Genomic DNA, 72,089 nt, shown 5'->3' on the forward strand with positions numbered 1-72,089 from the left:
GGAAAATGAAGAAGATAAATAATCTGATTATCTATCACTGCACATTGTATGTATTTGCTTACATATGGGATGACTTTAGGTGCTTTGCTTTTCATTGAGTGAACAGTGATACATCCACACATGAATGACCGAGTTCTACCAAACTTATTAACAGAGGTAGTGAGTGGCCATTGTAATAGACGCATATATGCTGTGCTTGCAATACAAACTACTGCTACTATTATTCATGGTAGTATTTGGACAAAATTACAACTTCTTTTCCTTGCCTTTCCTACACTGGGACAGACATGCGGGTGCGGTGTTACATGCTCTTCAAAGTAACACTTAGTTCATCCAGTGACCGTCTACTCTCTCTAGATACACATATGCTATCTAAGAGTCAGATAGTACCATGATCCAGGCATCCATCCATTCAAACTATAGGGCAGATTAGGATTGCGGATTTCCCACATCCCCTGGGCCGGCGGAATCCACCGCCGGCCTGGAGGATGCGGGAAATCCGCAGAGGACTGAAAAAGACCCCCGCCAGATTATGGGGGATCGTTTTTCAGTCCGCAGCTTTTCCACCACTATCGCCTCCCGTCTGCGGCAGAAAAGCACTAATATGGCTGGCGTTGTCTATCAGACACCGCCAGCCATATTAGGATGTCTGGAGGAACATGCCTTTACAAGGCGGCATTTCCGCTGTGCAAAGGCATACAGATTTTTGTTTGGGGGCCTGTTGCAGGCCCCCAGGGTAGAAGGGGGGTGGTGGGCGGTGCACATGGGGGGTACCTATGGTACCCCCCTGCATTTGCCTGCACAAAGCGGCAGGCACTGCACAGTGCCTGCCGCTTTGTGCATACAAATGCACAACTTACATTTTTATCAATGCGGCGGGTGCTGCTTCAAGCAGCACCCGCCGCAATGATAAAAATACAGGATGTGACCGCCAAGGTGGCGGTTACATCCTAATTACCATGGAGGGACCGCCGCTGCCCCTGCGGACGGTCCCTCCTACTCAATGGTGGCGGACGGACTCTGGTCCGTCCGCCATCATAATAGGCCCCTAAATGTCAATCATTCTTCTTCATGTCTCTCATCTGGACAAACCTTATGTTTTCTCACGGGGAGCAGCACACTATGCAGTCTGCAATCTCAATAAGTAAGGAATATAAGAGCTTACCACTGCCCGCCACTACCGTGGCAACCCACACAGCAGTTTGGTCCGGCGCTTCCACCGCCTCCTCCCCAAAGCTTTCCTCCTCCACCTCCGCGCTGGGCCCAGCACCAGATGTTCCACCTACAAAGTACATTTAAGAATGTTAGATGTCATAGACATACACCACTCACTAGTATTGTCTAGGAATGATGAAATGTGAATACAGAAACCAATCTAATAATTTGTGACTGTCTACTCTAAAGTTAAAATGTCCCTTTTTCCAGGGAAGAGTGTTGTCTTGCTGCACTTTTAGGTACAACTGATGAATGCTTGCTTTTTAACACGGACCATTTTTCTCATAACAGACAGAAGCTTCACTTCTAAGAACAAATCATCATAACTAGGACGAAGGGACCAATGATTCAGCACCAAAAAGAAAAAGAAAAGTTCAAACCAGGTGAGGGCTCGGCTCGCCCACAATAAATGTGTGAAATAAAAAATCACTATAAGCACTTTTCCATTTTTAATCAACCGTTTATGTTTTATGACAAGCTTGATTTTAATAAATATTTTTACTTTTAATAAAGCTTTAAAGCTTAAATAGACTCTGTGGTTTTTGGTCATGTGTGAATGAGCAAAAGGTTTTGCAATTTGCAAGCATGAGTCCGTGCCTCTGCCACTTCTGGACTCTGACTCCGTACTCTTGTCCTGCGTTGGATAATCATCATTGGGGATCAATCATCGATGAATTCGGGAGCTAAATGACTCTGCCACACTATCTAGTCAGTAAGGAGATTGGGGGTTCTTCAAAGTCTGATATCACTGAGGTATGTGGAAAGTCTACCTGCGCCTATTATAATTGATAAACAATGCACTATTTAGTGTCCATAGTTCTGTTTGTGCAGATTTGTCCCTGCAACAGTAGTATTATGGATTGTCCTCCTATCTAAACCATAAGTAAAGTAGTATCTTATTCTTTCTTGATGGTCATTCACCTTTTTAATGTTGGTAATTGTCAAAGCATAAACATTTAGAAGACTTGAAAAGACATTATGGACAATCCCAGAGGACTGCACTCAGTGCATAGAGCTATTGCTGACTAGAATGGGAGTTTTGTTTTACACCTTTTGCCAAATGTGCAATCTTAGTTAGCTACACAGACAGACCAATAAGAATAATCTAGTAATACCACAGGGAGTCATAGTCGAGGCAGGATAAGAATTTAGATACAGTCTACAAGAAGATTAAAGACGATTTAGAAAAAATTGAATGAGGAACGCTAGGAAAAATTAGGTACTCTATATTAAAACTAACTTACTGGGGCCAGCAAAGGAGCCCTCGCCTGCCCGATCCTGGCCTTGTTCAACAGCAGCAGCAGCCTCCTCCAATGCCCTCTTGCTCCTGGGAGGGACTGATGTACAACATGAAAGAAAGAAAGACCAGAAAACATGGATGATATTTGTTAACCAAATCAAACATTTCAAAAGAACAATAACAAAATATTTTGGTGAAATAGCAAATAGACAACTATTCCAAGGGATATATTGACCTATTTCATGTGGTCTACTACGATATTAGTATTGCTTGATTTGCGGACAGTCGACTTGGAAAGGTATGTAACTCACTAAACAAACTACTAAAAAGGTTCGCCTAAGACTGGCAGGCAGCAGTCCGCAGCATGCGAAGTGACAGACAGAGTCCATCGTGATTGCAGATCAGCGACAACACTAAAAAGTTTCCTACTACAGTAACCAGTCATTAAAATACTCAAACTATCAATCCACCACCACTATTTCTTCTTATTGCCAGGTGTACAAAGGAAGGACTGGACTTGAGTCTGTAGGGGCAGATTTACAAGCCCCTTGTGGCTCGTTTGCTCCATTGTTGCGTGACTTTTGTGACACAGCAGCAGAACAAAAGAGGCGCTATGGTGCGGCGCATATTAACAACGTGACGCATATGGGACTGGAGATGCATCACGTTGTAAAGCCCTGTGCCATAGGGGGCGTTCCGGCGCAAGGGAGGGCGTTCCTGCGCAGGAACGCATCCTAAAAGTGGCTGAGGGAAATCTACAAGACTTCAATCAGTCACTTTTAGGACAATGATTCGGGACTCAAACCCTGCGCCTGCTTGAAGCTGACGTACGGCTTGACGCAGCATTGGGGATATAGCGCACCCCAGAGCATTGCTGGAGCTGCGCCATTGTTGCGAGTGCGACGCAACTCCATCAATGTGCCGCCTATACGGCACAGATGCGTAACACTTCGGTGACGTTTTGGCCCATGGGTGGTGGTGGCGTGGCACACAATTACTGGCGCATCCCTACTACTTTGCAGGGATGCGCCAGTAATTAAAAATCTGACCCTTAGTGTCTAGCATTACGCAGTTCTTTAAACTACACTCATACATAATTTCTCAGGCCAATGAAATGAACACAAAATCGAAAACAAATAGGAGAGCAGTGCACCTGAAATGCACAGAAGATTTTGAAATATAATTTACCTACAATGTAATCAGCAGCATTATTGCTCTTGGTAAAAAACAAAAATGTGCAATATAATAACACACAGAGCAGGAGAAAACAGAGTAGTCAAGAAATAGCTACTACTACTCACCAAGCCCGGGGATCTCAAGGCCGAGCTGGTCGATCAAGTCGCGTTCCCGGTCCAGGAGATCCGTCCAACGGTGGGTGGCCTGGTTGTAGGTGCGCCGGACCCGAGAGTGTTGGTACATGGCCCGGCACACCTTCTCCCACCGCTTCTGGTGCTCCCGGATCCCGTACCCGCTAGCGATCTTGCCGCCTGCCATGATGGTCCTGGGGATGCGACGCTGAACATAAAAAACTAATGCGGCCACCTCCTCCGCGCTGAAGATCTCCCGGGCTGTGACCTGCTCCCCCCTCAAAAGCCTGCACGGGAGCTGGGCACGGGGTGCGGGACTCTTCCTCTTCTGAGGATGCTTCCCGGCTCCCTTTACCATGGTCTGGGCAGAAAGGAAGGTAAATAATAAATAAGAAATAGAATAGGGTAGAAGAAAAGAAAAGAGTTTAAAAAAGTAGTTTAAAATTAACCAAAAGTAGCAGAAAATACAAAAATATAGAGCTAGAAAAATAGAAGGATAGATAATAAGTAAAATAGATCAAAAAAACTTCAAACAAGCAAAGGATGGCAGAGATTCAGAAAGGATACAGAAAGCATGCCTAGAACCATAGCAATGAATGAGAAACAAGATGGACACGCCCGTTCACGACCGCGTGGGTAAGTTCGCGCGAGATTTTCCTCACGATCACACGCAAACTTGTACTAGCGAGCCGCACACTTTGCGATATTACACATCGCGCCCGGAAATGGAAATACGACATGCAAACAAGATGGCCGCGCCCGTGAACGACCGTGAGGGTAACTTCGCGCCGTTTTGCTACAAGCTAAAACGCACAAAACCTTGCGAACTAACACGCCTAAAAAAAATAAATCGCATATTCGCACAAACGAGTTTTGCAAAACTGAAAGCACTCAGCAGGTGCAAAAGTTCAAACTCATCATTAGTAACCATTCCCTGTAGTGCTTCCTGAGGGGCCCCTCCATAGTTCAGTTGCCTACTTGCAACTATTCTATGACCCTGCTCTGACCCTCACAGCAGGCTCATAGAATAGCTACAAGTAGGCCACAAAGGTCCTGTGAAAATAAATTGCATTGCAACAGAAAGCAAATTACAGATAAGGAAGCAGGTGCCAGACTGGAAGTTTAAATTCAGTGACACATTAATCAACCCCAAATTAATTTATGTCAGTTGAAGCAGGGCATCCCCATAATCTACAGTGATGAACCAGAGGGTGGCAGTGATGTACCAGAGGGTGGCATGGGTGAACCAGAGGGTGGCAGTGGTGAAACAGAGGGTGCTGTGAACCTGTGATGATGAACCAGACGTAGAAACAACATAGTCGCGGCAGTTGCGAGCCGACAAGTAAGTTCGCAATTGCGAACAGGTACAAAACGCTTGCGAACTGGCAGAAACCCTTGCGAACACAAAAAAAATAAAAAATCCTCAAATTTGCGAGAGTTCGCGGATTTTGCGGATTGCGAATTCGCAAATACGCAAATTCTCGAACCGCGAATTCGCAAAATTCGCCCATGCTTAATTGTGATTGATTGCTTGAATTTGGAACTAAGTCATCGCATAACATGGTTAAGTTACTTTAAAACAACCCTGATGGAGTTGGGTAAACCTCAGTTGCTTACTACTCCATCAGGCATAAACTGATTAAAAGAGGCTTTTAGATTAACTACTCGTGAAGCTCAGCCACATTTAGCTCAATCCAACGATAGTTATAAGCACTTTATGATGGTGACATCTTTGAAAAAAATGGAAATGTACTTAACTTTTGACATGACTTTTCATCATAAAAAACTGCTAACTTACTTCTGTTTAGATCTGTTTCCACAGCTGTAGATGGGGTGGCATAAGCTATTATACTGTCCTTTTTGCACACAGCACAGAATTTCTGCCTTAGACACTTTGTATATTGTTTTTATTTGCCCTAACTGATCAGCCTTGAGATGAAAGTATATTTGCCCCCTTTTTGTCCTTCGGTATTTTTATCCAGTGGGATTAGCCTTAATTTACTTGCAACTTTTGGATTCTCAGCAAACTTGTTGCTTTTTATCCCTTTTTTTGGCACGGGTATATTTTGCTAACTTGAGAAATTAACTGTGACAGCAAGCTATTTTATAAATGTACTGCTCATGCAAATTGTTTAAAATTCGATATTTTGTTTTAGGTGGTTCCTGTTATTCCTTACTTAGATAGCGGACCCTAATATGGAGGATTTTGTTTGTTAGGTTTTATTAGGATAAGCCCTGGCACCCTTTTATACAGTATTTTTTAACATATTTTTTCCTATACCTAGGTATTTTTAGCAATGCATTTTAAAGGTTACATTTTAAAAATTCGCTAAATTTTAAATTAGATATGTCTGCAAATGAAATTAAGATACAAAATTATTTGTGTATGTGTCATGTATTGATGTGCTTTTATGGCCAATTTAGGCTGCAAAAATAATTTATTGGCTGTCAGTTTTGGTGAATATTGCACTCATATCATGAAATTGAAATTTATAATAAGTATCAATCAAAATAATCAAAAGTACATTTAAACTTGTTTATTAGAACAAAACAATTTAACAACCATATAGAACTACACCAACTATATTAACAAACAATGTGAGCAACTATTAAAAAAACAAAACAAGCAACTATATAACTCAAAATATTTTTTTACACTCATGAGCAGGAGCCAATGTCTACCCCCAGCTTCAGTTGCCTCCTGGATTTTGATTTGTGTAGCACTTTTTGTCCATTCATTTAGCCTCCTTAGCCTGCTAGAGAGTGTTCAAGGTATACCAACAGCTAAGAGGGGTAGCAATGGAGGTGTGCTTCTCCCCCAGCTATGCATGTCTTCAAGTTGGCTGGTGGTAGGAGCATTCCCTCAGGTCGCTTCATTAGAACGTTTGGGATTCTCATGTGAGACAATTCTGGAGGTACACAAAAGTGATAGAATTGCAGATTATACATCTCAGGTAAAGTTGGACGAGAACAACACATATTCAGTAAGATTGGTCACTACTTTTAGTAAACAAGAAAAAAAAATATGTAATATTATCTATTCTCAGTGGCCCATTGTCCTAACTGACATAACTCTGAAACCTATTCTGCCGGCATTACCATCTATCACTTTTAGGCGAGCTCCCTCTTTGAAGGATGCTCTAGTGAAAACCAGCCCTAAAGTCATATTAACAGAAACTTGGCTTTCCAAACCTGGCTAATTTCAAGTGTAGGTCTTGTCATTCCTGTAAATTTGGCGCCAATATAACTACATACAAGACTGCATTTAGTTCGGTACTGATTCAGATAAAAGAGCACTATACGTGCAGTACTGATTATGCTGTATACGTCCTGGAATGTACATGCGTGCTGAAATATGTAGGTAGCACCAACCTCCCAGTATTTAACAGAATCCTGCAACATTTGAGGTCCATAAATATTACAGATACCAACTACCCCGTAGCCCCACATTTCAAGCTGGTGCACCAGAATAATGTGAACGAGCTAAAATATTCTGTAATAGGGGTTGTCCCTGTATCTAGACGGGGAGGAAATAGAGAAAGAAGCCTACGTCAACTCAAATCACATTTCATCTTGGCTTTAGATACCTAGATGCCCAATGCCCTGAATGCAAGTGAGGAGTTAAACAATTTCCTCTAGATTTGGGTGTATTCAGTAATCATATTCTTGTACTCAATCTGTATATTGGTCCATATTGGTATTAAGCCTTCTTTGTTGTTGGCTGTTCCATAACTCCAGAATGTAGACACATTTTCTCGCTGGAGGTCACTTGAAATATGAAATTGTGATCCACATTTTGCATCAGTTATGTGAGTACTTACTTTGTGATTTTAACTCGCACGGATGCACTTTAATTTTTTATAATTGTACTGCACTCTACTCACAATAATCTTGTGGCGATCCTTGCCGCCCCTGCTACCCCGGTCCACCGCATGCGCTAGGCTTGATTGTAGTGGAGGGTGCAGGGCACTACCTTCTTCCGGGTTCCCTCCCGGTGTCGGGCATTGATTGGCTGAGAGTGTGTAGAGGCGGTGCTGAACGCTAGCACGGCCTCTACAAAACACTGATGACCCCAAACACGTGCAGCGGTGGCGCGCAGCGACCGGGCTGTCCCCGCGCCGAAGACACGCCAAAGACTAGCCCGTCTGTGCCCGTCTGGGCCAGGACGGGGCACGGGCAAAGGGCTATGTCTCCCCGGCACGGACTAGGCAGGTAATGTCGCCTGACCAGCTTCAAGCATTGCGCTCTGTTAAACATGGCGCCTGCACTTTACTCGAAGTACCCCATACAGGAAATGCGACCTGCCCCAACTGAAGTTTTACACTATCTAATTTCCAATCTCATCCCGATCGCAGAATTAGACATAGAAAGTGCCAAAAACAAGCCTGTAATATTGACTTTTTACTCTACAGTATCAATTGTCGTTACCTAAACATAAGTTGGACATTTTTAATCTGATACTAGATGACCAACCCAGTGCGCTATTTCTGACTGAAACCTGGTTACATGAAGGCGCCGGTCCTGATGTGGCCACTGCTCTCCCGTCCAACTATGCGATTGTTAGGAAGGAGAGAGCTCTTAAAACTGGTGATGGAATCGCTATTATTTATAACAAAGTACTCAAATGTTCCTTTGAACAGTTAGATATTCCAGACTGTGAAGCCGCATTTTTTAAAATTACCATGAACCCAAACTTCACGCTATCCGGCATTTTGATGTACCGGCCACCCGGGAACGGCACTCAATGGGCTTCCAAGTTAGCTAACTATATCACACCCTTTCACTTGGCCTCAAATTTTTTTTCACTTATTGGAGACCTAAATCTACACTTGGATGACCAATCGAACACGACTTGCACTAACTTACTAGAAGATCTGACAGCGTTAAACATCAGACTTCTAAACTCGGAATCTACTCACAATGCAGGACATCTGCTCGACCCGTTATTTACTAATCCCTCAGAACTATCTTGGCAGGACACTACTCCCATATGCTGGGCTGACCATTATTTAATTAAATTTAATCTTAAACTACCAGCTGTCTCCTCTATTCAGACTGTGTTCCCTGCCGCATAAAGAAAAAACTGGAAAAATCGCAACATTTCAAAACTCAACACAGTACGCTGCAAAAACCCACCCAATAAAGGTCAAGGCATGGAAAGTATTGCAATAGCTACCCAACAGTAGCTCAGCAATGCGGCTGAGACTTGCCTACCAACCCCTCACACTAAGGGCAATAGACATCTTCCCCCAGTCCCGTGGTTTAACGACTCACTTAAAGAGGAGAAAACCAAATGCAAGGTACCAGAAAGACAGTGGCGGAAAGACTTCGCCCCTGAGAAAAAAAGGACGTATCAAAACGCAAGAAACCTATACCACACTGCATGCAAGAAAGCCCGCGCCTTGTACGTCTCTAATACCATCATGGAAGCCGTAAATAGAGCAAAAACACTGTTTAATACGGTTAAAGATTTAGCAGGGGCTCAAACTACAGCAACTACCCGCCCACTAAACGAGAGACAATGTCAGGATCTCGCTCACTTCTTTACCGATAAAATAGACAATTTAATCGTAGAAATCAACTGTAACAAAATTAACACTGCCTCGAAGGATGACTTGGAGTATACCCCAGAGTAAATCAGACCTTAGAACACTGGCCGCTTATTACGATCGACACTCTTAAGTCCATCCTTAAGACCATCAAATCTGGCTCCCCGTGCGACCCTATTCCTATTAATATAATGAAACTACTGGACACTCCCTTCCTTCGAAATCATTGTGGACACACTAAACTCTTCCTTGGAACTCACTACAGTACCCACTCTTTGGAAGCATGCTATGGTAACTCCACTACTAAAGAAACCAACAGCAGACCTTGAAAAACTGTCAAACTACAGGCCCATCTCACTTCTCCCTGCTTTTTCCAAATGTCTGGAAAGACATGTGCACTCTGCCCTAACTCTTTTTTCTGAAGAAAACTCTCTCCTTCATCCGACTCAGTCTGGATTCCGAGCTTGCTTCTCCACGGAAACCGCTCTGCTGGGAGTCACCGAAACGATTCGGAAACTTCTTGACGACGGTCAAACGGTTGCCCTTATTCTTCTTGACCTAAGCGCAACCTTTGACACTGTGTCGCACGAAAGGTTACTAGCCACGCTAGAAAAAACGGGATCTGTGGCGATGCTTTGAAATGGATTAGGTCCTTTTTGGAGCAACAGACGTTCCAAATTACCTCATCCACAGCGTGCTCTGGACTTTTCAACTCCCCCCATGGAGTACCACAGGGTTCTATCCTAAGCCCGTTGTTTTTCAACCTTTATCTTAGACCTCTGGCAGATTTAGTGGAGAGATCTGGACTTACCCTCATGACATACGCAGATGATTCACAGATTATCTTCTCTCTGTCAGAATCTAGTCCACTATCCCCGTCTCTCCTTAAACAAGGTCTCCAGAACATTTTCAGCTGGATGACTAACAACCAGCTGAAATTAAATGGAGACAAGACAGAGATTCTCCTTCTGGGCAAACAGCTAGATCTCTGGAACGCCTCACATTGGCCTTCCCAGATGGGAATTCTCCCAACACCAGTCACTCATGCAAAGAACCTGGGGGTAACTATGGACAGCTCTCTGTCCACGGAACAACAGGCCAGGAAGGTTGTAGGCCTTTGTTTTACCATCCTGAAGTGGCTTAGAAAGATCCTGTGGATGCTGCCCATCTCCACTCAGAAAACCGTAGTCAATGCCCTTGTCTCATCTCGGCTTGACCACGGGAACATCCTATACTAAGGTGCAAATAAAGCAGTCATAAAGAGGTTACAGCTTGTCCAAAACTCAGCTGCCCGACTTTTATGCAAAATCCCCAAAACCACCTGTGTTTCCTCCCACTTGCGGGAACTGCACTGGCTTAGGGTGGAAACCGTATTAGATTCAAAACTCTGAACTATGTGTTCAAGATTAAAGCAGGCACCGCACCTAAATACCTACAGGCATTAGTTCATCCCTACATTCCCAAAAGAAACCTACGGTGACAATCAGCAGCAAACTTCTGTGTGCCTATGTTCAAACTTTCTAGAATGGGAGGGAGATCTTTTGCCCACCAGGGTCCGTCCATTTGGAATTCACTTCTGCCCCATATACGCAAGGAGGGGAGTTACTCTACGTTCAGGAAAGAAATAAAAACCTGGTTATTCAATCAATAATCTTGAACAACCCCAGTGAACCCGTTCCACCTTAATGTGCTGTGTCTTGGCGCCGGGAAACCCTTCTTGGGTAACTGTTTGCGCCTTATAAGTTTAAAAAATAAAATAAAATAAATAAAATTAGTTTAATGGGCACTGGTCGACATTAGTATTATGTCCTCTCATACAGGTACTCAACAACTCATGTTCTTGTCCTATAGTTGCTCTAGCACTTGAATTTTATTTACATTTATGTCCAGACAGCTAGTATCGCCTCTGGGTAGCCTCATTAGTTAAGTATTTTTTTTAATCATGGTTATTAGGTTTTAAAACACTGGGTTTGCCCACTAGGGGGTCATTAGGATGGCGGACGGACCTGTGTCCGTCCGCCACCCCTGAGGTAGAGGGACCGTCCGCATGGGCTGCGGCGGTCCCTCCATGAAAAATAGGATGTGACCCCCACCCTGGCAGTCACATCCCGTACCTTTAACCTTGTGGCGGGTGCTGCTTGAAGCAGCACCTGCCGCAAGGTTAAAAATGCATGTATTGCATTTACATGCACAAAGCGTTAGGCACCGCGCGGTGCATGCTGCTTTGTGCATGTAAATGTGTTACCCCACCATGGACACCCCCGACACCCTGGGGGCCTGCAACGGGCCCCCAAACACCAAACACCACATGCTTTTTCACGGCAGAAAACCTGTCGTGGAAAAGCATGTTTCCGCATGCATCCTAATATGGCTGGCGGTGTCTGATAGACACCGCCACCATATTAGAGCTTTTCCGCCGCGGGACAGCGGCGGAACAGCTGCGGACATTCTTTCCGACCTCCCTGCCATCCTAATCTTTTCAATCACCGCTGCAGTGAATCCGCATCCTCCAGGCCGGCGGTGGCTTCCGCCGGCCCGGAGGATGCGGATTCACCGCAATCCTAATCGGTCCCTAGGTTAGGTATCATTGAAGCACTGCACTTTATAGATGAATGGACAATCTAGATACAAAGGTATATAGAAATCAAGCTTGTCACAGTAACAGGCAGGATTCTGTTCCTGTTATTAATGAAATAACAGGTGGATATTAGAGTTGTTCATGTAATATACATTCCGAAGAGGATGTATCTCCTTTGAACTGTCACGAGCACCAGCATTTATATAAGCACTAGCACTTTTATATGAGAAGTAGAAGTCTGTAATTATTTTTGATGGCATTAAGGTTATTATGAACAAATTACATTTTACAATTCCAGTTCTGTAAATATCTTTTCAATGTAATATCTATTAGTACATCAGCAACAATTTGATTATTTTTCCATTACTGTTGTATATATCGTATTCACAAACAATATATGAGGCTGATATTTTGAACTGCGATGTATTACGATATTTTTGCTAGTCTGTCGTCTTTATCTATTAACATTGCATATATATATATATATATATATACACATATATATATATATATATATATATACATATATATATATATATATATATATTCCATACCAAAGAAGAAATCGCTGCACACTCCTTGATACTTTAGAAGTTACTTTATTTTTCAAACGTGAAACACACCCTACACGTTTCGAACCGTAGTTCCTGTTCACGGTAGCTTAGGTGATTAGTCCCTCTGCTATTTCTATACATTAGCCTGTAGACACACCCTAGGATAGGGTGTGTTTCACGTTTGAAAAATAAAGTAACTGCTGAAGTATCAAGGAGTGTGCAGCGATTTCTTCTTTGGTATGGAATGAATTTGGGACACTGCCCTGGTCCCATCGCTGGCAACAACTGACCAGTGCTCCCGCTGCGACAGGACAATTTGTGAGATCATATATATATATATATGTATTACCTACTGGCGGTCGCCAGTAGGTAGTTATAGTTAGGATTTTTTTCAATGCAAAATCTCAAAATTCTATTTGGAATAACTTTGGCGCCGGTTGAGAATTCTGCCTGAAAATTTCCTCAAATTTGCCTCGCGGAGCTCCCGTCCTTCCTTGAAAGTTTGGAGGGGATTCCTCAAGCGGGGGCTGAGATAAAAGGGGGTCCCAAAACGTGTTTTCCCCATGTTAATTTCCATAGGGCGGTCAAACTCACTTTTAGCCCGAACGGCTGAATGGATTTCCACCAAACTTGGCAAAATTGTAGGGAGTGGTAGCCCGATGTGCCTTTGCTATGTCTCAAGATATGTGCTCCAGTGGGTTTTGAGTAATTTAGGGTAAAAAAAATATATATATCTATGGCAGAGCCCCGGTACGCGCACCGGGCGCGCCTCGCGACTTGCGCACGGAAAGCTGATTGGCTCTCGGGTGTCTGTAAACATTCCAAACAGTCCGGAGCGGCCGCCATCTTGTGTCTTGGTAAAATCGAGACACAAGAGGTGGCAAAAACAAAGGGGGAAATGACCATAAGGGGGCAGAGTAGACCCCCCCCTGACCCCCTAGGTTTGATGTGGGGGCTATAAATTTCGATTTGCGTGGGGGGAGCGCCCGGTACACGCACCGGGGAGCGCACCGGGGAGCGTACCATGGGGAAAAAAGAATGACAGACTTTATAAAAAAATTAAGCTTTTTTTATAAATTGGAAGTAGTTCTAAAAAGAACTGGTTTTTATTCTATTTGTTGTTTTATATTTTTTTATTGTTTTTTTGAACATTTTTTACTTTTTTTGGCTTTTATGAACAGTTTTATATTTTTTTGTATTTTTAATAGGGAAAAACAAAAAACAGGGATTTGTAAACGGCTCAACTGGAGCAAAAAAAAAAACAGGAAAAAATGAAGGCTTCTTTGTGCATTTGTGGTTATCACCAGCAAGCATGATGAGTGTAATGCTCTGCTCACCATAAGTGATTAATTTCCCACAATGTACACAAACAATTTTGTATCCCCCAAACTTTTGTTGGATACTTGAAATCAACTGACTTGCTCTGGACCCGATGGAGTGGGTTCTTTGGTTGTTGAGGTTGTGCCAGATGATTGGGGTAGGTTTTTGCAGAGTTCTCTCATCTCTGCTGCTGAAAAGTGAATAGGGTGCAAAAGCTGCATATGCCGAATCATTGTATGATTCTCAAAGGAATATGTTTTTGTAGGGTTCCCCCTGGATAGCACAGCACCACAGATGAGACAGGTCACCTTTGCAGCGTTTACTTTTTTTAAACCAGTTGGGATTTTAAAAACACCCATATGAAGTGCTCCTTAGGTTTGTATGGTGGAGTGTTTTCTTGCAGGAACTGCCTGGTCCCTTCCTCCTCTTCCTCCTCCTCCTCCTCTTCTTCTTGACCACCAATGAGATGTTCTGGTGGTCCTTGTGGTGGTGGTGGGGCAGATGATCCAGCTGCTGCTGCTACTGTAGCCATTTCTGAGTAGAAATAGGTAGTAATAGCTCTGGAAACAGGTCTTCCTCACTCAAAGTACAAAGTGAGAATGAGGAAAAAAGGTGGGGGCTTTCATCATTTGGAAAAAAAAAATGTTCTGAACCAATGAAAAGTGTTATTCTCAGGTCACAAGACCAGGGGTTTCATCATTATGAAACCAAAACTGTTATGAACCAATGAAAAGTGTTATTTTCAGGTCACATGACCCGACGCGCTTACGCTACGCGCCCCTGGGCGCTTACGTTGCGCGTTCGTATGCTCGTGGGTGCTTCCGGGCTTATGCCGTGTGGTATTACTGAATTGGTTGTTGTAACTGGTATGGGTATCTCTATTTTTTTGAAAATGTTAGTTTCTATTTTTGAATATGTGTTTCAAGGGTTACATTACACTGAAAGGAGGTCTGTCACTCTGTCACAAGGATGGTGTCATCAGTGATGTCATGAGTGATGTCACTGACCATGTCATGAGTGATGTAATATGTGACGTCATCAGCAGTGCATTGCAGGCGCGCAAGTTATAGTGAGTCCAACTAACTATAACGTGGGAATTTCAATGGTTTTATGTCAGTAAAATTTCCAGCTAACTATAACTGGAGTGAAACCTATGGTTTTTTCAGTGAATTTAATAGGTTTTTTAAATGCTAATTCCTAACTATAACTGGTGTGAAACCTATGGTTTTTTTCAGTGAATATATATATATATATATATATATATTCATCAAATATACAATCCTCGGATTAGAAAAATAAGTACGCACTCACTCGTGTAGTTTAGAAATACAGCAGCTTTAATTTAGACGCTTGTCTGGCCCAACGTGTTTCGCATTATCACAAGGTTTGATCACGGGATGCTGAGCAGTGACAAACAGACTTCTTTTATTTTCAGCACACGTTCACTTCCTGTTTTGTTTTAGGACCAGTGCATTGTGGATATTGTGGTTCGTGAAAGTTTTTTCGATAAAAGCTATATCGCAATTATTTCTCTGTGTTGTTAGTGCCCAGTGTGTTATTAGTGAGAGTTAAAAAAGTGTGTATACGTGCAGTATTTAATGTTTGATAGTATGTTTGCACCAATCACAATCTAGCAGTTACCTTCTCTCTAGTGAGTGATATTCAACTGCATAAAACTGCATATTGTTACATTTACAGTTTCAAAATGTTTGTCCATCTCAATTTCTTATCCCTTCTTTATTTTGTTTCTTGGCTCCCCAGTGAGCATAGTCTCTCTTTTTTCAGTCTCGAAGGAGGGAGTACGTTTCTCTCTTCTATGTTCTCCTTTGTTTTGCTCTCCGGTGAGTCACTTCATGATTTAAGGATTAGAAATTCTTCCTGTTTATGTTAATTAAAGATGGGCATAAAGTTCTTAATTTTGGTTCAGTCCTCTTGGGTCGAGGGTTCTGAAAGTCAGGATATGCTTGGATTCTTTTTGTCGTAAGATTTTAATCCGAACTGCTCCTATTTCCGATACTGATATTTGTTCTAGTGCGCAATATCTCAGAGCTTCCCTATTGCCTTCCTGGTATTTCTCCATATGTTTCACAACTGCATTTGTACGATCCTTATGGGTGGTGGCTCGGACATGTTCTAAGATCCAGTTCTTACTTCATAGATGGTGCTCCCTATGTATATTTTTTGGCACGTGCATTCTATCATGTAGATTACATATTTGCTCTTACATGTCAGGTGTTGATGTATTTTCCATTGTGTGCCCTTTTTGATTTTGATTTCCTTAGTTGTAGCCGAAATTTTACAGACCTTCACAAAAAGTACCGCGCCTAATGAGGAGCGCCACCTAGGGTCAAACTTTGTTTATATATATATATATATATATATATATATATATATATATATATATATATATATATATATATATATATATATATATATATATATATTACCTACTGGCGGTCGCCAGTAGGTAGTTATAGTTAGGATTTTTTTCAATGTTAAATCTCAAAATTCTATTTGGAATAACTTTGGCGCCGGTTGACGAATCTGCCTCAAAATTTCCTCAAAATGGCCTCGCGGCGTTCCGGTCCTTCCCTGAAAGTTTGGGGGGGATTCGTCAAGCGGGGGCCGAGATAAAAGGGGGGTCCCAAAACGCGTTTTCCCCATGTTAATTTATATAGGGCGGTCGATTTCACTTTTAGACCGAACGGCTAAATGGATTTCCACCAAACTTGGCAAAATTGTAGGGACTGGTAGCCCGATGTGCCTTTGCTATGTCTCAAGATATGTGCTCCAGTCGATTTTGAGTAATTAAGGTTCAAAAAAATATATATCTATAGCCGCGCACTGGTTCGTGCACCGGTACGCGCACCGGGCACGCCACGCGAGGAGCGCACGGAAAGCTGATTGGCTCTCGGGTGTCTGTAAACATTCGAAACAGTCTGGAGCGGCCGCCATCTTGTGTCTCGGTAGGATCGAGACACGAGAGGTGGGCAAAACAAAGAGGGAAATGACCATAAGGGGGCAGGGTAGACCCCCCTTTACCCCCTAGGTTTGATGTGGGGGCTATAAAAGGGCCCCGCGGGGCATTTAAAATATTTTTTTTTTCGTTTCGCGCGGGGGAAGCGCCCGGTACGCGCACCAGGTAGCGCACCGGGGAGCGTAAAATGAGGGAAAAAGATGAAAGAGTTTATAAAAAAAAGAAGCTTTTATTTAGAAATTGGAGGTAGTTCTAAAAAGAACTTTTTTTTTTCTTCTTTTTGTTGTTTTATATTTTTTTTGTGTTTTTTGAACATTTTGTACTTTTTTTGGCTTTTCAAAACAGTTTTATATTTTTTTGTATTTTTTTAGGGGGAGAACCTGTCTTATTTAAATTTTTTAAATAAAACGTTCTGCATTTGTAACATTAAACCCTGAGAAGTATGAAAACTTTTCATGAAATGTTTTTGAGCTGCCTTTTGGTGGCGTGGGACAATGTCAAGCCCGTCTGCGCCCGTCCGCGCCTGAACGCCGCCTGCCGCCCGGGATGCTGCTGGTTGCACCGCAGGGGTCTGTTGGGGGAAGTACCACATATACACGTGAAGCACTCCTGGAATACGGGTATGTGCAAACATGCAAGGAGAGCAAGAATGCGGACCAAGCAGCCGGAAACAACACAGCCACTAGATATGACAAGTGCACCCACTGTGATTGGGCTGTGGCTGAATACCCATCTTTCCTTCCAAATCCTCATTTGCCTGCACAGCCACAATAGAGGCTGCAAGATGAGAACTGTGAGGAATCAAGTGGGATAGGGCCGCACACACAGAGATATCACATGCAAGGAGTATATCTGAATGTCAGATCCATCTCCAAACATGCTATGGAAACATGGGACCTATTAGAGGAGACGAAACCCAACATATGTGTTTTTACCGAAACTTGGCTTAGCAAAGATGTCACCCCGGTCTTAGCAGTAGCCTTCCCAGAGGATTACTCAGTCATTAGGCTGGACAGATCGTGTAAGCACGGGGGGCCTAGCGATTGCCATCCGAACCCCTTACTATATAAGGGTACTGGACAGGGTGTATTTCCCCAATTTGGAGCTTCTAATTTTTAGAGTAGAGCGTGAGCAGTCCACCATATGGACAGGCGGTCTGGTATACCACCCCCGGGAGGCAGTAAAAAGGAATTCTGCACCGCACTACTTGATAGATTGGGACCTCGCGTCCTGAAAGCCAATAAGTTCTTACTGATCAGAGATTTCAACCATCATTTAGAACTACTAACCAATCCGCACTCTGACAGTCTTATAGCAGCTTTGGAATCCCTTAATCTGTCATTAAAAAAGACCGGTCACACGCATAGGGCAGGCCATACGTTATATGCCATCTTTTTCAAATATATCTGAGTTGGCAGTTGAGCCCCCTCAAGCACTCGGCTGGACTGATCATTTGGTTCTACGATTCCTGGTGATGCCTGTGCCATCAACCAAGCAGGCACAGGGGCAGGAGATTTTTCGTAGACCTTGGTCAAGAGTAAGGCCGGCCGCATTCGGTCAGGTCTATAGGGATCCCGCTTTCAATTCAGATGCAGACCCCAACCTGGCCTGGTCATAATTGGAGGGAGCAATTCAGAGAGCCCTGGATGTTGTAGCCCCTCTCAAAAAGGTAACCGTTCAGGAGGGGCAGCTCCTGCCCCCTGGTACACTGACACTCTTAGGAAGGAGAAGGCCACATGCAAAGCCCTAGAGAGGAGATGGAGGAAATCAAAGGGTGTCACAGATGAATCACGATACCGAAAGGTCCATAAACTTTACCTCAACAGCTGAAATGCAGCAAGAAGGGCACACTTGGGCATACGCATCACAGAGGCAAATAACTCCTCCAGGGAACTATATAATATCCTGAAGGAGTTCCCGAATCCTAAAGTTGAGAATGTGTCACCTCCCGCCACTCAGGCACTCTGCGATGAGTTAGCCAGTGATTTTACTCAAAAGATCTATCAAAACCTCAACATGGAGGAAGAGCAACTGGTCGAGGGACAACCAACCAGTGTCCTGCGGCTGAATGGAGAGCCTTTTCCTGGGCTCAACTCCTTCTCGTATGTAACAAAGGAGCAAGTAAACTCCCTACGGAGTCGGGTAAAATCGGGGTCACCGTTGGACCCAGTGCCACCAGCAGTCATGGTGACACTTAGCCCGGTTCTAGCAGGTGCGTTCTTCACAATATATAATATCTCCCTGGAGACGGCCATATTCCCTAATAAGTGGAAAACCGCACGTGTAAAGCCACTGCTAAAGAAAGCATCAGCAGACCCGAATGAGTTGCAGAATTATAGACCAATCTCGCTTCTTCCCAGTTGCTCAAAGGTCTTGGAAACTTTAGTGAACCAACAATTTTCCCTCAATCTGGAACAAAACAGCCTCCTGGATCCCTCGCAGACTGGCTTCCGCGCATCACATAGCACAGAGACCGCACTGTTTGGAGGTGACGGACACCATAAGGATGACACTGGATAGAGGAACCCCAGTGATCCTAGTCCTCCTTGATCTGTCAGCAGCATTTGATACCATCTTGCACAGGCAGCTGCTGGACAGATTAGGGGGGATTGGGGTGAAGGGTAGGGCCCTTAAGTGGATAGAAAGCTTCCCATCAGGCCGCACACAGAGTATCCAGCTAGACTCATTTGTATCGCAAACCACAGAGATGGACAGGGGTGTCCCACAAGGGTCTGTCCTGAGTCCTACCCTGTTTAATGCCTACATGACTCCTTTGGCCGATATCATCAGAGGCTATGGCTTTGCGACCATCTCTTATAAGGATGATACACAGCTAATTGTCCCCATTGAGGAGGGCATCATGGAAACTCAATTAAAATTTAGGAGCTGCATGTCTAGCATCGCCAGTTGGATTGAGGTGAAATTTCTTATAACTCAACTCCTCGAAATCAGAGATTCTACTGTTTGGGAAGGCCAAAACCATCTGGTCTCCGGAATGGTGGCCCACCAAGCTGGGTGAAGCCCCCCTCCCCAGGAGCTGGGCCAAGAACCTGGGCATCAGAATAGACGACAAACTGTCTATGAAGGAGCAGGTCAAGAGTGTGGCCGGGTCCTGTTTTGGCACCATGAGGATGCTAGGGAAGGTTTTCCTTTGGGTTCCCTTGTCAGTGAGAAAAATCCTTACCCAGTCACTCTTGGTGAGCCGGCTGGATTACGGTAATTCGTTGCTGGTGGGGGCAAGGGAGGATCTTCTATTAATGCTCCAGGTGGTGCAGAATACAGCAGCTCGCCTTGCCCTTAACAAACCGGCACGGACCCCTTCTGCTCCCTTGTTGAATCAGTTACACTGGCTCCCGGTTAAGAAGCGAGCCATCTTTAAGATGCACTGCGTGGCTTTCAGATCATTACAAGGTAAAGGTCCGGCGTATTTCAGAAATAAAATTAGTTGGTATCAGCCTGTGCGACAGCTAAGATCTGGTAATGCTAACTTACTGTGCTCCCATAGAATACACAAGGTAAAGATGGGTGGTAGAGCCTTTTCCCATCTGGCAGCCAGCCACTGGAACAAATTACCACAGAACATTAGAGCCTGTAACAAGCTCACCATGTTCAAGAAACTTCTAAGGACATGGCTTTACTAGCTGCACCTGCCCAGTGTGACCACCTCCTCGAAGCTCCGAGAGATCCCTTCGGGGATGATTTGTTGCACTATATAAATCCACAAGTAAAGTTAAGTATGTGTAAAAACATTCCTAGGACTTGTAGATTTATGCAAATAATGGTGACCATAGTAATTAAAACAATACATTTGTTCATAATCTGATGACTCTTCTAAATAGGTATGTTCAGTAAATTTTGCAGACATTTCTAAATCTGACATCATATTATTAATAGTCTCAAAGTCCCAATCATCAGAAAAAGTGCTGGGTGATACAAAGTCACTTAAAGAATCCTTGAACTGTTGTAGAATCTTCAACAGCTCCACCGGGCCATAGATGTCATAATCAGTTCTATCCCATGCTATACCATCTGGTATAGGAACGGCTGTGATATTTACTGATGACAGGTCTCTTTTTTCACGATGGGATGATTTGTAAGGTATTAGGACCAAGTTGATTTTCTGACTTGCTGTGTCCATTGTATTGTATTTTCCATCTATCATTTGTCCCAAGCTTAAAACTAAAATCAGCCAGAGCAGGAGAAAAAATACACCTAATCCAATCCAAAATTCAATCCATGGTGAAACCAGATATATTGTCTCAAGTTGATGAAAGAGTTCTGTTGTTTTTTCCTTGAGAGTTTTATTTGCTGGCATTTCTTGGGGTTCACTGGGATCCTCAGAAAATGTATCAAAGTTGATGAAGTAGCCAGAGGCAGTTCTATCAATTTTTGGAATTGCATCAGGATTGTTATTAATCTTTGGAGTTGCATCTTCCTCTGTCATATTGGTGTAATAAGAGGCTACATCATTGTAGACAGGTGTTTGTTGACAAACTGTTATTTGGGTGTCAAGAGGCACGAGTTCCATGGCTTTGTTGCATAGTCCTTCTTTTCTTACTGCAGGTTTATCAAACGTGATAAGTCTTTCAGTCTGAACCTCTTGGATAGTCGCAAGATTTGGTCTTCTGCTACATCTTGGGAGTCCACTGGGCCTACTACTTATTATTGGCCACATGTTGTGGTTTGACCAGGTCGATGGACACGACTCGGTTCTCCTTTTTACCAGCAAGGGGCGGTAGTACTACTGATCTTGTTCCTTGGATTGCTAAAACAGGTACTGCTTTTTTGTAAGAAGGCCAAAATTACTTCTTCACCGCTATCTTTTCCCTAACTAGATCCCCAATCTTTGGAATCTAGAAAGGTCATGCTGGGACAGGTGGTTTTTCTTCAGTGGCTGTAGGCTTTTGTGTTGTGTTACTCAGACTTCTTCTTGTTTCATTTACGTCCTGTAATGCAGCCAAATGATCTTTGACATCAAAGGGGTTTTGTTCCCCCAGTGATGTTTGATAATCGAGATCTTCGAGTATCATTCTAGTACCAAGCAGTAATTCATAAGGAGTTATTCCCCCAGAGAATTTCTTGGCAGATTGTTAAGACTACATTGGACACTTATTAAATGTTTGACCCACCGATCACCGAACCTAATACCTTAGCTGTTATGGATTGCTTTATGTCATGGTTTTTTCTTTCCACTACCACATTACCCTCAGGATAGAAGGGACTATAATACTGCAGTGCAACACCCAAGCTAACCATAGCCTCCTTGTAAGCTCGAGAGCTAAACGCAGGACCCTGGTCAGAATGTAGCGTGCAGATTGCGTATGTGCCGATAAAGACTCGCAAATCCTTTATAACAGTTCTGGCGTCAGCTGAGCACTGGGGCCATAACCAAATAAATCTTGTGCAGGAATCCACTGTGACCATGTTATATTTATAGTTGCCATCCCATGTTAAGGGACCCCAGTGGTTCAGGTAAACACACACTAGTGGTTTACCTGATATCAGAAGGGGCGTCTGTGCAGGACGTTTCACTGTAGAAACTTTTATTTTCTGTCAGATTTCACATTCTAGAACATAATTTCTAGTTTCTTTCCTCATGCGAGGCCACCAGTATCTCTGTTTTAATAATGACACTGTGGCGGAAACTACCTCATGTGGAAATGCTAGCCCTTCATGTGCTGCTACAATTAGTCCTAACCTATGTTCTATGTTTGGGATTCCTCTATCCCTCCCTCCAGGGATTCGAGCAAAAGGAACATTATTTGCATCAGTTATATATGAGTACTTTACTGGAAAGCCTTTCGGGAGTGTCTTACCACTGTCTTTGATTGAAGCAGTGACAGCTTGCATTATTTCGCTGTCTATTTTTGTTTTTGACCGAGTGATTGCCGCTACGGAAGTCGTTAGTACAGCGTCCTTCGCGGCCTCGTCAGCCAATTAATTCCCTGCAGCGTGAACACCATCACGCTGATGACTCAGTGTATTATTTTATTTATTTTATTTTTATTTTTATTTTTGTGTTTTATAGAGCGCGAACATGACCCGTGAGGGTATCAGAGCGCTTTACACGGTATACATTGTTGAGCAAACAAAAGATTACAGTGCAGGGACAAACAGATCAAACGTTACACGGTATACTTTGTTGAGCAAAAAGATTAAGGTGCAGGGACAAACAGATCCACATGAATGGTTGCACTTATTGTCATAGACAGAAACAAAAGCAAGGTTCCAAATGTATTCGTCGTGGGTAGCTTTTGATATGTGAGACGGTAGTCTTACATTAGTCCTACTCAATGAGGAGGTTGTGGGCAGGCCTTAGGCGAAGAATTTACCCATGAGGAAGGTTTTCGTCTCATTTTTGAAGCATGCTAGAAGAGGGATTTTTCTAATGGAGGGTGGAAGAGAGTTCCAGGTTTGTGGTGCTGCTCCGGTGAACGCCCTGTTATAAGTTCTTTTTTTTTTAAGGAGGCAGGTTGAAGCAGTAGGTTTCCTGCAGACCTGGAGTTTCTGGATATCACTAATTTCTGTGCAAGATAAGCAGGGGAGTTTGTGTAAAGCGCCTTGTGTACAGCGCACGCCAATTTCAACTGGATTCTGGCCTCCAGGGGGAGCCAGTTCAGTGCTTTCATGTGTGGAGCGATGTTGTCAAACTTCCTGGTACCTGTGAGTAGTCTGGCAGCCGCGTTGAGGCAGGCTTTTAGAGGCGCTAAGGAGGTCTTAGGTAATTCTGTGAGGGTGGAACAGCCGTATTCCAGTCTGGAGATGACAAGTGCTTGAACTGCAGTTTTTAAGTCTGGTGCATCGATGAAAGGTTTCAGCTTCCAGAGGTAGCTCAGGTGGAATCTGGCTGCTTTGGCCATCGAGTTAATGTGGTCTCTCATATTGAGGTTACTGTTGAGGATTATGCCAAGGGATTTGGCAGAGTTCACAATGGTTGGTGGGCAATTCAGGGCTGTGATGGCCTTAATCCACATCTGGATCTCCGGGTTGGTTTTAGATGGGGAGATTAGGAGAAATTCAGTTTTCTTTGCGTTTAGTTTGAGTTGGTTATTGGCTAGCCAGTGGGCAGTTAATTTCAGGGTCTCGTTCAGGGAGAGGATCTCATTGAGCGAGGAGATGTTGAAATATAATTGGGTGTCGTCTGCATACATATGGTAGGAGATGTTGGCGGAGCGGAGAACTTCGGTGAGTGGCTCATGGTAAAGGTTGAGGAGGGTAGGGGAGAGGGCTGAACCTTGGGGGACTCCGACTGTGACCGGGGTGGGAGCTGATAGATTGCCGTTGATGAGGAATCTCTGGGAACGATTGTGGAGGAAGGATCTGAACCATTCTAGTACCACGCCATCCAGGCCCATCCTGAGTTTGAGGCGTTCAAGTAGTTTTTCATGGATGACCGTATCGAAGGCAGAGGATAGATCAAGAAGGATTAGAAGGCAGGTTTTGCCTTGGTCTAGGGCTTGGAGGGCATCGTCCACGATGTGCAGCATAGCAATTTCGGTGCTGTGCCCTGGTCTAAATCCAGATTGGAAGTCATCTAGTAGGTGGAAGTTGTTAATATGCTGGCTTAGTTGCTGTTGAACACACTTCTCTAATACTTTGGCTAGTAGCGGGATATTGGAGATAGGTCTAAAATTGTCAGGAGAGGCAGGGTCAAGTCAAGGTTTTTTTAAGATGGGGTGAACTTGGCCAGCTTTCAAAGGGTCCGGGATCAAGCCCTGCTGGAGAGAGGTGTTGATAATTGCAGTCCAACAGGGGACGATGGATTGGGAGGCGGTGGTGAGGCAGTTGGAAGGAAGCGGATCATTGAAGTGATTGTTTGGTTTTAAGCTAGAGAGAATTTTTGAGATGGAGTCTTCATTATAGTATTTGAAGTCCGTCCAACGGGCTTTGTTTTTAGGGGAGGCCATAGAGGTAGGAGTGGAAGGGTGTGGCAGAGCAGGAGGGGGTTGGGCGCAGGTGGTAGTACTAAGTTCAATTCCTAATGCTGTGATTTTATCAGCGAAGAAGGAGGAGAATTCGTCTGCAGATATTAGCGATTTGGGGGATTCTTTCGTTGTTTTAACCAGTTTGTTAGATTGGAATTTGACCAGTTCAAAAACTTTTGGGGTCTGTTCTTGGCATTCCCTAATTCCGATCTGAAGTACTCTTTTTTGCAGTTGATGATGTGCTTGTATGCATTTCTCGCCTGGCGCAGCAGTTTTAGATGCACTGCGGAGGGGTGTTGTCTCCAACTTCTTTCAAACTGACGGAGGGCTCTCCTCTCCATGTTGAGGGAGCCAGTGAACCAAGGGTTTCTGTCCTTGATTTGAGTTCTTTTAAGTTTTAGAGGGGCAAGGTCATCTAGAATGTTCGAGATGGATGATGAGTAGTGTTCGTTGAGATCGCTAATCTTGGTTATGTGCAGGGGTGGGGGTAGGTCAGATCTGCATCGAGCCTCGAATTTCCCAAAGTCAAGGTTCTTAGTGTCTCTGGTCCATCGCTTGGGAATCACCGGTTGAGACGACTTTGTCTTGCGAGTCCCGGGTAAAATGAAGGATATGGAGTGATGGTCAGACCAGTCGCATCTCTCTATGGAGATAAGCTTGACAGCGGACTCCTTAGAAATGATCCAGTCAAGGATGGCTCCTTTTGAGTGGGTTGGCATAGAGCAGGCTTGGGTCATGGCTTGGTCATTTAACAGGTCTTTTGCGAGGCATTGACGTAGGGATCTTTAGCGTCATTCCAATGCAAGTTGAAGTCACCCAGGAAGATTTCTGTGGCATTGGAGGAAATCTTTGTAGTCATGATTTCCAGAAGGTGATCAGTGAAAGCATTGTTTGGACCTGGTGGGTGGTAAAAGATGTGCAAGTTACAGAGGTGTACTGAATTGTTGCAGATGGAGAGTGCGAGGTATTCGCAGGAGTCTGAGATATCAGTTGCGAGTTCAGTGATAAGCAAGGAGGATTGATAGATGCAGGCTATGCCTCCTCCTTTCTTATTAGCGTGTCTATCCAGTCTGGCGATGTTGTAGTTGGGCGGGACTAGTATATCCAGGCAAGGCGAAGAGTATTCCTTTAGCCAGGATTCAGTTAAAATGGCTAGGTCTAGGTTTTTGTCCAGAACGAGGTCAGCGATGTCAGCGGCGTGTTTAACTGCTGACCGGCAGTTTATTAAAAGACCAGATAAGGGGTGTCGGAGGGAGAGTCAGGAGTCTGGACAGATAGATCTACAGGCGCCAGATTGCTTTTTCCCACATTTCTGTTGTGGAGGGTAGCTGGCCTGTTTGGGTTAATGGTGACCGTGCTGAGGGGGTGTTCGGGCCGGGTGGTTGAGTCTTTTGTAGTTCTTTTTGTAAAAGAACTACTTGTTCCCAAAGCATTTTATGCTTAATTGTGCCACGTTTAGCGTCTTTGAAGCCATTCTGAACCCAGTTCTGCAAGTATTCATTGTAAGATTGTACACAGTAATACGAATCGCACACTATTAGTGTGGGGAATTTGCGATCAGTATTTTCAAGCGGCATCTTAAAAGCCTGTAGTTCAGCTCACTGAGCTGTACAGTCTCCGAGTGATTGAGTTTTTGTGACCATAAGTCTGAATTTGCCCTGGCGCCAGCGACCTTTAACAATCGCGCACGCAGCACTATAGGCTTGTTTACCCCCAATTGAGAGCTGTGCTGATCCGACTGTATATATTATACAGACGTAATGTTCGAGAGGCAGAATTTCGGTCGGCAGAGGACATTCGTGTTCGTAATAGAGACATTTTTGTGTTTTCAAGCTGGGGTCAAAAACGTATTCAACGTCTGTTGCAGCAAGAGAGTTAACCCATTGTATCCATCTCGGATGTAGAGCTTTAGCATTTGGGATGCTTGCTTTCGTCACTGCCTCTAAGGCAGGTACAGGTTTAACGATCATTATGTGTTTACTCTGCGCGAGAGCTCTCACTTTTGCTCCTGCAGTTTGAAGTGCTGTCAGAATTTTTTCAGTAGAAGTGAACTTCATTTCAGCGTGTGTGTACAAGTGTGATTTGTATGCTATTGGTACCGTTTCTCCTTCATTTAAGGTCAGGTACGTGAATCCGCATCTCCCTGGGATGATTCGGATCACAAGATTGCGCACGTTTTTGCGAGTCTGCAACTGTGTTTTTGTTAACATGTCTGTTTGGACTGAACGCAGAATTTCTGTGTGTGTTTGAGTCCAATTTGTTGGTTTGAAATCAGATTTGATTAGTTCGTAGAGAGGTTTAACCCTTTTTGCGTAATTCAGAATGTACGTTCTTCCAAAATTCAGGAAACCTAGGATAAACTGCAAGTTTTTCAGCGTTTTTGGAGTTTGGAGCAGCGAACATTTTTCTAGAAAGTTTGATGCCAGGCTGTTGCCTTCACTTGATAACTCATATCCTAGAAATAAGACGTTGAGGTGGGCAAGTCGTGATTTCTTAAAATTGAATTTATACCCTTCAGATGCGAACCCAAGTATTATGGTGTTCACTCTTTTCAAGTGTATGTCCAAGTCGTCATCTGTAAAATAGATGTCATCGTCATAAGATAATGCCTCATCATTGTACGTTTATAGAACTCTGTTACCCTGGTTGAAAATAACACTGGGCTATTCTTGAATCCTTGGGGGGGACGGCAAAATTGCCGCTGTGTCCCCATAATTGAGAAATCGGTCAGATGCATGCTTTCAGGTGCAATGTTTTGACCGAAAAATCCTTTTGAAATATCTAATGTGGTTTTGTATTTTTTGCGCACGATGTTATTCATCAGTGCTGCACTGTGTGTATTTTGTACTGCAAAAGTTTTGCAACAGGAGTTTAAATGTCTGTAATCCAAAACTAGACAATATGAATTGTCTTGTTTGGAAACAAAGGATTGTTCATTGACGAGGTGCATGTTTCAATCACCCCTTGGTATTCAAGTTGATTTAAAATCTCCCTGACTTGTTTTTTAGCTTCTTGCTCAACTGGGTACTACCTTTGTGCAGCAGGTTGATTTTTTAACTGGATTTTATGGTGAGGAGAGTCCTCATCTCATTCTACAAGATTTTTATATAATGCTGGAGCTTGAGCCACTGCTCTTTTTCTGGCATAAGTGTATTTTTTGTGAATTTGAATATGATTTGAGAAGGCTGGCATAATTATCTCTTTGCCATGTGGGCACTCCCTGACAAATTCAGGTGGCCAGTCTTGTTCAGCTACAAGAATGTCATAGCCCTTAGAGAGCTTCTCCTAAAAGAGTGCTCTTATTTTTCTAGTTATGTCCCCTTCCATCCGGAGTGTTACTTCATATAACTTGTGGGGTACACTAACCCTGGTGTCTGCAGTTTCAACTTGAATGAATTCATTCAAGTCCACTGTCTCCAGATGATCCTTCAGAATCCTGCGATCTATGGTGACTTCAGCTGCGCTGTCTAGCATTGTTTGAGCCCACTCCTCGTTCTTGAGTTGTGTCCTCAAGATCCTCGGCATGTCTGATCTTTATGCTTGCTACCTTCTTTTTGGAAAATTTAGCTTTTTTACTTTGGGGAACCGGTTCTTTGTCTTTGGACTTGACGCGTTCTTCCTTGTATTCTGACCGTCCTCTTCTTTCCGATTTCTGCGAGGAAGTCTGAAAAGATCGAGCGAGACGTGTATCATTATCTTGATATCTGTCCGTTTTTTTCAAATTATCCCTATTCCTAAGGTTATACCTTTTTTCAGAGGGCTCCCGTTGGGGAGACCTACCTCCCCTTTGGGGAGATCTTCCTCTGGACTAAGAACGTTTCTCTCTAGGAAGAGTCTGTTTAGTCTTTTCCCACTTCTTTTTAGGAGTAGTGAGATTATTTTTATTAAATACCTTTTCAGGATTTTCTGTTAATTCAGGTTTTACTGGTTTCCCACCCAAACTATCTCTTCCTAATTCTTCATAAGATTTTTCAATAATTCTAGCAATGCTCATATGGTTGGTCTGTTATATCTGTTTCTTTTAACTTTTGGCGGATTGCCACGGATGCTGCTTCACCTCTAATGTTAGCTAATAGTATAGCCGAGACCAGTTTGAAATCTTTTAGTAATTTCATACCTAGATTTAAGGCCGGTTCTGGACCGTATTCATTTGAATCTGCCTCAGAACATCTGGTATCACCGCCATGGATGGTACACCATGTGTTTTTGTGTAGATTGAAGCAAAGACTGTACCCCAAGTGTCACAGTCCTCCACATGTGATGCTATCCCCATTGGTAAACAGATTGTCAGAATTCTGTGTTTCTCACGAGGTGTACTATCAGGAAATACTACCTCTATTTGAGTAATTTTTTGAGCTAACCAGAACGGAATTTGTTCCCTCTTTGTGGGTAGTTTGCCAATGACTGATTGTATAGTCTGTGGTGTTATTTTATTTGTGTTCCCCTGGTGAGGGGTGTGCTGAGGAATTTTTATAGCTGGTTGGACCGTTAAAGTCCACATGACATATTGAGCCAATTGTCAGTGTATTTTAATTAATTGTTTCAGCTGAGCTAACAGTTCTGGACCTGTCATTCAGTTAATGTCGGGATGTGGTTTGTAGCTGGCTAGTACCGGCCATGTGGCTTCTGGTCTACCGGATAATGTGATTTTGATGTTGTAGGGCGCCTTTAAACCAGAGCTGATGCTCCTGGTAAGTTAATGGAATTTCAACGTCCTCGAAAGAAACATATTCCGCTGGAGGTTCCTCTAATTTGTAGTAGTGGAACTCGTGTGTTACTGCATTTGCTTCCGGAAATAGAATCCATGAATAGAATACCTCTGTCTGCCGATATTCATGTGCCTCTATAACAAAGATTACTTTACCACCTCTTGATGATACCCCATTTTCTATAAGTTTTATAGCTATGGTTTTTCTTACATTTGCCGGGATAATTATTGCATCCGGCTCATTTTGTTGGAGATTTGTGTCATCTAAGATGCCTGAGCTGCTGCTGCAGCTCTATCCCTTTCATCGTCACTTTCTGACATTTTGTCAACTGAAAGTTTTTTGCAGAGCAAAGTTTCAAGGAAATAAAGATTAGGTGCACAATATTTTGGAACACTGTATCCTTCAACGTTGAACAAACTGAATAACTAATACATAGGATTCTCGTCCTACTTAGTTCTGGCGGATATTAACCTTTTACTCACTCCAGACGTCTATTGGAGTATTTTACGGGAAAAAGGGGTCTGTGTGAAAAGCACGACTGAGTTACTCTAGTATCTAGCGTTAAATTATCACCTTACGAAACGTTGGGCACCATGTAGTGTAGTTTCTATATTCCCAATAGGCTCTGTGCATTGGAATAATATATACTGTAGTTTAGACGTAGGACTGAAGTCGACTAGGTCTCTACCGATTATATTAAACTTAATAGTGAGTGCCAGCTAGCTCAGAGGTCACTAGAAACTTTCTCGAATTCACAAGAAGGGATTAGTTTCTGACAACTGAATAAACATGACAACTTTGTTTCCCAAGAATAAGAAATTAAATCTCTAGAGTCGCGGAAACAATAGATAACTATTTTACTCAGTCAATCGTGCATGCTTTGTTTCACTAGAGATGCAGAGAAATAGAGAGACGGGCGTTTTCAAAAAAAGTATTTATTGAACAGTCTTCTTTCTCAAGCATGGGAAATGAACTGCTACAATTGTAATACTGGTTATAAAGTACAAGGCATATAATACGAACAGTATTATACAGTAGTACTGTAAAAGCATAATTTGGTTTCTAAGCCATAAAGTGCATAAAATGTATAAAATACATACAGTGATAAAATGATGACTAAAAGTACTCAACTGGTGCTTCTAAAATACACCTACCCTGGTGTACCTAACCTCAGTCTAGTACGAGGGAAGAACTAAGTGAGGAGTAGCCTAAGTTTAGTAGTTCTCTGCCAGGAATCTATTCCAAGAATTCTCTAAGAGGTCTAATCAGCTCCGTACCTTGGTTTTAGAATGAAGGAGGTCTCGTATGTCTCTCTCAGGACTCGATTTCCCAGATACTCGCAAGGGTAAGCCAAGAAACACTAGTGCAGGATTTCTTGGCCAGAGAAAAGACAGCGTCTCTCTTAGTGTGTCAGTTGGAGGGTCGGCTTCCTTCGGCACTTGCTGCTGCAGGGCGTCGGGCAAGTAGATAGTCGATCTGCTCCAAACCACCGTGTGTTTGTCTGGGCAAACCTAGGCATATTTATTCTTTGAAGGTGCCGAGTTTGACGCATGTTTGGACTTAATAACGTCACTCAAAGGCTAAATTCTTAGAAAACGCCAGGAGTTCTTGGAGAACTTTATAGTCAAGCAGGGGGAAGTCCTAAGCTGCTGAAGGCAGGTTTTTCCAAGAAATTGTTGTGTGTTCTCGGAACTTAGTGGAAGTAGCCATGCCGTATTTGGGCTGTATGGCTTGGACCAAATATGGTAGTGATTTCTATGCCTATATACGGATATGATAAAGTATACCTATATAAGGGCATGAATCGGGAAATTACACTAGGGGCCTAGATTAATTTACAACAGACTGAGGTAGCATGGAGTGGAGCTGACTGGTTTACAATAAAGTGGGGTTGATTACGGTAGCGTGTAGTGGGGTAGAGTGGAGTAGATTGAAGTCGGGTACATTGGGATAGAGTGAGGCAGACTAAACTGTGCTAGATTGGGGTTGACTGTACTGGTGAAGAGGCAGTAGATTGAGAAGAGAGAGGTAGGTTGGAGTGGAGTGGGGTAGAGGAGAGTCGGGTCAGGTAGATTGTAGTGGAGTGGGGTAGATTAGAGTAGAGTGGGGTAGATTGGAGTAGAATGGGGTGGCTAGATTGGAGTGCAGTGGGGTTAATGTGGATAGATTGGGGTAGATAAGGCTAGGTTGGATAGATTGCGTTAGATAGGAGTTCGGTAGATCGGGGTACATTGGGGTAGAGTGGAGCAAGGTATATTGGGATAGATTAGAATGGAGTACATTTAGAAAAAGTGGAGTAGGTGGATTGGGTTAGATTGAAGTGGGGTGGGTGGAGTGGAGCAGATTGGAGGGAGTGGGGTATTTGGAGGTTAGAGATTGAAGTGAAGAGGGGTATTTGGAGTAGGGTAGATTGGGCAGATTAGTAGGGTAGAACGGAATGCAGTGGAGTGCGGTAGACAGGGGTAGATTGGAGTGGGGTGATTTGGAGTAGTGTGGTGTAGATTGGAGTGATGTGGAGTGGAGTGGGGTGAAGTACGGTAGATTGAAGTGAAGTAGATTGTAGAGGAGTAGATTGGGCTAGATTAGAGTTGGAGAAATTGGGGTGGAGTGGGTTAGATTGGAGTGTAGTGTGCTAGATTGAAGTGGTGTACATTGAAGTAGAGTGAGGCAGATTGGAGTAGAGTGGAGCATGGTATGTTGGGGGAGAGTGGAGTAGAGTTGCATGAGCTTGATTGGAGTGGAGTACATTGGGTAGATTAGGTAGATTGGAGTAGGGTAGAATGGAGTGTGGACATTTGGGTGAACTGGAGTAGGGTAGAGTGGAGTGAGGGATTGGGATAAAATGGAGTAGGGTAGAGTGGGATAGGGTAGATTGGAGTGGTATAGACTAGGTAGATTTGAGTGGAGTAGAGTGTGTAGACTAAACAGGAGAAAAGTGGGATAGACTGGAGTGGAGAAGAGTTGGTTAGACTGGATTGTAAAAGAGTGGGGTGGAGTAGATTAGGGTGAAGTGGAGAACGGTGGAGTGAAGTAGATTGAGTGGATTGGAGTAGATTGGGTGGATGAGAGTATGCTCGATAGGAATGGTAGATTGCAGTGGAGTGGGGTAGACTGTAGTGAAGTGGACTGAGGTAAATTGAGTTGGGTTACAGTAAAGTTGAGTGGGACAAAATGGAGTGGAAGAGTGAGGGGGTGTAAAGTGGAGTGATGTAGAGTGAACTAACGAGATCTGTCGTATGTGTCATGGAATGGAGTGGCGTGGCATGGCACAGAATGGAAGGGCATAGAGTGGAGCAGAGTGTTATAGAGTGAAGTGCTGTAGATTTTGGTAGAGAGTAGTGTAAAGTAGAGAAACGTAGTGTGGACTATGCATGGTGTGATAGTTCACTTCCATTACAGACAGCCCATCTTCAATTGAAAATTGAAAATGGGCATTACATTTGCACAGGTTTTGCTGCACACAAATGATAATGTATTGAAACATTTGTTATCACCACCCTCCAGAATTACAAAAAAGTACCTAATTTCTATTGTTCTCATTCTGATGTATTCTGAAATATCAGCACAGTTGTGTGCTAGAAAAGACACCATCATACATCCTTTTCTCTTGCATAGGAACTCAATAGAAAGATTGACGCATGCCTTTTCTCGCGTTGAAGTCAGCAGAAGAAAAGTAAACAATGAGTTCTCTCAGAGTACAAAGTCTCTGTCTTATTTGACCTCTGTCTTTGGATGTACAGCAAATGAGACAAGATAAGAACAAGATTTAAAGGCCTGTTTACAGATAATGCATACTTACGAGAGAAACAAAGTCAAGCTGGAAAGCCCAACACAACAAACAAACAAAAAAGTCAGCTAGGAAAGATAAACTGTAGAGTGGCTCAATAAAAAGTAAAAAACAGCCCCAAAAGTGTGAGCAGCGCAAGGACACAAGTACTTGGGCAATGCTCCAGGGGAGGTTCACATTGCGAGAAGAGGGAAGTGCAGACTGCAGAGCTGACCAGCAGGAAGCAAGCAATTGGGAGGGGCTTTGAAGCCCACCAATGTTAATTAATGGGAAAGCTCCAAGCCTACTAACTGGAAACAAAATGTCTTGAAGAAACCTAAAAAAGTATGGCCCAAATAATGGCACCCTCAGAACCTCACACTGCATTTATCCTCAACTCTCTGTCACACTATCATGGACACCCATCCACTTTCTGAAATCACCCAACTACCAGAGCCAACTCAGTTTGCAGTACAGGCTTTTAATATATCCCATGAAAAACAAAAATACAGAAACACAGCACTTAGGTGAAGAAAACGCTCTTAGGAAATAGGTACATTTACACAGTTCAACGTGAAGTAAAATGTGTGAAACTAAAAGTGAATGCTTCATTGAATTGGTGGCTTCAAGGTTTGATTTACTCATTGTTAAGAAAGATATCATTGTGTTTGCTTGTAAAGTTAAAGATCAGAAAGATAGGGCCTTGTTGGTGCCAATTTTAAAGTCAGTTTTGCTGAGCACCCAACGCACATAGAGCCCTGACTCACTACATTCACAATCATAATCTCAATATTCTGTCTCGCTCTCTCACTGGAAGCAAAGCCAGACATCCCACTAGTAGTGTTTAAAGAGGGCTGCAACTGTCTTGCACAGTTTACACAGCATAAATAACCTGCCAATAAGCAGTTAATCAGGATCAAGATTCATGGTGCCATAAAATTGAGTGCCAGTGGGGACCATTGGCAACCACAGTAAATAACATCATTCTGTTTGGCAATGTACCATACAACAGCTGACTAGTTTTACTACCATAGTATGTGGCTTAATTGACAGAGACTATGCATATGTAAAAATACCAAACCTTTAAACAAACAGATCTGAGGATATAAAAGTGGCATTAAAGTATTGAAGAGCAATCCACATCCAGAATCTGACAGACTAAATTGAGGAGACTGCACTAAACCATGGCTCAGAAGGTGTTCTATGGTCTGGCTCTGGTCCTTATTATAGGAGTCATACTTTTGAATGTACAGCCTGCTGAATCTGCCCCAGGTAATGTATAATCAATTTATCCACATTGTGTAGATCAGCCAACTTGAAAATAAGGTTATTCAAGGCAAAAATGTAGGCTTGCCCATACCTTCTGGGGGAAAAGCGAACACAAAGGTGATTAGGGTGTAACACAGAATTATATTTAGTTTTTATTTTCACAAAATGTATTCCTTCATTTTGTCCATGTGACCTTTCTAGTTAGCTACGAGTCGAAAGGTGTTTATTCAAAGGTAGCTCACATCTGGAGGGATCTTTGAAAGAGTCAGCAAAATAAAACTATGTTTGGGGTATGTTCTGGCAAAATGCAATATTATTTGAACACTCTAAAAAATGATTTACGCTAATAGCTCTGTCATGTTCCAGAAATGAAATCTATACCAAGACTTTATCGTGACATTGACTGTATGACCTTTTTTTAAAACTCTTGGTTTTTCATTCTTAAAAGTGGTTTCAATTGTGCAATTAAAGATGGCAACTAGAGTTGTAAAATGTTGGGTTAAAATATCAAAGTGTGAAATTCAGAAAAGGCAGTTGTAGGTGCACAGCAGATGCATGCCCTCAACTTTGGTGAAATACAACGCACTGTACTGGGGTTTGAATGGGGATCTGAATAGCAGGAGTGGAGGTATTCAGGCAACAGATACTATGCGGTTCACTCTTTCAAACTTTATGAGATGATCTGTCATGAGCAATGTAAGTGTCTATGGTACTTATAGAGCATGACCCTTGTCAAAAAGCAGTAGAGTGCTCTACTAGGTCACAGGCAAATATATAATGACCAAGGGCCCGATTCACAGAATGAATTTAAGACTCAATCCTAAACTTACTACTTTTGGTATTCACAGAAGTTAGGATTTTGTCTTAAGTTTGTCTTAAGACAAACTTAAGACAGACTTAAGACAGACTTAAGACAAAATCCTAACTTAAGTCTGTCTTAAGTCTGTCTTAAGCTTGTCTTAAGACAAACTTAAGACAAAATCCTAACTTCTGTGAATGCCAAAAGTAGTAAGTACATTCTGTGAATACCAAAATAGTAGTAAATTTACGATTGGGTCTTAAGTTCATTCTGTGAATCGGGCCCCAAGTGATTGGAGTGGGGCTGGCATAGAGGGGGACTATTAGTGTCCCATGATCAATGCATCTGACTCCATCACATGACTGCAACTAGGTACAGAACGCTATCTCCCTGAGTTGTGTAAATGTATTGTTGTTATTTACACATTCATGTCTAATCTCTCTTTGCTGATGGTTAAGGCTGGTCTTCACAAAACCACCTCCAGTGGAGGCAGTGCACAACAATTTGTGTGCAAAAAGTATAACTTTAGACTTGAGCTTTTCCCCTTTAACTAAAAATCTACTCAAATAAATTATAGCTGAAGGCAGAGAATGCTCTCTCTAGTCTTCAAAATTGTATCATTCTTATTTTAAACAAATGAAGTGGTAAAGAGAATGGAAGTGCTGGGCAAAGAGAAAAGGAAAGAGACTGGTACCATTACCCAGTATAAAACAATGTTTTGTAAACAGCTATCTATGAAATGCAGTACATTCCACAGCACCAGTTATCTAAACATGGAGTGAACGAGTACCAAATGTGCGTTCCATCAACCTTAAAGGATACTGGCTCTCTAGCTTTATAATGGAACCTCAGTGGTGGAGCTATAATAGAGCAGTAGTGTCAAAAGGCTCCTGTTTTGTCAGCTGAAGCGGGGACAGTGAGACTGCTGCTGGGGTGTGCTGGGCTCTAATACCACCAGCTCTTGTCAGAACAGGACAGCCAGCAAATGTTCACAGGCAGCGGTTACTTAAGGCACGGCTTCTTCTTGAGGGTTGTAGTACACAGGTGTATTCTTTGTACAGGCGGTTTACTTCATAAGGACTGAAACCCCACAGAGTTTCTCATCTTTCAAGTAAAGGATATGTGGGGTGGAGGGAATGATACTAGCGCCACAGCAGTGACATGCTGATTGTGCACCCAGCAGCGCCAACACTTCTCACCACGAACAACAGCAACTACCTTCATGACTATCTCACACTAAATTTGTTTTGTTCTTTACTCCTTCTTCTCAATTTTTTAACAACTCAAACCTAATGTTTTTGTGTAACAGTTTCTTTTTTTCTCTTTATCCTTTCCCCGAAACAATATGCCAACTCATTCATTCTATCTTCTCCTTAAACCCCTCTGTCAATTCTCTTCCATTCATTTGTTGATTGTGCATGTCATGTCATGTGTGTGATTATCTCCTGCAGTCCTACCTTTGAGCATGAGGCGACTGGCACACTGTCACTCTCACTCTCCTCATCTGAAAATTAACATTATACAGTGATAAAACCTGCTCTGCTTGTGTAGATGGGTCCATCACATCTGCTTTAGTGAATGTCTCAGTGAGCTCAACCCCAACCTTCTTTTCCATTGGTGGCACACCACAGTGTCCGCTTTTATAGTTATCCTTTCAGGAGCAATGAGGACAATTCACATTTTGTTCAACCTAAATGCTCACCAAGCCCCTGCAATTCCCCGACTAGGTTAATCCAAGTACTCAATATGCAAAATGTGTGTCCACAACCTAGCATTCATATGCTTGCATTCAAACCTTTGAGTCACGGATAACTGACTATTTGCTATTGCGTGAGTTGACTACAGCTGATAACACATGTTGATTTTCAATATGGTGCTTGTATGAGAATGTGAATACGATTTAGTGTTTCTGCCCTCTTCAAACGTTTGTACAGTTAGCAGAACCCTTCTTCGGTTTGGTGTTGCGTTTTCCATGCAAATGCTATGCTCATGAGTAACAAATGGTTTCAAGTTAGGAGTGAATTTTAGGTGAAACTCCAAATCAAATATAGAAAAATCTAATTTCTCGTCACCTTTGGATTCGTTGGTGCAAATTATTCACTTTATACGCCCTGTTGGGATCTCATTGTAGACATAGAAGACAGTCCACCTTTGGCAAATCTTGATATCTTATTATCTTATGTTATGTTATTCAATACCTGCCAGAACTCAAACTGCAAATAAAGCGGTTCAAAAGGGGGTGGTGATGGACGGAGCCTCTGAACCAATCAAACACTCACACCCAGTCAACACATCTGGGTTTAATCCATCACCGTTCTTTAGCCCACTCTGCCACCCCAGTTCAGAGATGGCCATATGCAAATCAGTATGACCTTGTGCCTCATGGGAACAGTCCAGCCAGAACTGCCAAGCCATGTCTTCCCTGGACCGGAAACAAGCTTCCTAGACCGGTTTCTGGCATTACAGCCGTCTTCAGCCAGGCTTGCTTGAATCCAGTGGCAAAGTGAGCAAGGGACTCACGTCTTAGCATACCCTGCCAACTTATGGCGAACAAAGCGGTACAAAAGGGGGTGGTGATGTGTGGAGCATCTGAACCAATCAAACACTCACACCCAGTCAACAGATCTGGGTTTAATCCATCACCGTTCTTTAGCCCACTCTGCCACCCCAGTTCAGACATGGCCAAGCTTTCTAGGACCGGTTTCTGGCATTTGGACGTGGGTCCCTTGCTTACTTTACCACTGGATTCAAGCTACCCTAGCTGATGACGGCTGAATTGCCGGAAACCGGTTCTAGGAAGCTTGTTTCCAGTCCAGGGAAGGCATGGCTTGGCAGTTCGGGCTGGACTGTTCCCATGAGGCACAGGGTCAGACTGATTTGCATATGGCCATGTCTGAACTGGGGTGGCAGAGAGGGCTAAAGAACGGTGATGGATTAAACCCATATCTGTTGACTGGGTGTGAGTGTTTCCTGTTGTTCCCCCACTGCTAGCCAACTTGACAGACGCTGCTATTATCAATTCAGGGTGCCTGACTATGATGCAGTACAAGTATGGCTTAATCTGGGATGCTGCAACCTCCTCCAAGGCAATAGATGCTAAAGTTCTACTACTACAAAATGCCCATTGATAAAAGATGTTTCCATGGCCAATTCCAGGCATTCCTGGACCACAATCAGGAGACAATGGGTTACCTGAGTGACCATTGGGCAGGCAAGAAAGCAACAGTCAGGTGTGACATAATGTAGGCCACCACCCAAGGAAATGCAAGGCACTCTAGATGCAACGCAGACTGGAACAAGTCAGCCATACGCTCAAGACTCAATACTCCTCCAATCCCACAAACACTACATTGGAAGCCTTGCTGCAGGCAAATAAAAGTCGTAGCTCACTTTACATTACTAGATCATAAACTGGCCTGTTCCATCGTAAGCAGTGTTACAAAGAGGTGGTGGAGAACTAGGCAACTTCTAGCCCTATAGGCCTGCCAACAAGAGGCAAACCACACTATACCTGCAAACCGCCATGCAGATGGCACACTGTGCACACATCCACTAGAAATTCTGGTGACCTTTTCCCTCCTGAGGCGGAAGCCGGGAGGTCTCCCTTCTTTCCTTTGCACATTTTTATTTGTGTGTGTTGACTTGCTTGTTCAGTCATTTTAATTTGTGTGCAGTGCAGTGCAGGTTCGCGCTTCGCGCTTGACTAATAAGCGTTTGCTGCCTGTTAGAGACTTCCCAGCGCTCTTAGGCGCTTTGTCTGCTCCCTTCCCCTTGCCTGGGTTTTCAGACCGCACTCGGCCGAGTATTGACGCCGAGGGCTGGGATCTGATTTTGGCCGCCATCTTGGGGGTAGGACTCGCCGCCCTCGCACTCTAGTAGCGCTATAAAAGGGAAATTTGTTGTTTGCTCAGGGATCACCATCTGCTACCAACCTTTTCCCTCCTGAGGCGGAAGCCGGGAGGTCTCCCTTCTTTCCTTTGCACATTTTTATTTATGTGTGTTGACTTGCTTGTTCAGTCATTTTAATTTGTGTGCAGTGCAGGTTCGCGCTTCGCGCTTGACTAATAAGCGTTTGCTGCCTGTTAGAGACTTCCCAGCGCTCTTAGGCGCTTTGTCTGCTCCCTTCCCCTTGCCTGGGTTTTCAGACCGCCCTCGGCCGAGTATTGACACCGAGGGCTGGGATCTGATTTTGGCCGCCATCTTGGGGGTAGGACTCGCCGCCCTCGCGCTCTAGTAGCGCTATATAAAGCTCACCTCTTCCTCCGCGTAGCGGACGCGTACTGCGGACGCGCCGGACCTGGGCTGGAGTCGCGCCAGAGTCCTGCCCATCTGCGCCCATCAGCGTCCCGGAGGCGTACGGCGTGGCAGGATCTCTTAGTCCCCACTCTTCATACTCCTGTATTAACATGTTATCTTACTCATCCCAGGAGCTCCACTCCCTGCGCACTGTTGAGGTTTCCTGCCACTCAGTTTTTCATGGTCGCCATAGGGGTAAGCATAAATGCCCAGGCTGTAGTTGGCATCTTACTAGCTTACCTCCCCCCACATTCCACACGAAGGAGCGAAGCATTAAACATCTCTGTTTACTCCTCAACACCAGGTCTATGCATAGACATGCCCAGGAGATTTTTGATCTCCTTTCCACGGACAAACCTACCTGTCTTATGCTTACTGAGACATGGCTCAATGAGTCCTCTCATCCGGACATTGTTGCTGCCATCCCCCCTGAGTACAACATCTTCAGACAAGACAGAGATAAGGGTAGAGGGGGAGGAGTGGCTCTCGTGGTGAAAAAAACATCCACGTGTTTGATCATTCACACGGAGACCATCACGGGCGCCGAATCCCTTGCCTTCTCCCTATCCCTATCACCTCAACAATCTGTCAAGGGGCTTCTAGTATATAGACCCCCGGGACCTGCGGGATCCTTCTTTGAGGAACTCCAGCAAGTCATGTCTGCATTAGTCCTGAAATCTGAGCGGTGTTTACTGGCGGGAGACTTTAACTTCCACATGGAAGATTGTCATGATCAGGATACCATTAAGATGCTTGATGTTACGTCTGCCTTGGGCTTGCTCCCCTATCTCTCTGGCCCGACCCACGACAAAGGTCACACCTTAGACCAGGTCTTCTCCACTTCACCAATTGAGGTCACTGCTCTGCTGCCGGTATTATGGTCCGATCATCGACTAGCTCACTTCCAAATATTTGGCACTGAGAAGCCAGCAACTACTGCTATGAAACAGCAGGGAAGTAATTTCAGGGCTTATCATCGGGTGACCCCAGATCTGTTAGCCCAGGCCCTGGTGAACCATCCTCTGTCCTACACTGGTGATCTGGACAATGACCTCGAAACCCTACAGACCTGGCTCTCAGCCAGATTGAACGAGCTTGCCCCTCCACAGCCCCCCCGATCCGTCAGCAAACGGGTCTCGGCTCCTTGGTTCACTGCGGAGTTGGCCCACTCCCGCAGACAATGTAAAGTCGCCGAACGGACATGGAGAGCCCAATATGATGCCGAGGCAAAACTGACTTATAGATCTATGATTAAATCTTATCATAGACTAGTTCTACAGGGAAAGAAATGCTACTTCGCTAAAAGAATCGAGGAAGCAGCAAATTCCTGTAAGGAGATCTTCTCAATCGTAAGGGAATTCACTACCCTGCGATCAAACCCAGCACAGGAAGTACCGGCTGAGACCTGGGCTAAGACTATTGCCAATTTTTTTACCACCAAAATTAGGCAGATACAGGATTCTTTTCCCCCGAGACCGATAGTTGATCTTTCGACCTTGCCGGAAGAGCTAGCCCATCTGCCCACCTCTGGCCCTGTTCTGGCGGACTTTCCGCCGCTTACGGTATCTTCATCACTAGCAAATATGAGGAATCTTAAATCTGGTTCGCCATGTGACCCCTGCCCGGCCAAATTTTTAGCTAAAATGGCAAACGTTGTTAACCCCCTAGCCAACCCCATTTTGAATCTTTCCTTGAATCAGGGAGTCCTATCTCATTCCTGGAAACAGGCCATGGTTATCCCTCTTCTCAAAAAGCCTAGCCTTGCCCCTGAAGTCCTGGCCAATTATAGACCTATCTCGCTCCTTCCAGCACTCACTAAAATCTTGGAGAAACATGTTCATAACGTGCTCTCCAACTTCTTGGAGTCCAATGAGCTTCTGCACGCGTCTCAATCGGGTTTTCGACCTAACCTAAGCACTGAGACAGCGCTCTTGGAGGTCTCAGAGATTGTGAAGAAGTCGCTGGATGCCGGAGGCAGGGTGATGTTAGTTATGTTAGACCTGTCGGCGGCTTTTGACACCGTCCCCCATGAGGATCTCCTCATAAGACTGCATGATATCGGTCTGAGGGGGACGGTGCTCAGTTGGTTTCGTTCCTTTCTAGCCAACCGTCGACAAACGGTCTGGGCCTCCCCTGGATCTGCCGAAATGTCGCCTTTGGGAGTTGGAGTTCCTCAGGGCTCAGTACTGAGCCCCACTCTATTTAACATCTTTATGACCCCTCTGGTGGCATTGGTGGAGTCCTATGGGGCCCAGATCGTTTCCTATGCTGACGACACCCAGCTTCTCTTCACCTGCCGGAAGAGCGAAGAATTCGATGGTGAAAGTATCCGAGAGTGCTTTGGGGCTGTTTTTAACTGGTTCCAGCTGAACAGCCTCAAGTGTAACTCGGATAAATCCGAGATACTTTTCTTTGGATGCCCATCGGAACCGGACTGGCATGGTTGGTGGCCTGCCGACATGTTTCCTCCAGCTCATTCCTCTGAGTCAGCTAAGAACCTGGGAATTAAAATCAACAATGGGCTTACGCTCAAATCCCAGGTGCTGACCCTCACAGGAACATGCTTTGGTATCCTCAGAATGCTCTGAAAGTTCTTTCCGTTGCTCTCTGAGGAACATCGGAGAATAACTGTTCAGGCCCTCATTGGATCCAGACTGGATTACGCAAATATCCTGTATCTGGGTATTCCGGAGTACCTCTTACAACGTATGCAGGTGGCTCAGAATGCAGCTGCACGAGCCATCTTCGGCCTGCATCGTCGAGCCAGTGCCTCGAATTTGCTGCAAATCTTACACTGGCTCCCCATCCGGAAGAGGATAATATTTAAAGCCATGACGCTAGCTCACAAAGCCTTACATGCCACGGGTGCCCAATACCTACAAAAGAGGCTGGCTTTTTATCTGCCGGCACGATCTTTAAGATCAGAGTCACTGGCACTCACAGTAGTCCCCCGTATAAAGAAAGCCCGTATTGGAGGACGGTCTTTCAGGCTGCTGGCCCCCCAGTTGTGGAATTCTCTACCTCTGTCTTTGCGGTCCACATCCAACTTACTCGCGTTCAGGAAGGGTTTAAAGAACTGGCTTTTTACTGGCTAGAGTTTTTTTAGTTTTATCCTTTTGTTCTGCCTCTCTTTTGTTGTTGTTATGTTTTACCTGTCTCCTCCCTGGGTCTGGAGCACAAAGCGCCGGGACACTCCTTTGGAGTAGCCGTGTGCTATAGAAGACCCATAATAACATAACATAACATAACATTTGGAGCATACTACGCGACCTGATGCATTTAAACATCACGAGCACACTCGTTGACATAGATGTTTTCCTGATGCAAAACGTGCCCCCTAGATTTACTCCACTGCAACACTTACAAATTGAGGCCACCATTACTGATGATAAAATCACTGAGATTATTGGGGTCCTACCATACAACAAGTACCCTGGCACAAAATATGCAAAAGTACCTTCTAGTTCCCGTGGTTTGTACGTTCTTTTTGAAAACCCACCCCGCCCAGCCGGCTAACATAGGCCAACATTGCAATAATTACTGTTATCCCCAAACCTGGCAAGGACCCATTGCACTGTGCAAACTATAGACCAACTTTTCTTCTTAATGCCAAAACCAAACTCTTGAGCAAACTACTGGCAAAACAACTATAGCAAGCTATTATCACTATAGTAATATGAGATCAAGTGGAATTTGTTCCTCACTGCTCTTCCATGTCGCATCTCTGAGCCCTCTCCCACATTTCCTGCAGGTGTGCAGTGACAAAGATGAAAAATGACTAATCTCACTTAATGCTGAAACAGCGTTCAACAGAGTTGATTGGGACTGTATGTTCCACATACTACAACAGGTAGGCATAGGCCCATCAAAATTAGCTTTGGTCCATAAACTTTACAGTCATCCAAAGGTGAGGGTGGATTTTTACGGCTACATCTTTACACCCTTCACTATTAATAGGGGTACAAGAATAGGCCATCCCCTCTCTCCCCTGTAGGTTATCCTCGCCCTGGATCCCATGGTGCTCACCATTTTAAAATCACAAGAAATACAAAGAATACCTACCACAGGAGGGATTAATAAAATATCATTAAACCATGATGACATCCCAGTCACTCTCCTCAACCTGACCTTCTTGCTGGATGCCATCATGGAATTGATCACCAGCTTCTCAAGCTTATCGGGATACAAAGTGAACTGGTATAAATGTGAAGCCATGCATTTGACTCTTCACATGACCGACACTGTTCTTAGAAGGCATCACGTTTTCACAAACCCCTGTCACCTTGAAGTATTTGGGTATTCTGATCTCCCCGGAACTGACCAACATCATTACACGTGAACATGTAAGCGAACCTTCACTTTTGGGCCCTGCAAGTCTCTCCCTATGGGAGAAGACCCAAATGATCAAAATGAATGTGTTACCTAGACATAACTACCACTTTTTAATGATCCTTCTCCGCTCACCTATCCAACTGATGTTGGCCAACGAAGACTCACTCACAACCTCACTATGATAATCTGGGCAAAAGCCAAGTTGAAACTTGCCAAACTGTACCAACTGTAAAAGGTGGCATGAGATTCCCTAGCATCACAAATTACTGGCAAGCATCAGAACTCATCCACCTCTGTTACATCCTACACACCTCCCTAAATACCCAGAAATTAGTTGCAATGGAAACGGCCCTGATTGGATGCATAATATAAGTGGATCCAGAATGCTCTACACTGGTGTCCCTGACTGCATCCTCTCTTCCCATTCGGTCTTGGCCACCATGACCTATGCCTGGAGAAAAGCCCATACACTCCTGAAAGTATTTATTTTTATTTATTTATTTATTTAACATGTTTTGTTTAGCGCTGGCTGGACCCGGGGGTATCAGAGCACTTTACATGAGTTTTCATAGCAGTATAGGAAATTTACAATGAAGTAGTATTCAGAAACCAATACAGAAAGATAAAAAGCAGTTTAAATAATACACAATAAAACAAACAAATTATAATTACAAGAGAATAAGGGGGGGTATGGGAATGGGGAGAGGCAAGGGGGGAAAGTTAGGCGATAAAAGACAGCTATACGTCTATAGCTTACAGCTATATGTAACATGATACATGGTTACAATGAGGTAGTATTCAGGTTGATATCGTCACAGTCAGAGAGTCGTGTGGGTAGTCACAATTAAGGCATTTGAGAAGGGGGGATGGGTGTGTGAAAAGGGTTGGCTGAGTGGGGAGGGAGGTTTAGGTAAGACTTGGAGGGGCGGGCAGGTCTTGTAGGCAAAGGTTGGTCAGGGGAGTTGGAGGGGGAGGAAGAGGACGAGGGTGTAAGACATTCATGCTTATAAACGGTAAATATCCCTTATGGAATGCCCCAAGCACTAATGGTGTCTTTTCTATAGCTGGCTTGCTTATAGACCAAACATGTGAATCCTTTACTGAAGGACACGCCCAATTTAACCTACCTTAGAAATATTTCTGGGACTACCAGAGAATACAACATTGGTTGTGAAAAGGACTAGCTCCTCCCATCCCATATTCAGTCCTGGACCACTTGAAGAAATTGGTTATACACAAAGGGGTGGTGTCTGTTCTCTATCAAATACAGCCAGACTATCAATACTTTACACCAGGGGTCCCTCCTTAAAATTCTGGTGGTCAAACAGGCCATGTATACAATATTCAGATGAGGATTGGCAAAGCTATAGTCCACACATGATGGCCATATCAGGAAAGCCAAACTAAAATTAAACTATTTTAAAATACTTTATCAATGGCATTGAATACCCTTCCGACTACAGCAATCCTTACTACTTCCAAAAGCAACATGTAAGGCGTTTGGGCCCCTGGACTGAGACATTGTTCATTTCCTGTGGGGATGCCCTGCATTAACCCACTATTGGACATCTTTCACCAATATGATTGCACAAACTGGTCCTTTTAGAGGACCCGTCACAACTCAAATGATTCTTCTTCATGACTCTACCCAATGCCCGGATAACACCAATCAACAATACAGATGGCATACTATGGCACTGGCAACAGCAAAAATCTGTATCCTAAGATTGTGGTGCACCAACATCTGTCCATCCTATGACTCCTTGCTCAAGGAAATGTATAAATCTGGAGTTTGTGACCTCATTGCTGCCAGGCAGAATGATCGACTGGAGACATTTCTAGAGCTGTGGAGTTTGTTCATAAGAGGCCCCAGGACTAGACCATATAACCTGGTACAAATGGACTATCAGGGATCCGATATACATTCTTACCCATGGGATTAATCAGGGGAACCTGTATTGAGGCTCAAGAACACTTGTCTGCAATTAGCTAACAGACTTTCTCAGAACAAAAGATAATGGACACCTGAAAGGTAGGAAGGTTCCCATATAACACACACCTCCTTTCTTTTTACCGTTCACCACCTCGCCTACCCGTCCGCCTGCCTGGATTCCCCCCTTCTTATAGAAAATGGTTCCATTTACCCTCTATCAGTAGAAAGCCAAAAGGCAGGATGCTTTACCTTGCCATACATTGGACTTTGGAAGGCTCCTATAGTCCTGTGCTTTTGAATAGTCCAGTAACTTGACTGTGTATGCTGACACGTTTGTTTTACAAGGCTTTACTTTTCTTGTATGATGCATGTAAAACCCAGTAGAAAAGTGTGAATGAGGGTAGATTGACTGGTGAATACATTTCTACCTTCTGACGACCATTAATAGTGCTTTGCCTTCATTGGTTTATGTCTTCTTGACAACCTTTCTCTCAGTTGCTGCACTAAAATGTAATGCTGTTAATAGCGACACAATATCAGTACATGAACATTATTGCCCTGTTCTTCTAGGGATTGTTTGATTTATCTATTGGCAATCAATGTATAAGTTTAGCTTAACTATGTTAATATTCCAGGAAAGGTTCACTTTATCCCACCTCAAGAAAATCCAAAGAACTTAGTTTAGTTTTTGTATCGTCCTTGAGAGTTTACTCCTTCCGTGAACCCTTTTCAGCATGGTTAAAAAATGAGACATTAAACCAAGTACCTTCGAATTTGCCTTTAGCCAGAAAATCAGATAGTATCCTTTAAAAAATAAGTATGTGCTTCTGTTGGATTAGTGCACTGATGTAATTCTGTGTTTGTCAGGATCATGAGAGAGTGTATTGGTCAAACTCTGTCTTTTCTTTTTCTCGTGCAGAAACTCGAGAGTCAAGGTTGGGTGATGATCGTGCTTCAGGATTGCGTGTATGTATTGCAGGTTTTGTAGTCGTGCTTGTCAGCGAGGGTCCCAATGGGGTCAGAGAGAGGAATGAACCACACTGTGCCCATTGACCAATGATGTCAGGCAAGGCCTTGTGGCTTGGGGGTAGCAATTCTCCCACACAAGTGCAAGGATGGCTGCCAAGTCAAGTGGTCATGTCAAGAACCTGAGAATTCTTGTAAGATTTTCATCACTCTCACATCTAATAAGCATTGACAGAACCCAAGGAATCTTGAGAGCCAACATACATTGGCAATGTACACAGCTCTTCAAACAGGAAGGGGGGTCAGCACTGAAACCATATTTTAGAAAGGAAATAATTTGAGGAGTAAATTCCAAGTTGTTAGATTCAATCCATTGGTCAGGTTGTACAGTCTTTAATCAGAGTCTGGATTGTATAAGTATAAGTGAACCCTCTTTTATTCTGCTTGGTTATTCTTTACAAGGTAGTAGTTGTAGGGAAGTACTTTATAGTACATCACAGTTTGCTTATCAATCGTTATTGTCATTGATTTAGTTGTCGTAGCGCAAAACCATTGTTATGTCTTCTTCTTGCTCTTCTTCTTTTCAGGCTGACCGGCCGGGAGCCGAGGAAAGAGAGTCAGAGGTACGTATTGTATCCTGGAGTAAAGATATTGTTCATCTCCACTCTTTCTTCTACCTTGTATCTCACTTCCAACAATACCTCAGTAAGCATTATCTAGTCCTCTGTCACTTTCAGAAAGACTGGTCTTTACTCTCTAGTCCTTTATTGTTTCCTTTGTCCTTCCCTGACAGGTCTTTCCTTCCTATGAATTCATGTTAATTATGTTTTAGAACTTTTTACTTAAAAGAAAAATATATACAAATATATAAATCCTTTGGCCGGTATAATTCTATCTATCCCCTTGCCTCGTACTAATTATGAAACTCAAACTAATTTCAAAAAGAAAACCAAACTTGGCGCACCAAAAAAAGATATAATAATCGTCACTCTTCTGTTATTGTGATGTATAACTCTGCCAGTCTGTACTTTACTTACTCAGCCTTCCCTACACCACTGCCAAGTCTGGCCGCCTCTTCCAAATCCATACGAAGTTGTAATCATGCTCCTGGCTTGGCCACATCCCTCCTGAAGCATGGCGGAATCGAGTCCTTCTCCCGCTAGTTCCCGCTCCTCCCTGTTCTGTTTCCCTGACTGCTGCAAGTTTGGCATGTGTGTCTCTGTAAGCTTCTCTTAGCCCGGAGGTTTCCAGTCCAGGGTAGGATTGGAAAGGCGGCCACTCGGGCAATGGCTGATAGGCCGATATCCAAATTTCAGCTGTGGGCTGCTTTTGTGGGCAGCCTTGGGGGGCGAGTTCAGAGGTGTCTGTGTTGTTCAGATGCCGACAGTGGCCCAGTGGGTGCCTGAGAGGCCTTTCTGGAGGCAGATGGGAATCCTTTACCTCCCTTTTATCAACGGGCAGATGTGTCACTCTCTTTCTTTCTCTGGCTGGCCCATTTATGTATGTATATTGAGCAGAGCAGGGGGTCTGAGCGGATGTGGCCTCACTTCTTTTCAGGTGTTTCATCAGTGTGAAATAATCTGTGCATTTTTTTATTTACTTGAAGTTAAGAAAACATTCCTCTGTCAGAGACACCCCTCCAACTTCTTTTCATAAAACATTAAAGCAGTGTTTTGCGGAAAGGCAATATACAAAATGAGGGCCACTTTTTTATAACGTGCCCGGGCCGATGTTTAATCTCAATCCAACCCTGCTCCAGTCCTGCTATATCTGTGGACTCCTTAAATCGAACCCTGTACCAATCTATTTCTTGATTTCTAGTCAAGGTCCCGTCAAAGAAATCAGCTGCTGTCTTTCCGGATAGTGTCTTTCCACACTTCCCGCTAGTTTAATGGTTTCTGATCTTGGCATCACCTTCTCTCTCTTGCTACCCTGCATTCTTGTCAGTCTCCTCCCACTCTTGTAGTATTGTTCCCTGTCTCTTTCTCTGCTATCCTCCCAGTTCTGTAAAAGAAATGTCCTTCCTTCCTTCCTTTGTTTCTATTCCTCCTTCTTTACCTTTCAGCTTTAATCTTGCTTTTCCTTCCATTCCAGGGTTCGATGTCATTACAGACACTTGCCTTACCTTCTTTTATATATTCCCAGTATCCTTACACTATCCTTATTACACAGGGAGCTATGACCAACTCGCGGAGACCTTGAGTACTTTGGTTTTACATGATTAAACAGTACAGAACGACAAAGCATGCAAACAAGACAAGTGATCTTAAGAAAGCATATGCTCACTTGACATTGCAACCAAGCGGCACCCGACTGATGATATTCCTCAGGCCTAAACCGGTCTTGGGTGTAGTGTGCCTCTCCTGAATTGAATTGAATTTGAAGGTTTTTGTTAAGCGCACGGCTACCGGGCGCTTTCTTGGCGCTGAGGGATGCAAACCCTGGGAACAGAAGTGCAGGTACTTAAAGCGGGAAGGCCTGTGAGAAGAGAAAGGTTTTGAGCGCCCTTCGGAACTCAGGATAGGTAGCGGTGGACCTGATGGTGAAAGGAAGGGAGTTCCAGAAAGTGGGAGCAAGGACAGAAAACTTCATTCCCCCCGATTTGATCTTCCTAAACTGGGTTACAGACAGAAGAGATTGGGTGGAAGAGCGCAGCTCTCTGCCCGGGGCGTAGACTTTGATTTCAGAGTTGATGAAAGCTGGGGCGGTCCCGGCACGGGCCTGGAAGGTCGTACAGCACATCTTGAAGAGGGCGCGTTCTCTAATGGGAAGCTAGTGCAGGGGCCTGAGTAGGGGGGTGACATGATGGGATTTGGGAAGGCCGTAGATGAGACGGGCAGCTTGGTTTTGAACCAATTGGAGACGCCGGAGGGCGTAGGCAGGAACGTCATTGTACAGGATGTTGCCATAGTCCAAGCGTGATAAGACCATGGCCATGAGGATAAGTTTCAAAGAGAAAACCGTGAGATCTTCCGGATAGTGCGGAGGGTAAAGAAACTGGAGGAGACCACTGTGCTAGTCTGGGAGTGTAAGGTGAGGTGTTGGTTGAGTGTTATCCCTAATGTTTTGATTGAGGGGGATGGTGATGGCGGGGGACCCAGGGAGAGAGGCCAAAAGGAGGGGGTCCAGGGACTGGAGCTACCGCTGGTAAGAACCAGCTCGGTTTTATCGGGGTTGAGCTTGAGGTGGTTACAATTCATCCAGTCCCTGATGAAGGTCATGATTGATTGGAAATTGTGAGTAGAGCCAGGGGAATCAGAAAGGGTAAATATGAGCTGGTGGTCATCGGCATAATTGAATACCGTGACCTCCATCTTCTGTAAAGCAAAAATGAGGGGGAAAATGTATAAGTTGAACAGGAGGGGGAAAAGGGAGGAGCCTTGAGGAACGCCACACTGCGCCTTGCGTGAGGGAGCAGAGAAGTCTGCCAGATGGACGGCCTGTGTGCGATCCCTCAGAAAGGAGGTAAGCCAAGCCAGGGCAGGCCCCCTGATGCCCGCCGCCTCGACACAGGTGAGAAGGATAGAATGATCAACCGTGTCGAAGGCGGCGAATAAATCAAAAATAATAAGGGCCTGGGCAAATTGACATCCATCCCCTCCCTGAGCTTGTCCATGACCGAGATGACAACTTTTTCCGTAGAGTGTGGCGGACGGAAACCTGCCTGGCACGATGCTAGGCAGCCGCTGTCCTCAATGAAGGAACTGAGGATTTTGGTGACGTGGCACTCCAGGACTTTACCCAGAAATGGAAGAAGGGAAATAGGGCGATAGTTAGGGAGGGGACCTAAGCATGAAACAGCTGACAGGAATGTAGTAGCAGCTCCTTGAATGATGAGTAAGCTCCACATGCACAGGAAAGAGGTCTGTCCAGTTCCTCAACCACAGTAAACTGTCCTCAACAGAATGCTTAGGCATTGAAACCAAACCATGTCACTCACTAACAATGTCACCTTCCACGTTCCACGTAGAACTTAATAAGTATACAAACCATAACATTGGGTTGCTTGAGGACCTGACTTTGCAGTTTGGACTGGACTGTGTCATGATCTGTTGCCACAATAAAGCAGCAAAGGTCACAAGTCTAACCCCTGGTGCAAAGGCTAAGTTTAATGCATCATTAGGAATTAGAAATCCAGTTGGACTGCAATCTATATTCAAGTCAACTCACTGAGCAGTACTGAGTAGGAGGTGTTTCCTGGTCACGTTCAGTCCCACTAGATGTGTTCAGGGATACAGTGGGATGACAAACCCTCAATAATAGGTACCAACATACAGGAGATGAAACTTTAAAATGTTCTGAAACTCAAGTCTAGTGCATCAAGCATTAACAGTAACAAGCAGAAAGAGAACACGAATGCAGGTGTATATGTCATAGTCAACGGAAAAAAAAAAGAGCATTCCTAACATGGCTAGCAAGTTCCTAGCATCCTAACACCCTATTGCTGCTTCTAAGTGCTATGCTAAACGTTAGCAGAAAATAGTTTATAAATTAAGGGGCATATTCACAACGTAACTTTTAGTGACACTGCGGCGCCGATAGAGCCTTTGCCTTATTAAACAAGGCAGCGTTAAGCCACTTAATGTGGCCTTTCGCTGCCTTGTAAATAAGGCACCCTTTCAAGCTGTACTTAGCGTGAAAGGGGAGGGCAATGAGTGTTGCTGTGGGTGTTCCACTGCAACACCCATTGATTTTGACGCTAACCCCTATTTACAACGGTGGTGTAAATAGGAGGCAGCACGAAAATTAAGACCACGGAAAACCTGGTCTTAAACAGGCAAAACGAGGATAAATTTTTATTAATCCTCGTTTTTTCTGTTTTCATGTGTGTGGCTTTGTGCGGTATACATAGAAACAGCAAAAGGCAATTGATTGTTTATGTGCAGGAAGGTGACCTTTTCTTCACATAAACAATTTTTACAAAATAACGTTTTGCAAATTCTATGTGTGTTGCATTAGGCAACACACAAACAATTTACAAAACGCCATTTATATATTGTTTATGTGCAGGAAGGGAGGCCTTCATGCACATAAACAATCTGGCCCTCAACGCAGACACCCTTGCACTATGGTGCAAGGGTGCTTGCTTAGGCGCTAGGCTGCTACATTTAGCCCCAGCATGGGGGAAATGCAGGGCTGCACCACATTGTTTCTGAAGTGGGAGAGTGCAGCGTTAAGCCAAGGAGGCTAATGCCGTGCTGCGCCACTTCATTGTAAATATGCCCACAAGTTTCATACGATGCATCTCATAGCCATTCTGAAGCATACCTCTTGCATAAGAATGATCAGCAGTGCTCGGCTCCAGGAACAGCTCAGACTGAGGATAGTTGATGCTGTAAACCAGATCAGCTTCTAGTTTCATAGTTCTGTCGTGAGACCCTTCGAATTAATAATCAGATACCTTGGTTTATATATATAAATCCTTGAGTATATGGGTGTGTGAGTATCTGTGTGTGTGAGGGAAATGCAATGTGAGTTGCTATATTGGTGAATGAGAGGGCGTGTCAGTGGCTCCATGGGTGAGTGAGTGGTGGTGTCAGTGGCTCTCTGGGAGGGTATCTGGGTGTGTAGTGACTGTATGGGTGAGTGAGTGGATATCTGAATGGCTATATGAGTGAGTGACTGGGTGTGTAAGTGGCTGTATGGATGAGTGAGTGGGTGTTTGGTTAAGTGATTTGGTGTGTGAGTAGTTGTATCAGAGAGTGAGTGTGAATTGCTGTATGGGGGACTGAGTGTATGCGTGAGTGCTTGTATGTATGTGTGAAGTAATTATGTGGGTGTGTGAGTGCTTGTAAGAGTGAGTCAGTGGCTGTATGGATGAGCGAGGGTATGTGGAGTGAAGGTGTAGGTAAATAAGTGGGTATGTGAGTAGTTGCACGTGTGAGTGTGTGGCTATGTGAGTGACTGTTTGTCTGAGTAACTTGTATGTGTGGCTGTATGGCTGAGTGAATGGTTGTGTGAATGGCTGTACTACTCAGTGCGTGGGTGTGAGTACCTCTATGGAGGAGTGAGTGGGTATATGAAAACTCATCTGAGTCTGTGAATGGGTATGTGAGTGGTTGTGTGTGTGTTTCCATGGTAATAAGAGAGGTTCTATAGGGGCGTGAGTGAGTGTGTGATTAGTTCTATTCATGATGTACCCTGAGGCATTTCCCTGTTTTTGTGTGTGCTACAGAAAGCAGCACACATAGAAAGAGGAATAAACAAGAACAAATTAAGATATTTCTCATCATAACACTTCAAATGGGGATGTGTAGCATTTCAACACCTTCCCAGGTTTACCAGTAAAGTAAATGTTGAAACGCACCAAAATCTATGGGTGGATGCATGGGACATCCACACTCCACCCATGGATGTCCACCCTGAGGCAGGGTAGCGCAGCAATGTGTTGTGCGACTCTGGATTTATCATGCCATGCTGTGCCATTCAAGATGGCCTTACACAGATTGATAAATTGAACGTAAGAGTTGTGTAGCTCTTGCGACCCATAGCGTGGCGGAAGGGTGAGCAACTCTTTAATAAATATGCCCCTAAGGCTCTACTAGTAGAAACTATCCCCCACCTCTAAATAAGGTTGCCTAACTGCGAGTTTGGAGGGGTGGAAATGAAAATTAGCATAAATCAAATATAGTTTTCGCACACTCTGCCATATTCTCAAAGAATGGCTAAATAACGTAAACTGACCTTTAAAATTCATCTTTAGTATTGGCATACAATTGTCTTGGTCTCATGGGGCCTCCATCCCTTGTGGAGCACACACTCATCCAAATCCTTAGAAAGGAGCATTAATTGACCACTCATAATGAGGGCCTCTGTAAGAACTGATGGTAATAGTGTGCTCAAATACAGGGGTGAGTGCAGCTTGTACTCATCTTAAAGGTGCTGTTATGTACTCAGAGTCAAACATTATTTGCACCTGTTTTTTTATTTACATTGGTGTGTATCTTGCTCTGAACTATTGCGTGTGTTTAGATGCTTCACACTGAGTTGTTTCCTCTTGAATAAGGTACACTTGGAGCATGTATTCAATATAATTTACAATGATTTTAGTTTGTTGAATTTTAATTTTGTAATTTCATGGAATATGTAAACGCATTTCTATTACTGTATGTTTGTGTCTTTTTTGATTACAGTACATTGCCAGGTGCTGTCTTTAGAGAGTTAGCCTGTGTAGGTAGCTATACCTGATAATTGTACGACTTAGTTGCACTTTTTAAGCTTTGCAAAACTGCTACAAAACATGAGCTAACATATTAAAATCCCCTATTTCTGTGTACAGCAAGAGACAGAAGAGCTTGGACTCCTTCGTTCTCTGCAATTATAAAAGGGACGAATATTGGACCACTCATTCCAGCATGGTAAGCAAGGGTTCGCACGATAGAACTAGAAGTAGGTAAATGTAATCATATCATATATGCTTCATGAGACCACTTTCCCTTCTAAATGAACCCATTTTGTGGTCAGAGCAAAGGGATCCCCTCATTTTGTGGTTGGAGCAGCAGGGTCACTTTGATCTCACTAACTATAACGGGTCACTACCTGGGGTGAATATGGGGACCATCCTGTGAAGGGCCAAATGTTCCATTCACATATGGCTACTGCTGTTGGAAACAGGACATAGTTTTAGATGGTTTAGTTGATTGAATTACAGCAATATATTATCCATTATTGAACATTATAATTGAGCAGTAAAAACCCACAAAACTACATTAAGCTTTTTTCCAAAACTACACTTTAAATTGTTAGGGAGAGAGCTGCCACCACCATGAAGACCAGAACCATAGCCACCTCACTGATCAAATATGCTCTCTGAGGTTCAAATTGTTAAATTGGCAACATTTGCTGTTTCCCAGGATCACAAGAGCTGGAAGATACACTGCCACCCACAAAAACAAAGGATAAATTAGTGGCTAGCATGATCTGAACCTTTGCTTTTCAAAAACAAATTGTAGTTGCATTGATTAGTTCCAACTTTCAAATCATGTTTCAAGAATGGTGCTCCTTAGCATACAAAATAAACAACAACTTTAAATTGATTAAGTCTCTGATATTGCCTTGATGGAAAAAGATAAAACATAGTGTTTGAGGGGGAAATGAAAAAGTGAAATAAATATCAGCAAATTTGGGCAGCATTTAAAGCAGAGTGTTATTATCTAACTTCTTCTAGTTGAAGCAGAGTCTGGCTACTCGGTTCAGAAACCTCTAGAGGTTCGTATTTTTTTTTTAAGTGGCCCAATCTTCGGGGGTTATTAAGAGTTATGGTGGGTGGTCTGCCATCTACCAGCAGGGTGGAGGTCATACATTGAGCCAACTTGGCAGAATACCGCCAGCCATATATAGAAATCCCTCCTTGCCTTGTGCAGACCTCAGTGCATTGAGATGTGCCACCACCACTTTAATAGCTACTTTGAAGACACTGTAAATCTGCTGAGCAGCCGCCATGTTTCAGCTGGCCTCTTAGCTACCCTTTTTTTCAAAACTAACTCCCAAAGAGGGGGTTTGTATTTGAAAAACAGAAGACTAATAGCCCAAACACTCTGGGAATTTGTTCCCAGTGTATGGGGTCAATTTAAAAAAAAATCTGTTGGGCAACCAGGCAATTCCTGGTGGTCCCAAACACGGAAATGTATGTGCAAGATTGCTTGCTCTCAATAGCATGAAAGGTCCGAGATATTTAGAACAATGGCTGGATATCTGTTGGATTATTGGTCTAATGTTTTCACCAGGGAGGCCTTCATTAGCCTTATTCTGGCTGCTCATCCAACTCTAAATAGAGAGGACTGGCAATCAGTTTGATGAACAGGGTACACCACCACCGTTGTGGCAGGGTACCCTATCCACTAAATTCTAAATGGCCAGATCCATATTAAATGTTATGACTCTAGTAAAGGATGACAGGCTGTTTAGTGCTCCTAGCCAGACAAACCTGTTAACCATTACATTTGCAGCCACAACTATGGTTTGGGAATTCTAAATTAATCATTCATTTGAGATTCAAGAACAAAAAATATAGAGGAAAACTCTAATGTTAAGGGACTTACTATCCTCAATTATAAAGTGCACACAGCTGAATCTACTACGCAGCCTACCATATTATTGACAATTCTGTTTCTTTAAACCCTGGCCGAAGTAGCTCCTCCTGCCATGTTCTCTATTTCTCCTATCACCAACACTTAGACATCTACCCGCAGAGTTCACCTGTTAGCCTGCCTCTATCCAATCAACCCAGCCCTCTAATTGATCTACTGCTCCATGTTCTTCATCATTCTATCTATTGGTTTGGTGCTAGTTTTGTGTTATGTAAATTCACATACATACATTCAAGAATCCCTTGAAAAGTGCCCTTTGCAAGGAAGCCTTTGACGTTTTTTCAGACATCACCAGACTTACCAGAGAGATTGAGCCCTACTCATTCCACAAATGCTCCACCAAGACTGTTCATGAACAGAATCCAAACGCTGCAGATCTCTGACTTGTAACTGGCCTTAAATCTACCTGGTATCACACATATGGTCAAGACACCCAACAGACGATCAACTCTGCAATTCACTGTTTAAGTAATGTACATACATAAATGCAGGCATCAGTCACTCTACCTACAAGTGCAATTTGCAACTACATTTATAATACAGTGGTTGACTCAGTTTGAGAGATGGATACTTGCGAAGGATGATGCAAAATGAGGTTTGTGCAAGATTTATAAATATGATGCAGTCAATTCATGAAATGCAGGATAGAAGTGCTGAGAACAGGAATTGGGGCAATAACTGACTGGCAGATAATGGAATGACATGTTCAGCAGGTCAGCAGCTAGTGCACCCAGAGAATAAATGAAGGAAACTCTTTTAAATATAGCAGTAAATTGGAACTACATTCCAGCCCGTATATATCCAGCGTTTAATTTGAGCCTTTGGTTTCCGCTGCTCGGAGCCAGCACCTAATTGTCAAACCTGGCCCTTGTGACAATCTGCTAAATGGAGGAACTGAAAGGCTAATTTAGAGATGACCGTAACAACAGTTAGTTATTAATTCAATATACATTAAAATGACTGTTACCTGCCACACAAGCCATTCTAGGCAAAAATTAGATAAACATGTCTGAGTATTTTGGCAGCCAAAGTGGGGAGATCACTTGTCCAAGGTACTTGAGGGTGCTTAGAATCACTGGATCAGAACAATGGAATTGATAAGTGAAGCCCAAATTTGGGAAGTTATTAGAAATGCATTAAAGAAGAGTGGGTGGACAAGCTATGATCTAGATGGGATATGTGCAGTCACGGACATTTAAAGGGATGACAATGGAATGGAGACATCTTTGGGGATGAATTAAGGGTGGAAATTATTGTCATATGGAATATGTTGATGTTAACCAGATACATACTAGACCAGGGCAGAATTTGAATTTACACTTGTAGATTTAGAGCAATTTGCAATCTCCATAGAGTTCCGGACAAATTCTGTGAATCGCCACTTTGCATACTTTTTTCCCAGTTCAAGCAATGTGATTACAACAGGAACAAAGTGAAAGCTTGAGCAAGCGAGCTGGCAAGCATTAACGTCATTTGGCATTCCCAAGCATGATTTTTGGTCGCTAGCAAGCCTTCCAGTGTGATTTTCTATCACGAGTGGTCATGGGAGTAGCGAGGGTTAGAGTGCTGCTTCTCAGGTAGATTTGCACATCAAGAGGCAGGAAAATCAACACGACTGGCCACATGCTCTTGCGCACCACGCATTGGCATTGTCACAGATATATCAGTGTTGAATGAGTTACCGGCGTTAAATTGCATTGCAACAGCGTAAAATGCATTATTTCCACAAGTTGGCAGAATTCCGCAGAAACTTGCAAAGTTGTTGTGTAACTCTTTGGAATTACACTAAGTGAAGATCCACGAGTTCCATCAACCCCTAAGTACTGAAACAATATGCTGGACATTTTTTGGCTCCTGATGGTCGGTGCCGGCTGTTTGCATTTTTTGAAAATTAAATTAAAAGATTTTGACCCACAATTACATAATACAACAGTTAAACTGCACCCTCACCGCAAATAGTACCCACTACAAGATTTGTAAAGACCAAAACACCTTTTGCTGCTACCTATAATATGTTTTGTTTTCAGGAACATGATGGCCTGTTATTACCGGCTAATTACTATTAATATTTTTTTTTATCCACAGATTTCCATGACTTGAAATGTAAACTCAATGAGGCTGTCACTCTCTATCAGCTTTTATTAAATTCATTGGCTGGCGAATTAAATAATAAATCATATTATCCTGAATGTGTTTTTGTGTTCTTTTGTGTCAGACATTGGGAATCACAAGATCAATCCATGATATCACTTCAGAGTTTCAGAAGACGCATCAAAATACACCTTGTTTATTACCATATATCTAATTATTTAATCATCTTTGATGCTTTTGTGTTTTTTTTTTTTTTGTTCCAAATATTTTATTAAATTTTACAGCAGAGATATACAGTGGTAAACAAAATAAATATACTGCTTTCGTAAAGTTTTGGGTTTTGATTATTCGTAACCGTCTTTGCTTTCATAGATTCCCAATTTAATATTTAAAGTAATGGTTGTCTCTGCACCACAGTCATTCCTTTTTTTTTTTTATAAAATTTTTATTGTTAGCAGGCTGACAAATAGAACAACAAACAAAAAAAAAACAAAAAAAAAATTAATAATAGTACATAAAACACAATACATATATATAATGGCTACGTAGTGGCTATCCTACATGACGTATACATGATTTGGTCGGTATAGTAGTTGAAAGCAAAAAAAAAAAAAGGCAAGAAAGGAGATAAGGGCGGAAACAATGAAGACGAAAGCAATTTCATGTTAACAATCTCAAAACACAATAGTAGTTGTCAAATAACACAGTTTTTCAGAAGTATAACATCAACGTTCTATAAAAGTTCCCCAGTTTTTTTCATATTTTTTCATTGCCTTTATGCCCCTGATGTTTGCTAAAGCAAGCTCCATTGAGTGTACTTCAATTACCAATGCCCACCAATCCCAGATATTTGGTGTTTCTGAGCTGATCCAGGCTCTTGCCACAGTTAGTTTAGCACAAGATATTAGTATTGTAATCAGGGCGGCATGTGGGAGTGGAGCAGGATAGATATCTAATAAAACAGACACAGCTGTTAACGCTGGTATCTGTATCTGCTTCATATGCAAGATTTTTTCAATTTCGCACCAGTAAGTTTTCAAATTCGGGCATGAGAACAACATATGTATCAGGTCTGCCGCTTCAGTAGAGCATTTAGGGCATTTAGTGCGATCGCTATAAGTGTTATTGGAGGACCATTTAGAGATTTTTTCCGGGGTGTAATATAACATACATGTTGTTCTGAATTGTTGGAGTCTTAAGCTGGATGATCGTACTCGTTTGTTAATGTTCGTCAAAGAGTTTCTTATCTGTTTAGAAGTTATATTTGATCCCAATATTCTGCTCCATTTATCAGCAAGCTTACTACAATCGTTAGATTTGGCAGCAATGGGAGTTCTATATGTCTCACTTATAACCGATTTGTTTTTTGATGAGTGTAAACAGATCCAGATGTCACTTTCTGGGGCTTCCAGAATTTGTTTTTTGTTAATCAGATAATCATGTATCTGTAGGAATTTGTATCTCATATTTTCGGATAGATTGTATAGTTGCTTAAGGGTGTTGAAATCCATGAGGCCCTGTGTATTGTATAAGTCCCCTAAGGTATTAATACCTAGTCTAGACCATCCGTGGCCAGTATTATCATTGAAGATGTTTGGTAGGCCTGGATTTCCCCATAGTGGTAGATTTGAATGAAAGAGGTTAGTATCACAGAAAGATAAGATATTGCCCCATATCTTTGTTATATCTCTAGCTGTCTTAAATTTGACTCTTTTGTAATAATTGGGATCGTTAGTTCTAAATAAAAATAGATTTGAGTCGGATTTTAACATGAAATAATGAAAGAATAAGGCCCTTCCATCGTTGAGTAAGGAGCGTAAACGATTAGTGAAAGCAGACCAAAAATATAGTTTAAAGTCCGGAAAATTAAGCCCACCTTCATGTGTATCATTTTTCATAAGGTTTAATGATCTTCTCGCCTTTTTATACCCCCATATAAAACTACTAAATATTCCATCCAGTTTCCTAAAAAATTGATTGTTTAATGCTAGTGGTATAGATCGAAATAAGTATGTGAATTTAGGTAATACCTTCATTTTTATCAAATTAATTCTGCCAATTATATTGAGAGGTAGCCTATGCCATTTTTTTAATAGTAACCTAGTAGATTTGATTAATTCATCGTAATTTATTTTGTTAATGTCTTGTACTTTGGCTGTTATTCTTATTCCCAGATATGTGGCTATTTTGCATATCTCGGGCATCATCACAGGTGGGGCATAGTTAACTATTATTTGCGTTTTTTGTAAGTTTAATTTATAGCCCGCTACCTTGCCATATTTCTCTGCTTCTAAAATTATTCCTTTTTGGGCCTCTACAACATCTTCCGTATAAACTGCTATGTCGTCAGCGTATGCTGTTATTTTTAATTCTTGGTATCCTGATTTAAACGGTATAATCTGAGTTTGAGATTGAAGGGCTAGCAAAAAAGGTTCTAAAGAGAGTGCAAATAAAAGAGGTGAGAGAGGGCAGCCCTGTCGGGTTCCTCGTAAAATCCTGAAATCTGAAGATACCAGCCCCCCATAGCTAGTAAATGCAGTTGGTTTGTCGTACAATGCTTTAATACATTTCAAGAATTCCCCCCCAAACCTTAATTTGGATAATACACACCAGAGAAAATCCCATCCCACTCGGTCGAAAGCTTTTTCAGCATCTAACAAAATCATACCGAGTGGGGTGGAATCCGTCTCTGCAACGTCAAATGCTGTTATGGCCATATTAACATGTATGGTAGTGTCTCTCCCAATAATGCAGCCATGTTGCTGTGGGTGGGTAATCATGGGCATAATGGGGGCCAATCTTAGAGCTAGAATTTTGGCAAAGATTTTCGCATCAGTATTTATCAGTGAAATAGGGCGATAAGACCCTCTTTCCTCTTTCGGTTTGTCCTTCTTCAGAAAAAATATTATTTTAGCCCTGTTCCAAGATTGTGGTGTTTTTCCTTCAAGACCTACAGATTGAATTACTTTCAGCAAGAGTTGTTCAAGCTCTTTTAGGCATGTTTTATATATTTCTAATGGTATAGTGTCTTCCCCTGCTGCTTTTCCTGAGGGTAATGAGTCAATAGCTTGATGTAGTTCTAGCATAGTTATCTCATCAGACAACGAATCTATCTCTATGATATTATGAGTATCTATGGTGTAGTTTTCAATATATTTCTGTATGTCATCTATGCTAGGGGCCATTTCTGGGGTGTATAAGTTCTTATAATAATCAGCAAATTGTTCCAAGATGTCTTGAGGTTTAGTATAGATTTTGTTCCCTCTCCCCCGTATACTTGTGATTGTAGCATTTGCTCTGTCTTCAGTAGTTTTATAGGTCAGAATTTTCCCAATTTTATCCCCACCTTTATATTGATTTATTTTAAATGTATGTAGGCTGTTTATGCTTTTTTTGATAAATTTGGATTTTGCTTCATTTTTCAGTGACGTGAGTTTAAGCCCTATTTCTATGCTCGATGGCAAGTTAGCCTGAAGAGATGATGACAAAAGTTCCTCTTGGATAGTTATTTTTGACATTAAAGTATCATTCTTTTTTTTTGATTCTATGTTTTGTCTAATCACGTAAGTTTGAGTATAGCCTCTGATACTAGCTTTACAAGCATCCCAAACTATTGCTGGTGATGCTGAATTTAAGTTTATATTTATGAATTCTGTAAGATGTAATTTTAGCTGTGTTATATAATCTATATCTGATATTAGATGTCTTGGGAAAGAAAAAGGCCTAGGCGTGATTCTATTATCTGTTGTTTTAAATGATAAAATTATAGCATTATGATCAGAAGAGATGCGTGGACATAGGATTATAGAGCTTGCATTCAATAAATTGTCGCTTATAAGTGCCATATCAAGCCTTGAACATAATTTATGGGGTGCCGAATAGTACGTATATCCTGGCTTATTTGCATATAGATTTCGCCAAGCATCTTTTAAATTATGTATACGGCATATATCAAATATAGAAGCCCTTGTTTTATGCATTCTTTGATGTCCCCATGATCTAGTTGTGTCTATTCTATAATCCATGATGCAATTAAAATCACCCATAATAATAAGTTCACCAGTCCAGTCTAATAGCTTAATGTTCAATTCATCAAAAACAGTAGGCTCATCTATATTGCATCCATATACCACACATAAAACATAGTTAACATTCTCGAACCGTATCTGGGCAATAGCCCATCTACCATTTTTATCGCAAGATGTTTGTATTATCTCAGCCTTAAATCGTTTATCTTTAAGTATAGCAACTCCCCTAACAGGTTGGCCATATGCTGAGCTGATGATAACTTCGTATCCTAAATGGTTGAGAAGTTTTCTATCCTTCCCTGTGATATGTGTCTCAGATAGAAGGGCCATATGGGAGTTATGTAATTTTAATTCTTCTTTTATCAGCATTCGTTTATTCTTGCTATTTAGCCCAGCAACATTCCAGGCTAGACATTTTATTTCATACATCTATATATCAGTTTAACCAAAAAAAGGGACCAAATTAAAGCTTTGCTCTCGAAGTTTATCTTATATTGATCAGAGTATTGCCTTGATTTCATGTATTGTGTTCTAAGAGTTCGTTTAATATACACAAAAGTTCCAATATCGTTGTTTAGTTCCACCACCTCAGCCTGCAAACTATTTTCTTTTTTTTTATTCTTACCTCCCCCACCCTCAACCCCCCAGAGTGGCTATTATTCTCCAAAATATTATGAGGAGATAAAAGTTCAAAAGAAGAGTTCACAGGAGATATGGGAAGAGCAGCATTCTCTGTTGTCTTTGCATCTGTTGCAGCTGAAGAGAGTGTTTGTGGCTCGGACGGCTCACCCTCTATTGCGGAAGTATCTATAATAGAATCTTGCGGCTCATGCAGCATTGATATTGGTATTTGTTCAGAGAGAGTATCTGATGCTGTGTTAGGTGGTATATTAGATAAATTAGGTAAAGTAATAGAGGGATCGCTTTTCCCATTATTGACATCGTCATTGTTAGCATCACTAGTATTTCTTTGTGTCGTTTTGGTGGAGAATAATTCTGTTGGGCTTGCTCCGGACAGTCTTTGGGTCATATTTTTTACTAACCCTTTTGTCACCATCCATCTTATTAACGAGCTTTTATCTTGTAAGGTTTTTGTCGAAGTCTGGCTGTTAGTTATCATAGATGCTTTTGTGTTTCATTCACATTCTTTTCTTTTAGGTTGGTGCCATCATGCATGCATCAGAATGCGACCAATATGCAGTGCATTTTGTACGCTATGCAAAGCACCACATTAACCCAAGATCAAATATACAAGGAAATGGTTCAGAACTAATCGTAAAGGTGTGCCCAATGAGGAATCTAGTGAGAAAAATAAATCAAATGTCTAGTAGTAAATGATAGTGTACATGTGTTTGGCTCGTTTTCACAAAAGCTTGTGTGTAATAGCCAAAGCACTGACAAAGCAGACAAATGTCAATGTCATGTAGACCCCATGCTTGCAAAACCATCAACTCATATTTATTTTTGGTGATCAAAAAAATGACATTTGGATACCTGAAAAGCCACAGTGCTTAGTGGGTCAGTTTCATAATGTCCAATGACAGCAATACCAATATTTCTTGAAAGATTCAACTCTATATTTTATATCACTATGCCATCCTCTTATCATCCAATATTACATTATTCAGTATTAAAGTAACTCACAAACATTTAAAATCATATAACAATGGAAAATAAGCCAGTTCATGACAGCTGACTGAAGAAAATTTATTTTATGCAGGTTACCATATCCAATTTGACATTTTAATCCCCCTTTATACCCTCCCTCATCATATGTAACACTCTGTAAAGAAAGACACACATTGCTCACTATTATACAGAGCACAGAAAACCCCTACTGTCCAAAAACAAAGAACAAATTACTTAACTTATGTTACACTATTTCTGGTGTATATCTATTTTGTAGTGATTTTTGTTGCAAGTTCATTGAGCAACCATTTTGGTAGTAAAGAAAAAGATTTGTTTATGTATAAAAAGAAGAACAAAGGAGAGGATGAGGAAGAGCATAGGAAAAATAGTAGAGAGAAGAAGGGAGATGAGGGAGAGATGGAAAAAGCAGGAGGAAGAAAAATTAAGATTGTGGTGAGTGCAAAGAGATGAAATGAGTTAAAGGTAACTAGCATAGAACAGTTGTAAACATTTGGAGTATGATACAATATGTATTATATGTTCACCAAATATAACATTCCACCAAGTAAATACAGATAATTTAGAGAAATCTTTCCAATAAGAGAGTACTACTTTAAAAGTAAGTGCAATAAAAAGATCTAACAATAGAGGTATATTAGGTAAATTATCAATATGAGGTTAAAGAGAATCTAAGAAAACATTCTGCAATGCAAGCAGAACTGTACATTGAAAAGTATTTAAGCATTTAGACCAAATTAATATGCAGAAAGCTTTACCATGGCAACAATTACATAACAAATTAACCAAAGAGACATTATGATTTGAACTAGGCCAGCATAGAAGAGAATGTGTCAAACTTTGCAATATTTTCTGGGGTAATGGCAGTGTTTATATGTATATAAAAAAGACTAACCGCATAATGTTAGCAGCACTAGAAGTTTTGAATGGTTGAATATAGCTAAGTTGTCTTCCCATAACATTTACAAAGAACTTTTAGATCTAGTGCAATTTGGATATATTAAAGTTTATAAATGAGAGCAGCCTTGGGAATAGAGCCATGTAAAAGTTTGTCTAGCGATGCATTCAGTAGAGGTGGTAATGGCCAGGAGTCATATGGTACAAAAAATAACTTTGTCATTCCAATGTTTAAAATGTTTCCAATGTTCAAAATAAAATGATCTTTGCATATACTAAGATATTTATTATACCAAACCGAGGAACACAAGAAACACTGCTGGAATGTAAATGTATCAAAAAGTATTCTATTTAATAAAAATTGTTCAAAAGTACAATTTGACATGTGAACAGTGTTGTTTAAAGCAAAGTAATTAAATAGAGAATGTTCCAAAGTAATCCAAATTGGTGAAGGTTGATCTTGGAATCCATAAGCCAGAGCACAACACTGTCGAATTAAAAGAGAGGAATGATACCGTTTAAAATGTTGAAATCGAATACCACCTTCAAGTTTTGGTTATATAGATACGTGTTTTTTTATTATTCAGTAAAAATGCAGTCCAAAAAGAATCAAGTTGGTTAAAATAGTATTTAGGGATTTTAAAAGTTAGCATTGAAATAGTGTAGAGGATGTGTAGAACAATCATCGTTTTAATAGTATTGAACCTTCCCAAACTTTGATATAAACAATAGAGATTAAACTGAGGGTAAGGTGTGTATTTTGTATTTTAACATAGTAACATTTTTACTTAGGGGCTGATCACTTGTCTGGTACTCGGAGCAGGGCCTCCAGACTTGTGAAGGCATGGTGGTAGAGGTCCAGCCACTGCCACACCGGCTGTCCGACTCCCAATTATGACTTCAGCAGTCTGACAGCCATTGCACCGCTGCAACTGCCGGGGAACTACGGTCCCACATCTGTCTGAGGGTCACAATATGCTTGGTGGTGCCCTGAGGTACTGCCAATCATATTACGACTTTCCTCATTGCCAGTGGTGTCCCAAAGATATCCTCCATGTTACTTCTGGCAGTCAGGAAAGAAAGGGGGCCCTACAGAGCCCCCTCTTGCCCCTGTGCATTAGGGTGTATGCGGGGGGGCATGGTGTGTGCCCCCCTGTCTGTATGCACCCCAGTTCCAGGACAGCATGGACTTTACAGTCTATGCCATACCGGAACGCACTGTGTCTGGCCCACGGCACTGCCTTTCTAAGGCTTTCCAAAAATTAAGAGATAAAATCCTGTGGGCGGTGTGCAGGTGACTTTGGCAGTCCTGGAGAGGGAGGAAGTGTGTGGGCGTGCTCCAGGACTGCCAAGGTTGTAATCCCACCCTAAGTCTGTCGTAAACAGTGGGAGAAAATCAGATACCAAGATATTTAATGTTTGAGGGACATCATCTAAAGTTCGTATTAGCAAACATGTCTTGACAGTGAATAGAGTTCACAGATAAAATCTATGCTTTATCAAAATAATATGTATAACCTTGTGATACTGGAATATAGAGAAACCTCTTCTTAAAATTGATCCAGAGAGATAAGCAGATTGGACATATATTAGGGTATCATCAAATATGCAGATAATTGAACTACTAGAGCACCGTGTTTAAAACTTGATATGTTTGTCTTACAATGAATTCACTCCAGGAAAGGCTCCAAACATAGAACAAATAATAAAGAAGAGAGGGGGAGTCCTTCCATTGTGCCTCTATGTAAGTAAATGTAAGAAGTAAAGCGACCATTCTGAAAAATACTAGCTCAGAGGTTAGAAGATAGCAATTTAATGAAAGAAATGAATTTAAGGCCAAAGTCAAACCAATGAACGATGGTAAACATAAATTGCTAATTAATACATTTAAAACCTTTGTGTACATATAGTGAGAGGGCTGCCAAGGGGGAGTTAACTTGTCAAGCTAAGCTGACAATACTAGAGAACATTCTAACATTGTCAGCAGCAAGTCTGGCCCTTAATAATACCAGATTGGTCAGATTTTACTGGAAGAGGAATAACAGACTCTAAACATAAAGATAAGATTTTGGCAAAGATCCTGCAATTGTAATTGATAATTGATATAGGCCTATAATGCATATACAATCAAATTTCTTTATCTGGCTTAGAGATTAAAGTTACATAGGCTTCCATAAAAGAGGCACTAGCTTTGAATCAGAAATAAAAAGTTAAAAAGTTCTGATAATTTGGAAGCACGAAAAAGAAACATGAATGAGAAGATTTCAATAGAGAAACCATCCGGAGCAGGTGCTTTTGCCCTCTTCAAAGACTAAATTGCATCTGAAACCTCCTGGAGTATACTATTAACTCCTAGCCTAGCAAATTATCTATAGGAGAGGGTGGTTGAGGGATAACATCAAAATAATTCTGAACTTTGAATGCTGAGGTGGTATTGTCTGTATAAACAAGCAAGGCTCGGGTCCTGTCACTACCTGGCCTGGACCACTACAATATCATCAAACAAGCACAGTGACAAGGTAGGCTGTTGCAATTAAATTGGATAGAACCTTAGACAATCATTTCTAAAGTCTACATGCTTTATTCCACTTTAGCTTAAGAATTTTTGACCAAATCATTTGGATACACATTAAAAAACATTTACATCCAAAATACACATGATTACTTTGAAAAACCACACTTGTGATTAGACACCATTTAAACAAATCAAAAATTCAAAATATAACCCAAAAAACTGTTCTAAACAACATAAATGACCAGTCAATTCAAACCAATTCCCTCGAGACACGCCCTGTGTTGGCTCACCCTTTCTCTAAAGCCAACACGTTTCGAACCCCAAGTGGCAAGGGTGTTCTCCTCAGGACTGGATTGGATCGTGAAAACTAAAAACACAAAAAAATTATAAGAATGTGATGTAAATAAAGCTGAGCTACCCTGTTGTCAGGCTATCCTAGACAAGTTTTAGGCATCAGATAAAGTGTGTACCTGATTGTAGCCGTTGGATTGGTCAAAGGTTGAATTTAGCTGTGATGGCGTTCTTACTAATGTTTTGGTGAAGCTGCAACATTAGAGAAATAAAGAATTAACTCCCATGAGGTTTTTGTGTGGCAGAAAGCTGCCTGCTTCATTGCAGGAAATAAGTAATAAATCATACCTTGAAGGCCCCAATCTGCACTCCCATAGAAAACATCAGGGGACATTGCGTCTAGTTTGAAGAACGATGCGATTTACTTGTGCAATCTGCAAAAAACCCAGAGACTTCTAATTTAGCACTCTCCCTGTCACAACCCTGAATGCGTACCTGCTCCAAGTGCCAAAACCAGCAGGGAGAGGCAGTTACCCCCACGGTTAAAACACAAAGAAATACAAAGCTGCACTTCCCTTCTTACAATGTGCCACTTCCAAAACTGCGAAGGTAGCAGTTTAAATTCTTCGGTGCGATTACATGTTTCCATGAAAGATGAGGCCCATAGTTCAAAGTGCCATGGAGAGATGTGAGCGACCAGCAGCAGGGAGGCAGAGTTTTCAACTGCTTCATAAGTCTAAGAAGGATTCTCTGTTCATTCTATGCCCTGGTGCATTATGGAACACGTGGTTTAACACCTTCGCTGCTAGGCCTCCCCCCCTCAGTGCTAAGCCTTTTATCGGCTATTTGGGGTAGTTCACCTTAGGCCCCTGTAACTTTTTGACCACATATGGTATCCATGCCAAATTTGCGTCCTTTTTTACCAACATCATGGGGATTCTAAAGGTACCCAGGGTTGTGGATTCCTTGTGGAGTGGACTCAGAAATTAGCCAAAATTCAGGTAAATTCTTTTTTGTTTGAGAAATTGGAAAAAAAGGGCTACAGATGAAAGCGGCTGGTTCTTTCCCTGCAAATGGTATCAATAAAGGAAGTATGGTGCTGAAATCACATTCTTCCCATCTTTTGGGGACATGCAGACTTTTGTCAGAAAACCAACATTTTTTACACAGTTCTGGCATTTTTTTGGGACATAGCCTATTTTTGCTATTTTTTGTGCTTTCAACCTCTTTCCAGTTAATGGTATAAATGGGTATAAAAGACAAAATGGATCCTGAAGAGCTATACACTTTAGAAAAGTAGACAATATTCTGAATTCAGCAAGGGGTCATTTGTGTAGATCCTTCAAGGTTTCTTTATAGAAACTAACCGTTGAATATAGGAAAAATTGAAAATTAGTTGAAAAAACAGCCATTTGTGTCAACGTTTTCATCTAATTAACACAGTTGTTTGAAAGCAATATACTGTTACATCCAGTGGACCTTTTTTATTTGTGGGGATATATAGGAATTGTAGGTTCAAAAGAATCCGATGAACCCAGAGCCAATAACTTAGCAGCTTCTTGCAATGGTTTTTTATTATGTACCGGGTACACAGCAATTCATTTTGGAAAATATATACATGGAAAAATTGGTATGAAAGACACCTATGTCAGTCAGTCAGTCAAACAAGCTTTATTCGACATAGTCATAAAAGCATTACATATATAAATTTATATAAAAATGGAATTAAAATGTATACAAGGTTTAAAACAAGTAATTCATTATAGTAAAAATGACCAGTTTAAGATACATCAAGTATTCATGTATAAAGTGCATTTTCAAAGACCAACCGCTTTACATTTTTTGCTTCTAATAATCCAGGCCCATCCTAAATATTTTGCCACAGCTATATATATTACAGGGCTTGGGTTTGTACAGATAATTCTAGTAGCCACAATTCCACTCTGAGTGCCTAATAGTTTAGCCATGGGTCGCAGCAAGACTCTGCGCGGGGCAGAGTAGGCCGGGCACACAATGAGTAAGTGGCTAACTGTTTCTTTAAGATTTGGGCAAAATGTACAAGAGCTACTTCCACTGTTTGACCATCTGGATGTGAAAGATCTGATAGGTATACTACCAATTCTCATTTGAAAGTAAAGTTTTCTGTCCAGTGGCTTTGTTATGTCGTCCCAGAATGTCTCGAAGCGAGTTTCATCCTTGAACTCCATAAACACCCCTGTTAGTGAAAGTGGGGGAACGGTCCTAAAAAGTTTCAAAGATATCATCTTCCAGTACAAGCCCTTGATTTCCTTTTTTGATGGAAATACAGCATTGGTTGGGTCTTCCCATGTCTCCGCCAGACCCAGCTCTCTGAGAACCGCTCTAATTCCAGAGAGCCATTTTATCTGGTGAAAGACATCACTTTTAATAATGTCCAGGAGTCCCATGGCAAATATTTTCAGCTCCGGCGTTACCCATATTCGTCGCCAGTACAATACAGGTCCTGTAAAACCGGGCCCATGGGGGTGCTGTGTGGGAGCATAACAAGATTTCGTAGGAACCTATTTTCGGAGGCCGTTAACTTACTTAGGTTCCCATGTCCCCACATCCCAACCCCATAAAGTGCTGCACTTACGGCCTTTGCATTATAGACTTTAACTGCAGGTGCCATCGGTTTTGTCAGGGATTTTGCATGTTCGCGGGTCAATGCCCCTGCGATTTGCCTATGCTTGAGGGTGGCCAGGTCAATCTGTTCATTCCAACGTAGGTCATCTTGGATGGTAACACCCAGATATGAAAGCGATTTTACTTGCTCTAGGGGGAGGTTATTCATCAGGACTTTTCCTTTGAATGACTTGTGTTGATTAAAAGACATAAATTTGATTTTGAGACGTTAATTTCCAGGCCATGGTCAGTGCAGTATGTTTCAAAGATCCCAAGTGCTTTTTGCAGACCACTTGGGGTCTTGAAAATAATGAGACAGTCGTCGGCAAACATTAAGATTGGTATCTTAGCACCTGCTAAAATTGGTGCATCAACATTTGCCTCCAACAGGGTCTTTGCGACGTTGTTAATGTAGAGGGAGAAGAGGGTAGGCGCTAATAAGCAGCCTTGGCGCACTCCTCTCTCTACCGGGAACTGGTTGGTAACATGCCCTGGGGAGCCCCATCTTATCTGGGCATAATTATGCTCATGTAATTTGATAATCATAGAAAGATGAGTGGGGGGCACGCCCATGTCATTCAAGACAAACCAAAGGTTGGACCGTGGTACAAGGTCAAAAGCTGCCCTCAAATCTATGAAGGCAGCATACAAGCTACCTCCCCCAAGTTGAACGACCTTCCAATAGAGCATTGCGAAATGTAGGGCTTGATCGACTGTGCTTATGGAGGTTCTAAATCCTGCTTGGAGGTGGGACAGGATGTCCATCTCCCGCTCCCACTCTTGGACCGTATTTAATACCAGTCTGCCATAGAGCTTCTGGATGGTATCAATTAGACTGATCGGGCGATAATTACCTGGGAGCGATTTATCGCCCTTTTTGAAGACGGGGATTATTTCCGCCCCGTTCCAGGATTCGGGTATTGGGGATCCACTGGCTAAGATATTTGCCAGTAATAGTATGTACTTCCCCCAGAGTTCTCTATTATTAAGCAAGATGTCAGCTGGGACACCATCTATACCTGGCGCCCTTCCAGGAGTGATAGAATCTAGTGCGCGTTGGATGTCCATGATAGTAAACGCATCTCCCGTACAGGGGGTACATACAATCCCTTCTCTCTGTTCTACCGGTAGTGCCGGCCCTTTAGCGTATTGGGGCCTAAAACGAGTTACCCAATCATCCTGGGCTACCCAGTTTTGGGGGTTTTTGGGGCTTCCTTCACAACCCCATTTCAAAAGGTCCCAGAATTGTTTACAATTTTTGTGAGAACTTGCCTCCTTAAGCTCCTCCCATCTTTTTTCATCCCAGGCGCGCTTAGATTTTTGAATAATAGTTTTATACGCGCTCCTGGCAGTGCGAACACTAGCACTGGGCCCATTTTTAATGGCTTGACCTAGTTCCAGCCGTGCTTTTATATATTCTTTATTATACCATCTTGGAGATTTATCGGTCGTGTTTTTGTTCGGATTATTTGGTTTAACAAATAAACCTTATATCTCTCAGGGGTAAAAGGTTCGACATTGGAACAGGCGCTCAATTCCATAGTTGCTTTCTGTAAATTTTTTAAAACAAAGTCAATGTTTGACTGATTTTGGGCAACTTTGGCCCACTTCAGGTGGTGCATTTCATTTGCCAATACAACGTTTGAGAGCTTCCGTTACTTGGGTCCTCTGGTGTCACTGGGACTTTCCAGTAGGAAAAGATCATGCATAGGGGGTTGTGGTCACTCTCTAGGCGGTCAACAACCATCATGTCCACCAGGTGGTGCCATACCTCAAAGTGGACTAGTATATAGTCAATTCTACTTTCTCGGTTGCCGCTTTTGAAAGTGACAGCACCCATCCGGTCTTTCGGGGTCCTTCCATTGACTGCCCTTAGTCCTTGGTTCAGACACATTGAATTAATTTGGATCACCAGGTCGGTCCATCTTTTCACTGGGTCCAGTTCTAATTTGGAACCCCCCACTGGCTATCTTGATCGTCTACAAAATAAGAATCGCCCCAGATAATGGTTCAAAGTTTACATTAAAATCTCCAGCAATAATCAGCCGTGAGTTTTGGGAACATTTTTCAATGAGGCCTTCGAGGACGACAAGAGTGTCTGACTTCCTCCCCCTGTGCTCCTAGCATACACATTATAAATGCATAAAGGTTTA

General features: G+C 42.5%; 1 long non-coding RNA gene across 1 annotated transcript; it reads left to right on the plus strand.

The window, feature by feature from the left end:
- The first annotated feature begins 34,283 nt into the window (after nucleotides 1-34,283).
- On the plus strand, nucleotides 34,284-58,013 carry LOC147661067 (uncharacterized). The gene is made up of 5 exons (XR_015306032.1): nucleotides 34,284-34,412; nucleotides 46,689-46,735; nucleotides 47,323-47,358; nucleotides 54,015-54,093; nucleotides 57,910-58,013. It is a non-coding gene; the product is annotated as an uncharacterized LOC147661067 (long non-coding RNA).
- The last annotated feature ends 14,076 nt before the right edge of the window (nucleotides 58,014-72,089 follow it).

This window comes from Lissotriton vulgaris, unplaced genomic scaffold (genome assembly GCF_964263255.1).
Source record: "Lissotriton vulgaris unplaced genomic scaffold, aLisVul1.2 SCAFFOLD_456, whole genome shotgun sequence".
Classification (NCBI taxonomy): Eukaryota; Metazoa; Chordata; class Amphibia; order Caudata; family Salamandridae; genus Lissotriton; species Lissotriton vulgaris.